General features: G+C 45.0%; 1 protein-coding gene across 1 annotated transcript; it reads right to left on the bottom strand.

The window, feature by feature from the left end:
- Positions 1 to 6,390: 6,390 nt before the first annotated feature.
- PASD1 (PAS domain containing repressor 1) lies at positions 6,391 to 37,639 on the bottom strand. Its single transcript, XM_067303961.1, is given in 21 exon segments — positions 6,391 to 6,561; positions 8,045 to 8,252; positions 8,737 to 8,770; positions 8,773 to 8,828; positions 10,080 to 10,288; positions 11,253 to 11,462; positions 13,019 to 13,177; positions 14,678 to 14,764; positions 15,349 to 15,458; positions 16,237 to 16,360; positions 18,485 to 18,566; positions 20,500 to 20,647; positions 23,668 to 23,774; positions 27,406 to 27,488; positions 28,335 to 28,453; positions 29,386 to 29,499; positions 30,697 to 30,817; positions 32,757 to 32,846; positions 34,647 to 34,738; positions 36,006 to 36,160; positions 37,599 to 37,639. Coding segments are annotated over 21 exon segments (2,511 nt in total). The 5' UTR covers positions 37,631 to 37,639.
- Between the last annotated feature and the right edge of the window lie 23,309 nt (positions 37,640 to 60,948).

Here is a 60,948-nt window from a genome sequence, read left to right as displayed (position 1 = left end):
CTGCCTTTGCTGTCTCGCATGCCAGGCCCCCGGGCTGCAGCGGGGCCAGAGCTGGGCCATGGGCACGACTACCTGGCCCCGGTGGGGCTGCTGCCGGGCTGCTGCCTGCCCAGGAGCCCGAGGCCAGGAGCACTCGGGGACACGATGGGGCCATCCCGCTGCCCAGCTCTGCGCCAAGGGGTTTGCTGCGGCTGTGCTGGCTGATGCCAGTGTCCACCAGCTGGCAGCCCCCGACAAGCCCCAGCTGCTTGCTGCCTCCACCGCCGGGGCCTGGCAAGCCGCACGGGGGTCTCCGCAGCCCTTACCACTGACCCCTGGGTGCCACGCTGCTGGGCTGGCTCCATCACCAGCTGAAAGCAGCTTTGGGAGAGCATTTGATTAGCCCATGAGAATGGCCAGCAGAGCTGTGGTTTTCCGTTGTGCTTGCAATCCAGACAGTTCTGCTCAAAGGGACTGTCACTGTTCCCTGAGCCCCGCTGGATGGTGGCAGCACTGACTGCCAGCAGGAGCTGGCTGCTGACTCCCTTTGTCCGGGACGTCCTGTTCAGTGGTGTCTCTGAGGAGTCGTTCCCATCGGCTTGAACACACGACGTGAGGGAATAACTAATAATAATGAAAATACAAGCCCTTTCCACCATGGAGAGGACACTGTTTGTGATTCAATCAATCAATCAATCAATCAGAAGCATTTCCTGGGCCTTGTGGATGATCTCTGCCGTGTGCTTCAGCAAAAGCACTCTGTTCCAATCCGTTCCGAAGACAAGCCACTTGCTCATCGCTCTAATGGCTGCATAAGAATGTACAAAATTTTTTAGAGGAGTTTGCTATGTGTTGATTCAATTAAAAGTTTCTCATCCAGTTGTACTATACAAAATTCTTGTATGTGATTGCAATTGTTATCTGGATTAAAATGAAATACTCCAATTTGTTTCCAGAAAAATCAGATATTTTGTCTTTTTTTGCTAGTTTTGTCACTTTACCAAAAAGACAACACATTTGTATTGGCAGGTTGGCTTTCAAATAATACAGTATGTATTGTATGCAGTTGAAATACTTTAAGACGAATGGGGTGTTAAATAAAAATTTGTTTCACTTTTTTAAGAAAAAAAATTCAAATTTGAGGCACTGTTCTTTCTTATGATGGGATTTTTCAAAAACCCTTTCAAAAGCATTGCTCATGTTTTAGTCAGTCCTTTCCAAAGCAAGGTCCAAGTCATTTAAAAACATTCTAGGACTTCAATCTCTCCAAACATGGAGAGGAAGTGAAATAGAAGAGGAGACCCAGATTTGGATGCCTGGGACTAACTTAGCCTTGCATACAACCTGACTCCAGGAAAAATAGCATAACTCAACCTGGTTTTTGTAACCAAGTTAAAACATTTATCGTGCGCAGACATATCTGCATTACCTCTGATGCCTTGTTCTTCCTAATTTGTGCGTCCCCCCCTATTGTTTCTGGTGCTGGTCATGGAAATCCCAGTCTCGATTGTGAGCCCCCCCATCCTGTCGCCTGTTTCTTCCTACACATTTATATGAGATGACTGCTGCTTTTGTACCTCCTGGAGAGCCAGGAGCAGCTTCCGATCCCCAGACTGACTCACACGGCCTAGCAAAAAAACAGCACAGAGCATGTTAGAGGTCTTATAAGTGTGCTTTTATTTTTTATTTATTTTATTTTATTTTATTGGAAAATACTATATACAATCTGTTTAAAGCTTGTCAAAATGCACAGGCTCCCATCCAATGGAGCTGTACGGGAACATAGATTCAAGACAATAAAATCTTAACTGTTCATCTTCATAAGACACTTCCTTTTTCCCATTACAAAATACTTTTAAGAATAGTAACATTTATAAATGTATCTATATTTGACTTCATATAAAATAAATCAAGATTCATAGACAATTCTAAGGTATTTCTTGTTTTGTTTTGTTTTTTACATAGATTATGTTACAATATGTACAGTAAGTTTTCACTGTGTTTGTCAAACCAGCCTGATTATACCCACCAGGCTTTAGCTTATATGTACAAATATGCTAAAAGTGCAAGACTTTATTAATTAAAGCTGCCTGTGTTTTCAGAGGTCTGGAATTGTGTGGCCTGTACATATGTGTGGATATATATATATATATATATATATATATACACACACACATATCTATATTAAAAACACACGTATATGTATGTATAGAGAATATAGGTGTTTGTGTACTAGAAAGCCTCAGGACATCAATGACTAATAGCTCTACGCTGACACTGGAGCCAAATCCCTGACTCGGGAGGCAGCGGCCACACTGCTCCCATCTGCTTGTGACCAACGGGACAAACTTGTGTTTTCTTGTAAAAGCACCTGGTTCACCCAGGGTGAACCAAACCCTCCAGCAACTCCCAATTCCAAATAGCTCCCAGAAACACAGGTCAGAGCTAACACCGAGGTAAACAAATACAAATCAACCTGAATAAAGAGCTTGCTTTATTTTGGAGAGAGAGTGAGCGAGAGAGAGAGCTTAAGGCAAAAATCCCATGGCCCTGATTCAGTCTTCCCCCAGCCCAGAGACGGACTGAGCAGGCCCTGAAAAAGGGCTGCGGGATTTTTCCCTCCAGAGCACGTCCGGACAGCGTGGGCTGCTGGTGCGTGGCGGCGCTGGCCAGGCTGCGCAGCCGCCCCGTGCCCGGGAGCAGTGCTGCTGCTGGCCAGGGGAGACAGTGGGAATACACTGGGGGGGGGGGGCACATTTTATAAAGTGCATGGTTTATAATCTCTCGTTTTTAGCAAGGCCAATCTAACATGTAAACATCCCTACAAACCTCCTATGCCCCTTGCAGAGCAGCCGTGTGCCGGCTCAGCTGGGCCGCCCCAGCCGTGGCCGGCGCTGTGCAGCCCCATGCTGCCGTCAGAGGGGCCATGTGCGTGGCACAGCCCGTGCGGGGCACCCGCCGCCTGCAGGACTGGCGCAAGCACCCCCCTGCCAAAGGAAAACCCCAAACCCCTTTGCAGACAGGCTTTGAAAGCTATAGCAATGCTCCTCTGCCTTGGCTACCTCCCTGCCTGGCCCTGTTTAAAAAAACAGCCCAGCCCTCCCCAAAGCAGCCCCTTCCCCACCGCAGCCTCTGGCATACGTTTGCTTGACACCTGCCATGGTCTGGGCTCATTTACAGCAATGTGATGCTGCAAAATGGCCACTGCATTGCACTGGCATGATACAGGTTAAGCAGGCAGGAGCCGTGCAAACGCACAGCACCCCCCCCCCCCCCCAGCGGCTGCCCTCATCAGCACGGGGGCACAGACATGGCATACCCGAATTTGCTTTCCTTTGGGCGTGTGCAGGTGCGTGCGTGTGTGTGCGTGTGTGCGTGTGCGTCTTTTCCTGCCCACTAACATTATGTGCCAAGTTTAGAAAACAGCCAAAAATAACATCCCCCCCCCGCCAAACATCAGAACCGTCTTCGTAACTTGGGAATGAGGACCTTCTTTACAAAAAAAAATCCAGCAACCAACCTATATGTGTGTGTGTGTATATATATATATATATATATGTATATATATGTATATATATGTGTGTGTGTGTGTATGTATGTATATATATATATATATATATAGGGTGTGTGTGTGTGTGTGTGTGTGTGTGTGTGTACACACACACACACACACACACTCACACACAAAAAAGATGCAAACTCTCTCTATATGAAATATATATATAAAAACACTATATATATTTAAAAATATATAAAAAACTATATATTTATATTCCTAGATGTTACTGCAAAGGCTGAGGCAAGTGCTGGTCGCAGGCAGCGCAGGCGTGGGGCCGGCGCAGCGCTGGCTGCGGGCGCTTGCTGCGGCCCCGGCGCCCCCAGCCCACACGATGCTCCTGAGCACAAGCTGCCTGGCAGGAAAGGCCACTGCGCTTCCCCAGGGCCTGGGCTAGAGCCGGGCTCTAAGGACTAAGGGTGCAAACGGTTAGCATTTCAGCTCCAGTCGCTGTTTGAAGGTGGTGCGCCACGTCCTGCCGCAGGCTGGGCCCCGGCCCTGACACCGCCGCAGCCACTGCCGTTGTTTGCAGTGGTTTGCGCTGTGGGAGCCTGCCCCAGCCGCACGCGCCCGCTCGGCGACACCAGCACGGCCTCCCGGCCTCGGGGCTGCTGGGCACCCCCTCACCCCACCCCACGCGGCCCGAAATGCGGCTCGCCTGCGCCTGCTGCGGTGCCCCGGCATGCGGCGCCCAGCCAGAGCAGCCGGGGGGGGGGGGGGGGCTTGGGGCCGCCCCCTCCCCTCCACTCGATCTGCAACCAAAAGCCGTCCCGCCGGCATCACTGGGAGGTGTGTGCCAACACGGGAAGGGCTCCTGCAGAAAGCTGGGGGTCTCACCACCCTCGTCTGCCCCCCCACCCATGTCCCATTAACGTCCAGCCCCCAACCCGAGCAGCCAGGCGTGCACAGCGCGCAGCTGGTCCTCCTGCCGGGATGGGCCGCAGGGCACATATTGTCGCCCTGTCCCCTCCCTGCCCCAAGACAACCATGCAGGCGAGACGCCAGCCGGCCCCAGCCCCGACCCTGCAGCGTTGGGGTGCAGCCCCCAACCCCGTTCGCGCCCCGCCGCGGGGAAATAGCGCCTCAGCCTCATCCCTGCCTTGCTCGAGCTAGCTACAGCTACAAACACCGCAGTGCAGCTCTAGCGCTAGCCGCACACTGCTCTGGCTCTACCTTTCTTTTGTTTTCTTTTATTTTTGCATGCTGCCGTTCCCCCCTCGCCCCCTGCGTGAAAGGCAGGGCTGCGCGGCATGGCTAGTGCCCAAGGCTGCGCGGGCAGCGGGCGTCAGCGCTGGGCTGTTGTGGTGGAGCAGGGAGCCAAAAAAGAAGCTTGCACGGGGCGAAAAGCAAACAAATGCAAAAAGAAAGAGAAAAATACATAAAAAGCTTTGCTTAGACTAGACAGAGGTTAAAAACTAACCCATCCCTCAACTTTGCTCTGACTGTCAGCTGGAACCTTGCTTCTAGATGAATTTGTTCCTCACTAACCCTTATCTTGGAAAGCTCATAGTAATGGCATAAACCAGCTTCTACATTTGGGCTTGACCAATGCCCAAAGTTAGCACTCGGTTACCAACCTCACCTCAAAAATGTACATTTTCTTTTTTCCTTTGGAAAGATACAAACAGTAGGGACATGTTACTATACACCCACTGAGGAATAAACTTTTTTTTTTTCAATTCATAAATATAAACATATATAGCTAAAAAGTGACAATTTACAAAAATACAATTTATTGCTGACCCTATGGGCTTGTAGCATCACTTGCGTCATGGTGAGTATGAGTTTTAGGTTTGTCAAATTGAAACACGACCTAGCAAAACCACAAAGAAGTTTGCTGTCATATTTTTTTTTGTTTTTTAGGTGTAAAGAAACATGTGCAGCAACCCCCACTTGAAACAAAATAGCAACAAAGTAAGAGCAAGGAATCTTTGTCTGTAACCTGAAAAAAAAAAAGGCTACAGGGAGTAAAAACATATAAATTTATCTGCACTTGTTAACCAAAAAGTGAAGCGTGACAAATATCTTACTAGTTGTGCCATGAACTGGTATAACAAGAGTAAGAAATTCAGGCAAAAGTGGTGTTATGTGAGTTAGCAGCATTATCCAATCTTCTGGAAAACAAAAAATTGTGGGCTTGAGGTATAGAAAAAAGGAAAAAAATCCACGATGGAGCTACTACACCAACACGAGCTACGTACACATTAATCGCATGGCATCCTGCTGCCCGGGGTCGTGCGCGCCCCTCCCAAACGCCGGCCGTAAATTCACAGCGACTCTCAGCGCCGAGGTCCTGCACGGGAAACATTTTTCTCCGTCGCAAAGCGAGCGCCCGGGAGCCCTGACAAACGCCCTCCCTGCAGCCGGCCGCGCGCGTGGGGGCACGCAGGGCTTGGGAGCCCAGAGCGGCGCCCAGGCGCCCGCGGCGCTTCCCTCCCTAGGCAGCTCCCGCTCACCCACCTCGCAACCGCGTCTGGAGACGGCCCCGGCGGGCGGTGGGCCACCCACCAGTCACCGCTCGCCTCCGTAGCCTTTTAGCACTTCCACTTACGCTGCCCTCCCTCCAGGACAGACACAGACGGGAGCTGGAGCTACTCACGGCCGAAGCCTCCCGCGCGCCGTGGTCCCGCCGTCCGAGGAGTCCCGGCTCGGCTCGGCGGCCGCTGCAATGCCAAGGGCTGGCCGCATGGAAATGCTGATGGACACGGCCCCCCCGAGCCCTCCTGCGGGACCTTCCCTCTGGCCACCCCTTCCCGCGGGTCCTCTCCTCCTTGGGCGGCACCGTCCCTGTCCTGGCCCCTGTCCGGGTGCCCAGCTGCTGCGGCCGATGTCCTGCCACCATCCCGTCCCGGCGCTCACGGCAGCTGCATCTCCGGCAGGTCGGGCAGGCTGCAGGGCTGGCCCTGCGTGTGGCGGCTCGGCTGCTGCGGGTGCACAAAGTAGCCCATGGGACTCTGCTGCGGGGCGTGAGATGGCTGGAAAACGCGCTGGTTTGGTGCCCCTGGCACCGACTCGGGCCCTTGCATCTGCAGGGGGGCAGGAGACACGGGTCAGACAGTCCCCTCTTGCTGTGGAGGCCAATGCTGAGGATCTCAGCAAGGAACATGAGCCACATCCCCAAGGCCATCGCTACCCGTCAAGGTTATAGGTTGCAGGCATGCAGTTGGGTCACTGGTGTTATCAGCGTGACAAATGGTGCCTGGAGAGCACAAAGGTGAAGCAAGACCCACCCATGCTGACAGATCTCTGTGGAACCCAGCAGAAGACTCCAGCAGGGACGGAGAGCTAAAAAATGGTTCTTGGAAGTGCAGCAAAATCTGCCGGCCATGCAAACCTCCATTGTCCGCGGGAAGGATCTTCGGGCAACAGCTCAAGAGGCTGCAGAGCAGCTTTGTCCCTGTACCACCCGAGGCCCTGTACCACCCCAAAGAGTTAGACCTGCTGGTTCCTCCCTCAACAAAGGCCACTGAAGCACCAAAGCCTGACTTTCTGTTGCACTGAAGTTATCTATTATCTCCTCCCCAACACCATCACTCTGCTGTGCATAGTGTTAGCCCATGGGACCTCCAGGCCATCTGTGAGCACGTGTACCTGCAGCGCTGAGCGTTCTTGTCCCATGTGCAACTCTGGATAAGCCACTCGGTTTTGCCTCCCGAGCAATGGAAGCAAATACACCCAGCTCCTGCTCGGGCTGCCTACACTCCCCAGCACTGCTGAGCCCTGTGTGCACGCTCAGAGGTCACACTTGGCAGAGGGCCATCACACCAGCTGCCCTCGTGCCACATGCTAGGGGCCGACTGAGGAGTCCATCAGCTTTCCGGGTCCCATTCTGCATCGGCCGACAGCAGTGAGTCAGTGCTTGCTCAGCGCAGTCCTGCAGCAGAACCGCTTTCAGCTTCATCTACCCGTCTTGCTTTGTTTTTTAATATCTTTGCCAAAAGGACCATAGACTTACCTCTGCCAGCCCAGCAAGTCCTGGAGAGTATACTACTAAATAATAATTTCTAATAAACAATCCCTCTCCTTGGCAGCGTTATTGATTCGGCATGCACCGATGAAGCTGTGCTTTGCAAAATCAAACCCAGATTTTTGGGTTTGAACTCCAGAAATTTTTGTTGTGAAACAATGATTTAAAAGAAAGAAAAGACAGCAGTTGATGCAAGAGCCTTGCTGTGCTGAGAGGTAACAGCAGGAGGCATATTTTCAAAAGAGCCCTAATCCCTTACCATGTTTAACTCTTACAAACAGATTCCCAGGGGAGCTCCTCTCGATGAGGAGTTGTAGTTGAAAACCTGGGCATTTCTTTTGGACACTAAGTGGTAGCTGAGTTCTTTGGAAAATATGGCCTTGGACCTGGGTACTGAGCAAGCCTGAAAAATGCTGAGGCCTTGGGTATGTTTAGACACAATGGGAAGAGCAGGCACGTGAGATTTGATTAAGGTCAGGTAAGCTCCATTTCTCAAAAAACCAGCCTTGTGCATACTTATAAACCTGTTCCCAGTCCATTACCTGAAGGTAGAGACGATGTTGCTGAACCTGTTGCTGTGGCCACTGGTGGAGATGAACTGGGGTGCTTGTCTGGTGGGAAGGGAAACTGGTGTGTGGGATCATCAGCGATGGAGAGAAAACAGGCGACGGGGCTGGAGGTCGGACTGTGCTACAGGTAATCGGCTGCATCTGTATTGGAGGAGGCAAGAGCTGCTGCTCTGGGACGAATCTGCCAAGAGAAGGAAAATAAAGCATAAGAACACAAATCCAAAACCACCCCGGGAACAGACACTGGAGAAAGCAGGCGCTCAGAGAACTAGACTGGAAAAAAATTTGTTAAACCACACAGAGTCTGCCAAAAAACGGGCTCCAGATTTCCCCCTCTCCATTATGCATTCCAGACTGGACCTGGAGAAAATGAAGGGTTTTAAGGTTGTACGTCTCCTCTGTGACTTCGCCGAACACTTTAGGCTTTACAAAAGCTAGAAAACAGTTTAAAATATTTTTAAGGAATTTTAGTTACCATAAAGTTCATTCTAATTAAAAAAAAAAATGCTCTAGTCACTTTTTCCTCCTAACCAGCTTGGCTTTTTTTCTTTCTAAGTCTAGAACTGTTTGTGTTTGTGTGACTGTGCACAAGTTTTTCAAAGCAATTTTCATAGCCATAAAGTGCCCTGCTAAAATAATGTATGAAAGCAAGCATCAGCAAAGGCTTCCTTCCTTGCTGCCTGCTAGCACTGCTCGGGGTGGATGGATCCTGCCAGTAGCAGCAGGCATGCTGGCGTGGACAGACTGATCCAGCAACCTGTGGTGCAGTAAAAACAGAGGCCAGACAGGGAAGGCAGATGTTCAAATTCTTGATTGCCAGTTTCTAGAAACAAATCCCTGAAAAAACTCCATGCAAGCACGCAAACCATCACTACCACCCTGAAAAAAGCTAATGAAGTAGAACTTTTTTTTAATCACCTTGCCTGATGCACCCACAGAGGTGAGCTGAAACTTGCTAAATCTTTCCTGTAAGAAATAATCAGCTGATGTTATTAACAGCACAGATTGTTTTGCTTTATTACAAACAAAAGGCTCCTCTTATAGATACCTGCATAGGCTTTGGAGAGAAGGACACATTAAGCTCCCAGGCATCCAAAGAGGCGTCCCCAGCATCTCAGACTGGGCCCTGGACACCGGAGACGTTTGTGCGCTCTTCTAGGTATGGCTACAATTCACCTACTGCTATGACTGCAACTTCTGCAGCCTCAGACGCCGGCGGAGACAGCTAGCGCTGCTGTGACGGCACGGGAACGCTGTGCCAAGCAGCCCACGCTGAGCTCTGTGCGCCCGCGGCACCACTTTGCCTGGTGCTCAGTCCCTCGGCGCTGGCACGGGCGCCGCCAGCATCCGCAGCGTGGACGTGCAGAGCCCGGGCAGACAGGGGACCGGGCGCGCAACCAGGCGCTAAATGCCATTACAGCTGGCACTGGGATATAAATAACCTGAAGGCTTTTATAGATGGAGAGACCGCTAGGCGACTATTTTGTTTTTTTTTTTAAAGGATATTTTGAAATGGCCGGATCCTGTCAGACAGCGTGGTAGAACATGTCTGCAGCTACCTCCCTGAAAGGCAGCTGAATAATTTGTGGGTAGTTTCCAGATTTGTATAAAGAAGTGGTTTTGCCACAGCATTCTCTCAGCCAGAGAAAAGGTGCCCTGGAGCTTCAGAGCAGGCCAGGCGCAGGTCTGGGCAGCGCTGCCCGGGCTGGTTTGCCTGTCCAGCCCCTCTGACAGCAGCCGATGACCACAGGTGATGAAGCTACGTGGACAACCGCTGGGAAGACGGAGAGGAGGGGGGGCCAGGCCCCGGAGCGTACGGCACGTGGCCTGCACGCACACCGCGCTCACCGACCGGCCCCGTCTCTGCGGCGGGACCGTCCTCGCGCCCCTGCCGCGGCACCCAGAGGCCGCCGGTCACCCCTGCGGGCGCCTGCCCCCCTCGCGGCCCGGGTGTTGCCATCTTCCTATCAGCGACGTCAGGATGGCCGGGCCAGGGCTGGACGCGTACCTCAGACTCCTGTCCTGGCTGTAGTCAGCCTGCTGCTGCCTGTCACTGACTTCGGTCGGCATCTGTGCAGACGCGGTAACGGGATGTGCTTGCGAAAACACCATGGGGTTGTTGTAGAGGGGCATTGAAATGCTCGTCTGTCCCGGCAGACACGTTTGCTGGCCTTGGCTTCCTCTCATTAGGTGCTGCTGCTGCTGCTGCTGCTGCACCTGAATGCAGACACAGGCACACACATCATTTTTTTTAAAGCTCCCTACTAGAAGGCTAAAATAACTCCTTTAAATATGCAGTTGGCAAAAGGACAATTAATAGGAGAATGCCCTCCCTGAACAAAGCGACAACGACGGTGCATCTGCGGAGGACAAACAACCCGTTTGCACTATCGCCCGCGCAGGGCAGGCACCGGGATCCCCAGCTGCGGAAGCAGACGGTCTCTTGCTAAATCAGAGCAGAAGGGCAAGGACAGCTGAGGAGCGAGGGAGAGGGGAACAGCTTAAGAAGGGAGAAGAGCTGCAAATCCAACCCCCCAAGAAAAGCTTCTAATGCTTCCTTAAAAGCAGTAGTTTTCAGTCTTTTTCAATTTTGGACACCTAAATTTTTTCCCAAGGAGATGTGGCCATCTATGTATTGGACTTAGGTCTAGTGAAGATAAACTTGTTTTTCAAAGCTAACTCCTAGGCATTCCCAGACAGAAAAAAAACCCACTCTTTTAAAATTATGCCTAGTTCTCTAAGTTATTAGGTTGTAACTCTCACTGATTACGAAAGATGCAGTCTGGTGTAACTGACAACGGAAATGAGTCAGAAGGCCAAACCGTTCTCCTACACAATTCTACCGAAGTTAGGAGAAATGCTTTCAATGGTCTGCAGTGATTTAACGCTTTTAGGCTACTGAGCGTTTGGTTTTTTTTACAATGGAATGACATCACTTGCAATTTCCTCTTGAAATTCCTCTTGACATTTCTTAATGCCAATTAGAGACTAAAACATGCACATGGGAGAGAAGAGGGACCACAAAGGGAGGTGCAGGTACCAAGGGCTACCTTCATCCTAGGTCTAACACCGAATGAACAAGGTGGCATTGTCCTACACATCAACTTTATCCTGAGGAGCTGACAGGCAATTATTTAAAAAGCCAGGAAAGAAGCATGAAGATAAAGAGGAAGCTAGCAACCTGGGAGGAAGGGCCACCAGGTTCCCTGAGGAATTGGCGTGGGGACGGTAAGTGAGGGCCACAGTAGCGTTTTGTCCCAGTAAGGCCTTGCTGCTGCGACTTCTTGGCTGTGCTTTGCCTGGTTGTCCCAGGCTGCTGCTGCGACGGCCTTCTTGGACTCTGGTGCGGCACGTTGTTAAAGACTAAGGGTATCGGTTGCTGCATCAACATCTTTAAGAAAAAAAGAGATACAGGAGTTGTCGTGGTTTATACACTGTTTTCTTGTTTTAATGACCTGCTCGACTGAGTAACAGCAAGCTCTGCTCAATGACTAATATTGTTGGCACAAAACGAAACTGTCCCTGTGGTCTGCATTTCCCTCATCTGATAAAGAAGCTTTTCAGGGTGATGAAGTGGAGAACATTTCAGCTCTGCCTGCCTAGCTTTGGGGTGGCTGAGGTCGGGGAAAGCTAGCACCACTAGGAGCTGGTGGCCTGCTGACGCCGCCGACACCGGGGAGCGAATTCCTTCGCCTGCACTGCTGCAGACTGGCACTGCACAAAAGGGTGTTCCTGCCCCTTGTGCATCTTTTACATGGCGGGAAAAACACTTATTTTCCCAAACAACAAAGCACATCATCTTAACAGCGCAACCACCCTTTGGAGCCCACCAAACTACCGCCCCCCTGGGAGCTGGGGAGTCAGTCAGCCTGGGCAATTCCGGGGGAGCTCAGAGGGTGCACTGAAAATCAGAAAAGCAGCTGCGGCCAGGCACGGATTTGCCAGCAGGGCGAAGGGACTGCTCCCATTGCCTCGGCTGGCCCCGGACAGAGCGAAGCCACGCTGTCCCTGTCCTTCCTCCTCTGCCGTGACCAGCCCGGCGGTGCCGGCACTGGCTCTGGCAGAGCCTCTCCTCTGGCCGGTCCTCCGGGCAACGCTGGCCCTCGGGGTTGCAGCCCTCCTGCAACGAGAGGAAACCTCCCAGCTGACCCAGCAGCTATTGCACAATTACCACTAGATGGTGCTTCCGTTTTGCTACCAAAATTTGGGTTTTCTGCGGCTTCTGACACTGTGGTATCAAGCAAGTGGTACTGAGAATCCAGTGCTGTCAGGCAGTCTCTTACTGCCCCCGGACACGGCTGGTCATGTGCGTGCTACTGTTTATCGCCTCCTTTCCTTCACACCCACTGCTGCTGCTGCTGGTGCATCCAAGAGGCCACCCCCGACAGCCCGTCCCCGCGGCTTGCACGGGCAGCTGCAGATGTACGAGGCTTTACAGCACAGCAGCAGCCACGCTGAATCCGGCAGCAAAGTGAACCGCGAATAACAGCAAATCGAATATTAGCTTGTGCCCAAATATTTATGCAGAGCCATGACTGCTCCAGCCCCATTATGCCCATCCCATTCATAGGAGTGGTGTGAGGGATGTGGGAATGGGACTAGGGGTGCAGCAGGGTTAATCAGCCATTAAACCTCGGAGCAATTCCTGCAGAGGGTGCTTTTGATCAGTTTGATCACTTCTTTAGGACTTTTTTTTCTTTCTCCAAACCAGGAAAATTTCTGATTCAACACTTAATGGATTCTGATGCCTCCTCTCTCTCAGGAGATACCTTTCCAGCCACACACACATCTGAGACTGTACTACCAATCTAACCAGAGCTCATTTCTAAATACTTCTGCTGCAGACAATTTTGTTACTGATCCAAGTGCTCAAAGGCAAAGCAAAGGGTCTGTGGGTCCCCGGAGAGCAGAGAGGTGAGCACCAAGCACCCACGGGTGGCTGCGCACCTGCAGGTTGGAGTCCTGCACTAGCTGGAGCTGCTCCTTGATGACATGCAGCTCCTCTTGCTGCGTCTTGATGTCAGCTTGCAGTATGCGAGTCCTCTCTTCCAGCTGCTCTTTCAGCTGATGCATCATCCCCAGCTGTGCAGGGAAGTGGTACACTGGCTGCGGAGAACAGAGAACAGGTCACAGGTGGGACCAGCGCTGCTGCTCACATTCACAGTGGTGCTGGCTTCAGAAAAATGACGGTGCCTGTGCAGGGCAGGTGGCTTCTCGAAACATTATTATCTAAGAAACAGCTTTTGACATAGAAAAGATGATGCTGACAAAAAATGTGAATTGCTTATTTAACCCAAAGTGCTACCATATTACCAGAATGGCAGCACAATGCTGGTTCAGTGGCTGTGGTTCGCTCCAGATCTCCTTCTGCTACACTTCTGCTTAGATGTAGCATCTGTGCATGTGATTCCCCTCCTTCTTAAGCGTGATACTGTGCTGATTTTGGACCTCCTATATTTTGCAGCAGACATTTTGAATTCTAAAACTCCCACAACATCTCCGGCCTGGAGGTCCAGTTCTGCTGTTCACTGTATTTCCCAACAGCCAGGCTTAAACTGGAGTGTAATCCCGCCCTGGGACCCATCCTTAACATCCCATGTCTTCAATCCCTCGGTTATGTTCTGGGCACTCAGATACTGGATGTTTACTACGTGACCTGTGAGGACGGGACTTCACTGACTAGTTATGATTTACTGGCTCCCACTTTCTTCCTTTTTTTCCCCTTGCCTATCTCAAACCCTCCGTGATACCACTTTCCTCTACCAGTTCTTAGAGTCAGTCGCTAATAATTCAGAGGTGAATCTTCAGCAGGCCCTAACAGCCTGGAAATATCTAAATATTCTTTTAGACTGGTCATTTGTTGTTCTACCTGCTCTGTCTCCTTGATGAATAAGTGGTGGTAAGAGTCTTATTGTAAGAAAATCTCCATGGCAGAGAGAGAAATAAAAAGGGCATCGAACACTTCAGCTTTTCCACTTGCCCCTGGGAGCCACTTTGGCCTCATGCGGTGAGTTGGATTGGCAAGGGCAGCCACAGACCCTGGCACGTGGATAGGTGCGAAGGATGGAGAGCTCGTTCTCCCCAAGGTGTGCCAACCAGCATAGAGACACCAGCATGGAGAGGATGAAATTATCAGCATGAGGGTAGGCTGCTCCTCCCAAGAACAGGAAAGGAAACGAGGTCCATGCCGTGATTGCCTGGAGTCCCAGCACGACCCCTGCACTGCTCCTGGAGCAGCGCGAATGCGTCAGCTCCTGCCTAGAGCTGGGGGTAACACCAAGATCTAGTCCTAAGGGGATACAAAGACAGAGAGCTCTAATGTCTTCCATGGGAGCTTTCTAGAGACATGCTTCTCACCTCAATTTTCGCTAACCTTGTACCTGTCACTCCTGTGTGTGTTTAATGGCCCTCACCCAAAGGGACACCTGAGTGACCTGCTCCAGTGGATGTTCTGCACTACCTGCATGGCCAGAATAGCCCTGCACAGCCAGCCCAAACCTCTTCAACCCCCATCCAGCAACGAGGTGGAGTGCAGCCCACTGGAGCCGCTAAATCTGCCCAGCGGACTGGACGTATGAGTGCATTTAACACAAATAAAACACGTACCATCACAGCTTGCTGAGAGGGAACTGCTGGCTGAACCACAGGATGCTGACTGAGGTGGTCAACAGGGGCTTGAGGAGTTGCTATGGCCTAGAAATGAAAACTTTGCCTTATTTTAGGTCCACAGCACCTCTACTGTACAGTGCCAGAAGACCTGCTCATTGGTGTTGTATCAACTCCTACAAGCCATGCAAACTTCACTGATGAACCAGTGCAATTAGAAAATTCCACATGGAGGTTTGAGGATGTGTCTAAAGGGAGAATTTAACCTCCGACATGCCTGCTTGCTAATTGTAAATCCTCAGTTTGAACATTGTTTAAACATCCTGGATGAAATTCATTTCACATGTACAAACTCTGAGAAAACTGGGCTTGTGGTAGGAGAATGCATGTGGCCTGGAGGAGCAAACTGACTCCCAAAAGACAAGAGGCAGCCATGCAACCTCTGTCCAGCTGCTCCACCAGTGCTGAGAGCAGGCAGTTCCTTCACAGCACTGGGAAATTCCAACTACCCCGAGGCCCAGCATAGACAGAGATGGGATCAGACCTCTCTGAGGGCTCTGCACACCCAGCTGAGTGGGAGATGTAGGCCCGTAAAGCTCGTCGCTGCAGAGAGGCTTTTCACAGCTCATTTCTTTGTGGCATCTGTCAGAAAGGCTCATAGGGCCACCTACCTGAGTGCTTCCACTTGATGCCAGTCGCAAGGCTGCCTTCTCCGATTGACCCATTGGCACTGATGGCCTGGTGGGAGTGCTGGTGTCTGTGTGTCGCATTGACGATGTGGCTGGAAAAAAGAAGGTTTATTGTGATATGGCAGCAATCAGAGGACCTAGTCCATGCCTGGCTACCCCGGCTAAGCCTGAACTCTGCATACACAGATGAGCAGCAGCTACTGCTGCTTACAGCCAAAGGCTGTTGTTGGTCCTTACCAACACATCTGCAATAACAATTTCCTAAACATGGGAATTATGCAGGAGTCAGCTCGAGCTGAGCTGGATCCCTAAACTGCTTGTGACCGTTGTCTCTCTCGCTCCCAGTCTAACTAGCATGGTGCCTTTCTGATGACAACTCCCTGTTTCAGCTTTCTCTAAGTGCTTCTCTCTGTTTCTTCAGAGAGAGCTTTTCCACTCTCCCTCTGTCAAATATTTCAAGAGGAAGCCCACTGAGTTACTTCCTATGCCATGGTCCAGCAAGGGCATTGCGGTTGCCTTGCTGCAGCATCTCAGTGCAGCGAGAACGTTCATAGCAGTTAGTACGAAGTCGCTAGGCAAGGCAGCCTTTTATGCTCCATCTTGAGTGTCTTGCAGAAAACTACAATGATTTAGAAGCAGGGATTAACTCTCCTACAATAAAAGTTTTGTCAGTGAGCCAGGGGCTCCGATAAACAGTCAGATTACTCCAGCTTTGTAAAGTACTTCCTATCAGCTGAGTCACAGCAAAGAGCTACAAGGAGCCACCGGAAAACTCCCAGCCCAACTCCTGAGGGCTTGCAGGTTGCTCTGCCCCTGAGCGCCGCTCCTCGCCCTCCTCCTGAGCGGCCCCCGGGCCATGCTGACACCTACACGCAGAGTCGGAGAGTGCCGTATGCGAGGAGCGCCGGGAGCTGTGGGACGAGAGCGACACTCCTTCTCGGCTCGTCTCCTGGCTGTTTCCGCACTGTGTCATGTCCAGGTAGCTGCTGTGGCTCTGTGAGGGCAAAGCACAAGCAGCAACGCTATTAGTAGGACAAGGAACCATCGAAGGGGACCTCCTGCATCATTCCTCTCTCTGACTGCTCGTTTTCAGGGAAAAAAGCTGAGATTGGGTTCTTAGAGGGCCAGCACTGCAGTGTAATAGCACCAAACGCTGCAGCAGCCACTCAGGCCGTTCAGTGGTGAATTACTCAGTCTGCCCTCGGTATTCACGCTGAAGCACAGTGTATCCAGCTGCAGACGGGATCCTCAGGATCGCCCCCAGGTACGCCTTGGCCCTGGGATGCTGACACGCATTTCTGTTGCAAGCACACAGGACAGGGACCTGCAGCCCTGGGTGCCCCCGAGTCTGGCACGAAAGAGCCCTGCTTGGCATCCGAGCCGCGGGGACTCGCTGCATGGCAGTCACCAGCAGCAGTAACAGCACCCCGTGTCTCCCCAAGCACACACTTGTCAGCCCGTGAGATGGGGCGAGAGGCTTCCCTGACCGCACGACGGGCCGATGCCCTGGGGACTGCACCCCTCGCCCCGCGCTGCCACGCTGCCCGCTCCTCCCCGCTGGCTGCCAGCGGAGCTGCGTGCAGATGGAAATACACTTTTATAATTAGCTGCCTTCTGCCCAATTTCTTCGGGAATGTCACAGTTCGTTGGCTCTAACACACTGGGGCGTGGTGGCAGACGTAATGAATGAATACAGCAGGAGGAGCTGGCTGGGGAATGGTGTAATTCATTGCAGACACAAGACATGGTTGGGAGGAAATGTGGACCGGTGGCATGGGGATAGCAGCTGCAGCCCTATGAGGAAATACAGCCAACGGCTCCTGCCAGGGGACAGGTAACAGGTGATGCTAAAAGCCATAACCCTGCTCGCCTCTCCCTTGGGAGTAGTCACTCCGAGCAGGCTGTTGTGGGCAGGAGTCTGGCAGCTTATCTGTGGAGGCGGATAGCCTAATCTAGTAATTATTAATGGCTATGGAGGTCTCACACCAAAATAACAGATGCCACCTGGCAGGTGGTTTATGGCAAACAGCCCCTAACTGGATGGCTAGTAGGAGACTTTCCACCTCCCAGACGTGGGTGACCATACTGTCCACGGCATCACCCGCCACACGCCTCCCTGGGAGCTCCCCAGCTTCCCGTTTCCCTCAGAAGATGAAGCAATTGCTCCCTCTGCCTCTTCTCCAGATACCAACACCTTACACCAACAGATGCAGCTTAATGCCCATAGAAAAATATCTCAGCTATTGAGAGGGGAGGGAAAGAAGACACGAAGGAACTGTGCTGTGGTGAGACAGAAGCTGTTTGCAAAATGGTTTTTGCTCAAGTGCAGAAAGGTCTTTGGGACAGCTTCCCCTGCTCTTCCCCCTGAACGGTTTCTGTAAAATAATATCTGAAGAGCAATGAGGCTAATGGAATGATAATTACACAACAATCCACTTAAAATCATTTTGATTACAGGTCTTATTTGTAAACTATAGAGAAGAAGAACTTAATGTAATTGAAATGACCCTGTTAACTGAGCAGGCATTTTGGGATGCCAGACTGATTCAAGCCACGGCAGTTATTGCTCTGATCACAATCCTACGCTGGATGGGATCCTGCCCAGCGGTGGAAATAGAACTGGAGTCTGGCATAAGAATCAATGCATCGTTTCCCCTTCCCTGCCAGCCACTGTCCGATCGCTACCCATGAGCCAGCATTAGCAAAGGAGGGCCGTGCTCCCTGGGGTGCTGCCCTGCACTCAGATTTGCTGTGGCTGAGGAATGGTGATAAGGACATTAACGTATGCTCCAGCTCCAGCTTTATTATTCTCCTTCTGAACTGAGTTTGTTTCAGTTATCATTTGAGTAAAGGTCTCAGGAAGATCTGGAAAAGCAGAACAGTAGCAATGCAACTTCTGAATTTGCAATTTTATGCCCGAACAAAGATGGGGCAGTTTAGAGCCATGCAGCATTAAAAATTCTCAGGGTCTGTTGGAGTCATAATTCAACAGATATCTTGGAGGGAGAGGGGAGTAAAGGAGAAGAAGGAAGAAGAACAGATATTTTCCTAAGATTAATAAGCAATGGCTCTGTGTGAGTTAAAAGCCTATTCATTTAACTGAGAAGGCACACAGTACCTTTAAAGAGGAGGATGCCAGTTCAATTGATGACTCTTCAAGGCCAAGATCTCGCCTTCTTTCAGCTCGAACTTCTGCATAACTAAAAAAAAAAAATTTTTTTTTAATCCAATTGTTCAGTGGCAGGTCTAAGTTGTCCATGCAAACATATGCACAGGATATTTACTTTATGGTAACCATCCTGACAAACAGGTCCCTGAAGAGTTTTCAGTTGGAGTCACTGACTTTGCACAGCACACACACACACACACTCACACACAAGGTGCTTAGAGGAACATTGTTTTACAGCCTTATGATCTGTGAATAAATGCAAGTGCTGAACATCCGTAGATTAGAAACAGCAGCGCAGTGTCACAGTCCCACTCCGTACTCACATAGGGTCTATGCGAGTAATTGCACTAGTAATTCCAAGCACAAATGTAGGCATTCCTTCACACATTTTGGCCCTGCATGCTTTAAGGCAAGACTAACCTAAAAGCAAAGAGCACTTGGTCTTTGAAGACAAAATAGGTGTCTTCATCCTCACTACCATTTTCTTAATAAAGGGGCTTCCCATTTTCTACAATCAGGCAGAAAAATGATCCTACAGCTTCTTTGCAGGTAAACTGCCATAGCAAATGTACATTCATTTTCTAGCCTGCCAATGATCAAGATCAATTTTTTGCATGTTGTACTGGAGCTCAGCAAGACCCACGGCAGTGCCAAGGAAGGCCAACACAGCTGCGCGTGATGCCCAGATTTGCCAGAGACCGACCCCCTTGCTCAGGCGGAGGACCCTGTTTCTGGGGGGGTGCAGAATTAAGCCAGAATTAAGTTTGCTGAAATATTAATGGACCATAGCCTTTGTGGGGGGCAATGGGAGTTGCTGAGATGAACTCACTTAAACCACTGTAGGCACTGAGTTTTCCTCAATTCACTTTTTAAGACTAAAGTTCTATTACCTTGTCCGTTTCAATAATACATCTAAACCTTCGGAGACAGAGTTATATTTCAAAGTCTATTTACGACTATACCACTAGATATAGTGGTATATCTAAGAGGTACTGGAAGCAGAAAGAAGAAACAAGTTCACGTACAGTAAATTCAGAACTTAAAGTGCAGCCGAATTCCCTGAAGGGAGGCAGAAACAACACGGTTCAAAAGCAATCTCTCTATAAAACATTTGCTTAAAATAGCATGTCATGTAGTTTATATCAGTACACACAATTCTAACCACTTAGACCTGTTTATTGGTGTAAGATGTTCTCAGTTTGCATTCGAGAATATCAAAAATAATCCTGGTCTACTAGTGTTTTTTCTTTCAGATGTTTGAAATAAAGGAGGGGGAGCAGAAAAAAATTCACAGAATGACTCCTGCCAGTGAAGAAAGAGATATTGAAGAACGCATTTACTCAAGTTCATGGATCAAACCAGTATGTTGCTACCTTTTCAAGCCTTCCAGTAGTTATATTCTCACCGTTAACACACTGAGCTGCCAGGGGTAATCAGCCAGATTCCACCCCAGAAGGTGCAAACCTTCCCCCCCAGCTTAGCCGGGCAGTGGTGTTCTCTGAGTACCAAACAGCTTCCCACTAGGGGGGGATCATGGGCTAAATTTTACATTACGAATATGGATACCAGGACAGCAGCTAACATCCAGTCATAAATATTTAAAGCTCTGATCAAAAGGTTTTGTGGGAGATGTATGATCCCATTTACACTCATAAAGCTGTCTGATTCTTAATAGCTTTAATCCCTCATGTGACCATGTCATTGTTAGGGACAAAAGTGGAATGCACCATACTGAGAGACATGGCCAGCTGCGGCTTCTAGGCTTTTGGTCCAGTTGCCAAAAAAGAGCAATGAAAACACATTACGTTTTTTTCCAAGTTTCCTATCATAATAGCTTTCTATAATTATGCATCATCTTAGTGTGTCAAGACACACAGCATATATTTGGCTAAGACAAAACAGGGCTGGAAACAATACCGCAGAGCACGGTGGACACGCAGAGAGGGTGGGATGGTTATTCCTACCTAACCACGAGGTGGGTGCACACGATGAACTCAGGCTTGGAGTTCCACTGGTGGTAGGTGATGTAGTAGTGCGTCTGCAGCCAGATCCACTGCTGCCCTTTGGTCAGGAACCTGTAGTAGCAAGACTTGCCTTTTCCAAACTGCATCACTGTTAAATAAAAAGAAAGGAATTAATAGCAAAAAAAGAGTTATGGAGATTTCTTAATGTAACAGTGATTCATAAAATACCCTTTCTCCTCTTGCAGGCTGATACTGCACTGAAACTGCTTTTACTGCTTTATAAACATGATACACACACACAACCACGTACTGAATTATTTGGGTTCTTTTTTTTTGTATTTTGAGATTGTTCTTATAGCCAGTTACTGGCAAAAGCAGGCACTGAGCCTCTCTGAAAAGAATAAACAACCTCGATTAAACAGGGTATTGGCCTTTCACAAGTACATGAGAATGCCCTTCAGAGATGGTGGGCTCGAAGACAGGATCCTAATTATGGCACAAAACAATACGATAGTGGAGTCTAGCAGTTTAACTGCTTAGACTTAAGCTGTTGGGGTCAGGTTTTCTTCTGTAAGATGACCTAAGTACAACAGACCTGGTATGTATATCAGGGTATGTTCAGAAAAATGACAGGTGATGCAGTATAACAGGACCATAATGAGGGAACTACATTAACTGACCACATTAATTGCTCCCAGACTGCTGGGAGTACAAAATAAAACATGCTCATTTAAAATACCCATAATTAATGCAAATAAAATACTCATAATTAATGCAAAGTGAACTATAAGCGTGGTTTAAGCAAACCCATTCCACTTCACACTAGGCAAGGTGCCTGCCCATGGTGGTAAGCCTGGCAAATGAGAACTTGTTGAGCCACAAGTATTTTTACTCGCCTGCACATCTCCACATTTTTAAGTATCAGGACTAATTTCTTTAGCAATTCCCATTAACAGTGACAGGCTTTAGACGAAACATTTAGAGAAGGTCTTCTGGTTAACATGCCATGCTGGGAACCATTCAGTTCCTAGCCCTGTCAGCGATTTCCTGAGCCATCTCATATAAGCCATCTTGCCAGCACCTCACTTTTCCCACTTTCATAGCAAGATTAAAGATCCTTTCCTGCAGGTGTGCTGTGCAAATATATTTTTAATGTCTAAGAGGTGATCAGTTGCTAACAGAGAGGTGGGATGCAGACCGCTAAACAGAGGAGGTCTCTGTGGAATGATCAGACTCTACTCTCACATAATGCAGTTAGTATATACATTGAATTGCGAGCACGTAATAACAAAAGGACATTATCTGCTTAAGTATCTCACTTTTGTCTGCACGGCCTTTTTAAGCAAGTAGCAGTAAAAAAGTACTACAGTTGAGAGCAATTAAAAATATTCCTTTAATATTCCCATCTCTGTGCTTGCTGCACTTTACATAACTTGTGTCTAGCCACTTTCACAGCTTCTTCTGTGTAATCAGCCAGGCGAACCGCTTCCCCTGCTGTTTGTTTTATACACAGCGTTTTGTCTTGATCAGTGCAGAAAAGGCGAGGGGAAGGAGGAGTGGGGAAACTGGGCACTTTCAGAGTCAAAGTCATCTTTTCCACTCTCTGTTAGATCCTATAGTATTTGATATGCATGGTGGGTAAGTGGCAGAGATGGGGGCGGTTTGCAATTCACAGTCAGAGACAAAGTCGCACAGGCCTCTTGGCTCGTGTGCTGGGGAGTCTGTAGAGTTTCTTGGTGTCCCTGCATCATGCTGCTCTGCATCTCAGAGCAATTATAGTATCCCATTTTCCCCACTCTCCGGGTATCCTTGTTTCCTTTTGACAAAACACTCTCCTCTCAAGCAGAGAGTAGATAGACCAATGGAGAGTTTGCCCAACAGGAAACCTATAAGCAATACTTCTTGGCAAAATATCTGATTACCTAGATACATTTTACAAAGTGCATAGCTACTTTTCACTACACCCCTCGGCAATGCAAACCAGCTGGAGGACAGATGTAATTCTGGTTCAATATCTTATTCTGAAGTGCATGTAGCAAAATGGAAAAATACAGTCTTAAGGCTAAAGCATCTCACACGCTCATCTGGTAGGAAAACCGCACTGGTTATTAGACCATGTTTCCTGTCACCTCTTGCCCTTCCTTACGTCAGCTCCAGCCTTCAGTGGGACATGGTGTTTCGGCAGCATGCTACACTGCAGCAGTAGTCAGGCTAAGCGCTCCTTTGGATCTGGCTCCACACAGGTTCTTGTAGGACACAGTATTTCATGTAGAGTCTCTGGTGTTCACACATCAGCTCAGGAACCTCCAGAATTGGACAAAACTATCTTCACAAAGATGCAACACCAAGAAAAATTTGGGCTGAAAGCTCACAGACTTTTCTTCCCCCACAGATGTTCCCAGTGGAAGGAGAAGTCCCCATTCCCAGCAATCAAGCCAGTGTGGTCCTGGCTGGACCCAAGCTGATCCTGTGTGGAGTGCCTTGGACTGAGCATTCCCAGGTGTCCAGGGTGCCTGCGCTCTCCAGGGATGCCCCCAAGCCCCCTGCTTCAGGCAATGGGGAGCTGGCTGCAGTGTTTTTACTCTTCAGGCAAAACTACTTTGAGATCGATAGAGAATAAGCTATTGTAGCCCACAGGGAATCTGTAATTGGTACTTCTGTATAAAAGATCTGAATTTCCAGAACCATTTTACTAACAGTAATTGAAGTTTACAACACCTAATTGCACAGATAGGCAATCCAGATGCTTCTTTCAGAGTGCATTTCAGTGAGCCGAGCCTGCTGGTTCACGCCAGAGCCAGTGGGAACAGAGAGTCCCAGAAACTGTGGCAATCAACAAAATCTGAGGGATCAGGGCTGCTCTCTTAAGCTGGGGCAGAGGGTGGAAAGTTCTGACTGTCCATTCATAAATCTAATCTCACTTTCAGACACCTGTGTTCAAACAGGATACCTGCCAATTTGGGAAACCTGCGCAGACAGTTCCTGATCTGCGTGAATTCTACAGGGATTCAACTTCCCAGTGAAGCATCAGCTAAGATAATCTTTTATGGAGAGAGAGAATTCCCTTTCTCCCCCAAAAAGGATGCCTTTTGTGATGACTGTAAAAGGTTTTGCACAAGTGAAAAATGAGACTGAAGTCAGGCACGCTGCAGAAGGAGAGGAACTTACAGTGTTCATGGCACCTAGCAAGAAGCTCAAGGTCATCTGCGTGGTAGTAGTCATACCCTGACGTTCCCAGGACCTCAAAGGGTAGGTACCCTATGATAGGTGGAGCCCTAGAAGGAAAGCAAAGAGCAGGTAGTAAACACAAGACCTGATACTGTGACTTCATGGTAGACACTTTGCAATACTAACAATCAAAACGATCTCCTGCAGTCACTTAGCATAGAAACTGGGAGTGGATATTGACCTTTTCGTATACAAGCAAAAACCAACACAGGAGATGTAAAAATTGAGCAAATGAAAAGGTGTCTGTTTATTGTTTCATAGCCTATTCATTATGTGGGCGTAAAGAAAAGCATGTACGCATGCAAGTGACTCAATTCATTAAGCATGCTTGTTAGACATGTAGCTTGAGAAACACTATGGATGTTCGTGTGCATATTAAAATGGAGCTTGAGTAAAATTATCCAGTAAGTTGGAAGTAAATGCCATCTGGGTATTAAATGAAGAAGAAAGAATAAGTGGGAAGCCACAATGTGTGTCAGGACCTGCTTAGGTAAAAGAGAAAGTAATTGTTCCCATGGAAAAACTTGGGAAACTCAAACCAGCAAAAATGTTTCTAGGCTGGCAGTAAAGAGGAGAATAGGTATGGGGCTAATTTTAAGGACTGTTATTTCTCTGGTAGGTAGAGAAGGAATCTAGGAAGTGTGGAGATGTGCAGGGGGAAATGACTTCTCTGACTATTCTGCTATTAAGTCTAGATCTAGGCAAAATTTAAGATTTTTTTTTAAATGGTTGTCCTAACAACACTGAGCTGTACACAGCCTGCACTGGAGCCTGCTCGCTTATGAAACAGCACTGAAAGGTGAGGCCAAAAATATGATGTTTACATCTACTTCCTATTCCAGCAAGCTACCTTCTGTCCTCTAGCACACAAGCGTACTCCTGTTTGCATCAATTAAAGCACCGCGTGTACTCTGTGAGGCAGGATTTGACCATGCTGTGCTAATTCGGCATTTTGCTCTGTCTATTTGTTTTGGCTGCTGGATGTGCTGATAGCATGAGGATCACCTGCCAAGTTCAGTGTGTACCTTGGGAATAAAGATGGCAGTGTATTACCGAAACAGTTAATGTTTCAAAACTGGGACAGTCTGAAGGTGTCATTGCCTATTAAACATGCCTCTTACACTGCCTTTCTCTTGGTGTGTCAAATGACCCTCTTAAGGAAGGTGAATGCCATAACGTGGCCAAGAATGTGAGCAAAAATTATTTAAGTGTAAGTACATTTGGGTTTGGATGCATTGACCCAGAGACCTCTGGGGGTCCTACTGTCTTGGCCAAGCAACCCAGCTCTAAATCTATACTCTTGGAGTCTGATAATCTCCTAAAACTTGCCCAGCATAATGACTTATCGGGAAGAACCAGTCTTCCATATTCTCAAATCTCTTGAAACAGAGAGCACTTAATACACAGTGGTCTCTATCACAATACAGTCTTATATATTCAAATAGCTTTGTATAGAGCACTGTGTTCCTTTTCTTCATGTGACCCAGATTTCTGTTAATGATGATAATATGTGTGTTTATTAAAGTGTCTTTCCTTCTGTCTCTTTAGCCAAATGCACCAATGCCTCTTGGGTCCTTAATGACGTGCTTATCTTCATGACAATAATGTCTTTCAGATGTACATCAGATAAACATTTTAAGCTGATCAGAAAAGTACTATGCTTTCATGATTTTCAGCAAGACTCTTTAAATTAGAATGTAACCACAAAATGCTTCTAATCTGTCATTTGACAAGGAGCTGGCTTGCTTGTGTAACAGTCTGAAAGTGTCTTGGTAGTTCGACTTCCAGCCTTCAACTGGCTGTGCAAATGGGACTGCACAGTCTTCTCAGAGCTTCTCAAGCGCGAGATTGGTGACCGAGTCAAAAGCCTGAAGAACGGGACTTTAAACCAACAACCTCCCAGTGCAAAAACTGCAGGATGCGGCTTTGCAATCTTTAATTACATGAAGGGAAAATGAGGAGAGGACCACAGGACCGAACAGAAATAGTTCATTATCAAAGTTCACAGGTTTTCTTCCTTTACACATGCCTATATGCAGATTCAGAATGCAGATTTTCCTAGTTTTCTAATGTTTATCCAGATATGTGGAGTGCTTTCTGCACCATTTATCATCACTCCACTTTGTATCATTGTCATATATATTAGTTTAACGGCTGAAGGTCGGGTTCCAAGCAATGCTGTGTACCCACTGCTCCTACAACTGCACCCCTCTCAGCACCACGCCACGCGAGTTGACATAAATAAACAAGAAACAGCTAAATATTCAACAACATTTCACAGTGTGCTAGAGATCCTGAGGCTTGTACTGGATAGAGGTTTGAATGAACGATTAAATGAGACAAACCACATGATTCCCCTCTCATTCTTGGGTCTGTGCTCACCGCTTACATCCAGCGCTGTCACAAACTCTGGCTCAGCATCTACAGTAACTTAATTTACTCTCAGTAACAGTGGTTTCCTCACTGGGGATATCAGAGGGACCGGAGCGGCTGCAAGCACCCAGCAGCAGAGAAACTCCTCTCTGAGTCATAACCCAGATTCATCAAAAGATTCTTTGATACGTTTTAGCAAAGCTCTTACTTGCCTGATTCACAGGAGCTGCTGGGGCACAGCCCTTTGGAAAACCAGCTCACTTATTTAGATAGAGAAATAAGGGATTTAGGAATCTAACATTAATCACCTGCCTCTCAAAATGTGGGTTATTGGATAGACCAAATAAAGGAAAGCAAAGTTCCTCCAACGAGATCTAGATGACATGAATAACATACAGACTATCCCAAACCACACAGCATTAACTATAAGGCTTTTGCATGGACGATTCTACATTTCAAGGTCTGATACATGGAAAACACATCTTGCCTAATACATGAATGCAAATTCTATTTATATTCTCTCTCTCTCTCTTTCTTGTACTAAATGTGCAGATGATATTTAGGTTATTTTTCCCCACAATAAGACTTATTTTGTACTCTTCTTTTTCTAGTGATGATTACCTTTGCAGGGCTTGTACTCTGCAAAGACAATTGCTGCTGCGCTCTGCGGGATAATGGAAAGGATAGGATTTTGCGTTGTGTTCATGCATACATGCCAAATATACAGAAGGCAGAGCGAGCAAAACTCTCCAGCTTTTTCTGAAGAACATGAAGCCTACACTAATCAACTCAATAAACTGATTCCAGTCTGTTTCATTCCCCAAGTCCTATCCTAGACCATCATACTCTATTTAGTCAGAAATAAATCTGTAATTAAACTGTCTATTCCTCTGCATTTTCATTTTTTATGAATTCCAGCATTTATCAAGGTGAAAATCTAAAGCTTATTGATACAGTGAAAAATTTAGAAAAATTCTTGGAACATGTAGATGGAAAACAGAGGAGCTAAACCAATAGAGGGAACAGGACATACACTGCTCAGTTTCAATAACTTAATATCTCAGTGAAGTTGGACATTTTTCTAGACATTTTCCCTTCACTTTACATGGTTTTTAGTTGCCTAAAACAAGAAAGAGGGCAAAGTCTTTCAAGAGGCCTGATAAGTAAGTTCAGAGTGTTATTGGTTAAGTAGTCTAATTTAATTAGAGCTATTCCACATGGGATGTCAGGCAATAGCTACACAGAGTTTTCTATTTTTAAACTACAGTTTGTTTATTCTTCATTGACCAAAACCAAATCTCTTACCTGTGGTCCAAGAATAAAAACTTCCATTCCAAACTATGCCTTGATGTAAATTCTTCACATGGCTCTTCAACATTGCAGAGCTCCTGCAAACAGTTGGCAGATATTTAATTATGTGAAATGACAAAAGGAGCCCTCTCTCAAGAGTAAGAATACACCATCTCAGTATAGTAAACGCCAGCAAAATAAAGAGATTTAAAAATACCTGATTTTTTTCCTCTGAGGAATGTGCAAGCCTTGTTTTATACATGCATGAACTGATGAAAAGTGCCTGAATAATTTACCCTGGGCTGAGTCACTTTCAGAGCTAGGATAAATAGCCTAAGGGCCTCATCTTGCAGTCTGCAGGCAAAATTCCCCCTGACTTTTTTTCTGAATATTGGTAACTGAAGATGGATGCCAGCAGCAGGTTCCAGCTTCAAACCAAGCTTGCTAATGCTCTGTCAAGCAAGAAACATCTACAGTTGTTATCACTGTTGTTATTGCACTGTGCCACAGGACACTTAAAGAGCAGAAAAAAAGGCTCCATGAAATATGATGTTCGGGGTTTAAAGATACGAGTGGCTTTCTTACACAAGGGAGCAATGCAATGCATTTCTTTAGTGGCTACAACTTTTCAGGTGGTTTAGCTGGTCACCTTTATTGGTACTTCCTGAGCTTGCTGCTCTGAAACGTCCCATCATGCAACCACCTCTTCTCAAATGCAACTCCTATTTTTCCTCATTCCCAAGTATGTTCAAACATAGCAATGTTCTAAATCATTTACAAATCCTCAGCACAATTTACACTGTCAAGTATACTCTTTGAGAGGCTCCTGCAACATGGCTCCTCTTGCAACAGCTGTGAACATCACTTGTGGTAAAAGTACCAGGCTCTTCAACTGAGTGCCGATTTCCAGAATGAAAGGGAAAATGCAAACTGAGAGCCCTCACCTTTAAGAACTGTGGTGTGACGAGACGAACAGTTGCTACGAGGCAAATCTGCTCCTCTGTGGCTGACCTGAAAGCTCGTGCAATAGCTGACTCAAAGCCATTACAGGAGGGTGTAGGCACTAGACACAACCGGATACATTTATTTAAAAAGAAGACGACGACATTTCTATTCATGTTAAGACAGGTACAATGACTGACGAAACCCAAACAATGAATTCCTTCGACCCACAGCGTGATGCCACGCTGGTACCACATTGATCTTAATCAAAGCTCGACCCTTTAGACTCCAAGTTGCACACTTGTAACTACCTCCCCCTGGCTTGCGGAAAAGCTTTATGAGACAGCTCTCATCAGCTGGGAACATGCACCTACAGCATCCTTGCTGGGATGTCTGTAAGAAGGCTGGAAGACTGTGATGCAAAGACACTGATATTCAGCTGACTTTTAGGGTGGAGGGCTTTGCATTATTTTTACTATTTTCCTGTGTATGTTTTGCAAGTGTCCCATTAAAATCACAGATTGAGGACCAAGATGACATAGGAAGAGCTCCTGATACCATTTTTCTGCCAGGAACATTCTTCTCAACAGAAAGTAAAACAGCTTACATTGGATGTTAGAGGGTGTGATGAAGAGGTCAGAGCAAGGAAATAGCACCTTTTTGCAACCCAACATTTGCAAAATCCAAGATTTTGCAGGTTTCTCAAACTATATCATTTTTAAGAAGTGCCATTTCATTGCCACAAGTGAAACAGAATATTTAATTTCACTGGCTATTTGAATAAATAGGCTGCTTTAAAGTTGGCAGTGGGTCAAATGTAGGGTTGATCCTGCATCACCTCTCTAAGCAAGGCACTGTGAAGATTGCACTCTTCTGACCAGCAGCCTCCCCAGCACTTCTATATGAAAAACATCTCTAACATATCTGCAGCACATTCCATTCCTGCTGATTAGGGGCCATTTTCAGTTGAAACAAGGCCTTTACGTGGCTACAGATGAAGACACAATTTAAAGGAGAGAGGCAGAGGTAAAGTAGACTGGAGCAGCAACTTACCATGAGTAAAATATTTAAAATCCACTACAAATTTCACATATTCATATGTCAGGGGTTCATTTGGATCTAAGCTGCCTCTTGCTAAATGGCAGCAAAACTCTATTTGTTTTTCCGCTGAAATGAGAGAAAGAGAGGGAGACAAACACAATGTTACTAGAAGTCTGCACTTTAGCACACTCAACTTATCTAATCTCTAGAGGTTTTTATACCAACCCTGCCACTGTGGTATCCGAGCAAATTCTGCTGGGATGTTCTTGACAGCCATAAGTAAATACGCATCTACTAGAAGAAGTGATCACCTGGTTTTGCTTAAGGAAATGTATTCTCATCCCTTCTCTGCGGCTTTATAGTTATCCTGCTGCACTGGCCTGAAGCCCTGGCTGTGCTGAAGTCGGCGGCATTTGCCCCTGCCTCCAGCGTGAGCAGGATTTCATGCAAAGCCGCGAAGTGACATTGAAATGCTCTCCTCTGGCACTGCTCAGTAGGACCCCGAGTCAAAGGGCACCAAAGTCACCCTAAGCCCTTCCAGCAGCAACAGCGGGCGGCGTGCCAAGCCCTCACTGCGTTTTACGCCTGAAGTATGAGCTCCCCGGATTAGCCCGGGCAATCTGCAGCCAGAGGGAAACCGCCCCCCGCAGAGGGAGCCAGCGCTGCGTGCTGCGCGCACTTCCCACGAGGGCGCGAAGGAGCAAGCGCGGCCAGGCCCCGGTGGCCCGGGGAAGGAGAGGGCGAGAGGGCAGCAGGGCGTTCTCCCAGCAGAGGCTGGTGAAGATGGGGTTTCAAGCTCTGGTGCGGGGATGTGCTCTGGGGAGAACAGTGGAGGAAGGGACATTTTAGGAGCGGGGCAGCAGCCAGCAGTGGAGACCTGGACCCAGATTTCAGCCAGGAAGGCCGGTGTTTAAATTACACTATCCTGAGATACGCAAGTGTCCTGAGGAAGGAAGGGTCTGCCAGAACTCTCCAGGTTTCCTCCTACCCCTTTTCTTCCCCCAAGCTCTCCACTCCTCTCACAGGCTCGGTCCAGCATCCCACCCAGGGAGAAATCTCTCATGGGGGGCAACTTTGCTCTGCCCCACAACGCAAAGCAAACAGTCAAATAAAGGCTGTCCAAATCAAAGGTCAAGTATTGGGAGCATATAGGAACATTAGGTGATGCGCTGCATTAAAAAACAGACATATTAAAGGAGAATTTAACAAAACAGAAATGGCAGGCAGGAGAATTAAAGAGCTGGAGAGCACTTTGTAGACTCCCCTTGGGAGCTGTTTGCCTTTGGCAAATTTCCCTGATAGACAGACAAGGGAAGAGCTTACCGTTTAGAAAATCAGCTGCAACAGGATCTGTCATGAGCATGTGTGGAGAAAGGAGCTTGTACACCTCACTCTGCTCCCGCTCAGGCAGAAAGTTTAATATATTTTGGTCCACCAAATCTGACTGATACAAAAGAATGCTTTGTCATGTTCAACAGTACAGCTTTCCACAGTCACATGTGTTTTCATCCCACAGCAGAACACAAATGTTGCCTGTCTAGCACAGATGCTTCACACAAGAAAGCTACACTAGAAAGTGTTGCTTTAGAAACAGGACTCTCTTCGAGGTGACATACAGTGCCCCTATACTTAAGAAGGAACTTGAAAAGTCGCACTCTATCTGCAAATGGATCTAGGGCAGGACATAACCCAGAGGTTATTTTACCCTTGGATTATTACCTATTTCCAAAAGGCCGAATGGGTTCCAGAGGTTGCCTTGCAGTTACAGACAGAAACAAGCTAGAGAAGAAACCCTGACTTCATAGGAATAGAACAGGATACGAAATATCATTTCAGAATGAAAACTTATAACATTTCCTTTCGAAAACATGAGACAGAAGTGGGAGAGCTCTTTCTGCATCCTCCATTTCTGTTCTAGATGAACTTCTGGCTAAATCAACTTGACTTGCCAAGCAGCTCAGTGCTGATAAACCCACACATCCTGACCAAGATGGTTCTACCGAAAGATCAGCACATATCTGTTACTTTGCAGCCTAGAACATCCAGTCAGGTTAACTGCATGTTCAAATTCGTCCTCACACACCATCATCTATGTCTCATGCTTGGCACCAGATGAAAGCAAAAGTGTTCTTGAGGGGCTAGCAGAAACTTCTGTACCCAACAACTAAGTGACTTCTAGAAATTCTCCCAGGAAAATCTTATGCCCCGTATTTGTTACTAACAACTGTGGGCTCAGAGCAGCAAAACCTAACGTGATTGAAAGGGCATAGATTTAGTCCTGAAATCACCTTTAAATTATCTGAGAAGAGCTTCAGCAAGAACAGATTTCATAAGCATGAGATTTTCCATGTACTTGATGGGATAAACACCACCCAGAACCTTCTTCAGATGTGCAGTCAAGCGGAGAGCTATGACTACAGTGATTTTGCATAGATTTTTTTAGCTAACTCGCAGACTCTAAGAGAGAATCTGTTACTCACAGGAGCTTGAGCTACTCCCTAAGGGTTTGTCGGTGTATTCCCCACCCACAGTCAGTTGTCTCTGCCATGACATTCATACCATGGCTGATGTCAAACACAACAGAGTGGAAACAGTCGTGTGAGGGGACCGCCATTTGTGGCAGCCCTTTGCATAGAGTGACATCATCCTGCGGGTCCCTTGCTGAAGCATTGCACAGCCAGAAAGTCCACAGAGAATAATGGTAAAGCCTTGTGCTACAATTGTGTTGCAATATGTATTAACCAAGGATCTAGTGTTATCGATCCAAATGTAAAATATGACTTAAAGGGTAACAGACTGGTGCAAGCACCAGTTAGACTGCATTTCCTGTTCATGCACATAGATTAAGCCGGCCAGTGCACTCGAATCCTGCAGGTTTGGCAGAAACGTGTTTCTTTTGCAAAGCCCAATTCTCAGCCCATGGAAAGCAATGGAATTTTTGGCAGGCTTGAGGCCAGATGTGCCTGGGAGGGGGAAGATGTGAAACACATCTACCCCAGCTGAATCACCCGCACTTGCTATTTTAAGAAAGAGCAGCAGCTTGAACTGGCTCCAAAGCGCTTGCCCTGGATGGCTGCAGCCCACTGCTGAGCATGTGACACAGGTCCCTCTCGACGCCAGACTGTACGGGACAGGAACTAAGGCTCAGGGAGAGAGAACTGGCTTTCTAATTCTCATGCTGTCATAGCCCCAAAGTTCGCTTCCAGAGGTCCACAGCTTGGGCCCCAACACATCACTGGAGAGCAGACATTACACAGTACTAAATCTTTCCACTTGGGTGGTTGCCTCTTTGGTTGGACAAAACCAAGCCCCATCTTTGCAATAACAGGGCTGCGTTACGGCAGGAGAAAGATTCTTCAATGTATTGCATTGTCAGAACTTACCGGTAAGTGTCCAAGCAGAGATGAGACACTGTCAGATACATAAATAATAATCCCATCAGTGGTAAGAGCAATGAGAAAGCCATCTAATGCCTAATGATAAAAGGCAGGCCAAAAGAAAAAAAAAAAGAATTATGTTAGGGAACAACTTAGAATACAATACAGTAGGCTAATTATTTCAAAGGCGATGCCTCTAACAGCCTAAAACCCACATAAATCAATTATGGTAATGATGGTTCAACATGGAAAAATAAAAATGACACATGATGTCTAATTCAGCATTCTTTTTATATTCTTATTTTCTCATTAATATTAAATTGACTTGCACTTTGCATCCAGTGAGTATTTATTTAACATGAAGCAAGATACTGGTTGCTAAATTTTCTACACCCACATAATCCTGGTGACTTCAATCACTTCATTATGTGTTCTGAATTACACAATAGTTAACTAATTCAGTGTGTATAGAGATGCTAGATATCATCATGGCAAACCTAGCATGACGGATGGACGGATGGATGGATGGATGAAAAAGTAGAAACAGACAAGTTACACAATGCTGTATTTTTAGCAACTTGTGGTTATCATGGGTGAGATTTAAAGCACTATTTATTTTGTTTAAAGCATTCGTTTACTAGGCTAGTGACATGACAATTTTAAATTTTGTTTTGTTTTTCCTTTCTTATTCTCAATGTTTCTGGCCTGGATTTGAAGTTCTCTATCCCTTTTTAAGTCACTGAATATATTTTCTTCGAGTGTTTTTCCTGTTCTTTGCAACAGCTTCTTGCACCACTGATCCAGTCTCTATTCCTACTCTTCTGTAACAATTATCAAAATCTAGGATGTTTAATCTCTGGTCGGCACAGCACACAAAGCCAGCTCTTCTGGAGACACCATGAGGGTGCGCTGCAGCTTAGTCTACAGGGAGCCGAGGATGCTGAGCAGAGGTACGCTCACCAACTTCCCTAACAGCCAGTTATTCCCCACCTCAGCGTTGTGCTCTGCCTTAGCTGAAAATAAATTCTCTCAGAACAGATGAGCTTTTGACTTTAAGTAAACTGGTCAATGGCCTAATATAGTCCAGCAAACTGACAGTTATTAAAGGGTTGTCTCCCCCAGCAACTTCTCGGGGGGGGTTTGTTTTGATTCAGCTGGAACAAAGCAGCTTGTTTGGTGAGAGAAATTCGCAGAAAGACTGAATAGACTTTTCCAGGGAGGTGAGTCATGACATCCTGATGAAAAGGAACAACTAAGACACTGCAGCACCTCCCAGCTCAGCCCAGCATCCACCCTTATTCTGGTGGGGCAAAGAGCGACAGCTGCCTACACAGGACAGGAGAGCTCCTAGGCAGAGGAGCAGACAGCACAAAACCCAAGCTGCGTCTTTAAGAATGGCTTGGGAAAATGCAGGTTCTTCAACAAAGCACAGGGATGTTTTTAGATCAGCCAAATGTTTTTATAGGTGAGAGTAGCAGAGCTGTTCTGCTGAATGCATGTGAAAGCAATGCAAGTAAAAGATGTTAATGGGATGTGGGAGGAAGAGAGCTGCTCTGTTTTTTTCAGGTCCTTTCAAGTTTTTGCTAATACTACCAGTTTTACTGGCTGTTCTGAGAAGGGCAGTTCTGTTTTTCCTCTCAGCAGGCCAAATCTGGGCCAAATTGGTCTTCATTCTTAAATGAAAAGCTATTTATCTTTAAGGGGAAGCAACCATCTTAACTCTATGTCTGCAAAACATTCAGCACAACAGTGCTCTCAGTCAGCTTTGGATTATATGTGCCAGCACAGTAGAAATCATTAACATTGGGACCTACAGGTGAAAGGAACTATATCTCTGAACTACTCCACCAAACTGATTAGTTCTCACTAATCTATGCAGCTTTAATTTCTTCTTACCTCTAACATCAACTGGGTGAACTCCTCGTTGCTAAGAAATGAAGGCTTCCAGTCTTGTCTAATCTCACAGGCTTCTGTCTGTGCTGTGATTTCTTAAAGAGAAAACATCAAAAAAGCAACATGACTCATGTTAGTTGGAGAAATTTTTTTTCATTTTCAAGTAACATAAGACTTCTTTTAAGAGGCTTTCAGAAGAATCATCCTGAGATCATTCTCTGTACAAAGCCTTCCCATACGCAACAGTCATTTTCCACGCCATCATGATACAAATGCCATTAGAAATCAAGAAAAGAAAAAGGGCAGATTTTGAGTGGTCTGAAGAAATCATTCAAAAGTGAAGATTAATGGGCTAATTTCAGAGTAAACTCAGCAGATCCACTGAGGGTATTACAGGCTCCCAGCCGGCACCACTGACAGCGGGAAGGGTTCTCAACTCTGCCACTTCAGGAGGACCCACGTGGGTCCACAGGCAGCAGGACAGGCTGCCTTCTGCCATCTCCTAGCTCAGGATACCCTGGGAACAGAGTAGAGAAACACCTTTCTCTATGCGTTTGTGATGCATGGTGTTCCTCTGCTCTTCCTCTCTCGTGCCCTGTTTGAGCGTGCACAGCACATGGCAGGAAGACCCAGGTGGCACCCGGTGCTCCTCTCTACTAGTCCTCTAGGGAAACAGGGAAGTGGCATTTGGGGACTGGTGTGGCTGGCAGAGATGAAGAGACCATGGACAAACAATTTCAGGTCAGCACGGCTTGTGAACCTACCTCTTCCACAGCCAAGGGAGAGGACAATAAGCGAGGAGGAAGGGGAGGGAAGATGTGAAAGGCAAAATGCCCTGAAAAACGGGAATGGACAGAGGGAGAGATTATAGACAGAGATCTAACAGGCCCAGGGGCAGTAGGATGGTGACAGAGGACTGGGCAAGGGAACATGGGGAAGAGAGAGCTGGGAAAAAGCAAGCTACAGAGCAGAGCAGACAGTGACAAGATAATATCAAAGCGTCCAGGAATAGAAAACAGAGCAGGGCACACAGGAAAAGGAGAACAAAACATAGCAGGGGATGCAGAGGTCAGTGAGGGAAATGGAGTGATGTCATTACATTAGAAAACATACAGTACTGAATCTTTTCAAGTATATCCTTGTTTAACCAATCAGCAATCTATTCAAACCTAGCAAATTTCCTGAGGCCAATTGCTATGCCTTATTCTGCCCCCTGCTTAGTGTTCGTGTCATCTATGGAGGTTTTGGATGCTTGGGAAAAACAGCACTCATCATCTGAGCAGAACTCAGCTGCTGGCCAGATGCAGAGCCAATGCCTTTGACACAGGGAGGTTCGGGAACAGGCCCAGCACTCTCCAGTACCTTTCTGTTTCTGTAAGAAGTCGATGGTCCTCTGCAGGATTGTGGACTTGTCCATTTTGAGAGGGTGCCCATGGCCTTGCAGCATTGTGCAAAGCTCTTTAATGAGGACATTGAACTGGTCTCTCCTTTTCTTCTCAGATTTGTTGCGTGATGCCCTGGGTAACGGAAACACAAATGCCACTAAGTAAAATGAAGGACCTAGAGCTTGAACCAGTGAGGGCTAAGGGACCCTGTTCCAGCAAAAGACTTCAAATGTAAGAATCCAAAGTCTGCTTGGATGTTCATTTGTTCAAAATTAGGTTTGGACTTAAGTGCTTTGCTGATGCTTACAGCCTTGCAGCAGGACTGAACTCACAAACAGCAAGGATATCTGGAGGTAACAAACATGACATATTTATTTAAGCAAGACCATATCTTCACATACATTTCAGTAGCAGTTCTCATTTGTTTGCACATTTCAAAAGTGGTGGTAACTAGATGAAGGTGTTATGGGCCAAATTCCTCCAATAAGTGAAGCCCTGGCTTCTATATGCTCACAGTTTGCCCACGCCATTTTTATAAGTTTTGGGGGGTTTTTTTGCTTTTTTTTTTTGTTTGTTTTTGCAGTTAGTGCACACAGATGTAAGGGGCAAAAAAAGAATGATGCCTTATTTCCTGACTTCTACTTGCAAAAGTAGCTTATACACACAGGATGCTGTGTGGAGACAACTGTGGAATAGAGCCAAGTACTCTTATATCTGGTTTTGAAAATCTGGAGTGGTAGTAGTGTCATATATGAAACTGGGAATGTTAAGAGTCCGGCAGTAGAAACCACAGACTGACTTCCAGCTTGCATTAATACATTTTAATAATGTTTTATTAGGGTTTTCCCCTCCATTAAAAACAATAAAGGAAAAAGCCAATCTATTCAGTTTCTTCCAAAATGTTCTTTCCAGTGCTCATATCAGAGGTAACCTTATTTTCACACAAACTCTTCCAGTAGTAATTAATTTTTTACAAGCATATTCATGATGATACATGCTTCCTGTGATCTAGATCAAGTGTGGTATGCAGAAACCATTTCCATTCATATTCAGATTGGCATTTGGAGGTTCTCAGCTCCGGCTCTTATATTCATACCCATTCCCGTCTTGGCACTAATGTAGAAAGACTAATTAGAACTGAACCAAATGCTTCTCTGAAGGGAGACGAACTCATACCCTTGCTAAAGCAGGGCTGTCCTCTAAGTTTCATGGGGAACTCTACCCCAGGTGAGCAGTGCTGCATGATGTCAATAAAATGACGCATTAGGAATACTGCATCAGGATAATAAACAGGCACCGGATAATTAGGGATTCTGAGGGCCAGACAATGTAATCTGGCAACCCCCGTGCTGATTAACCTGTCATGGGGCGGTCAAATACACTATGAGAAGCTGAAAAGGTGACAGAGATATGTTATTTTTGGTCTGCTATACAAAGTCTGTAAACTAAATGGGAGTTTTGACTCTGACATCTGTGGCCCCAACTAGTTTTTATGCATCAGACAACACAGCATTTGCAATTGCACCCTGGCAGGGCTTCCATCCTCTGTGCCCTGTGGACCCATTCCTACCTCTTTGCCCTGTCCTTCTCATCTTCATCCATCAGTTCGTCTACACAACACAGGGCTCTGGAAGGAAAAGACAGCAGTACTTACTGAGGCATATTCTCTGATTTTGTTGAGGATGTCAGAATTCGACCCTATGGAGCTTACTGCTTTGTACATCATGACATCCCAGATGTTCTTATCTTCCCTTTCCCTAACCTACAATCCCTTATGCAGTTTCTTGTTTTTTCTTTCTGCACCAGATACTGAGGCTTGAGAAGTGAAACCTTTGCTAAAAGCCAAAAAATACAGCTTCAACAGGTGTGATTTTACAGGGAAAGAGATCAGAGCCGGTAACTGCTGCGCTGCCTTTGCACTCCCTTCTGTGCTTCCGACACAGCCACATGCAAGCCCAGCTGCTGCCTGATGCAGCCAGGGGAGCACCACAGACAGGCAAAATCTGCAAATTCTGTGCAGGAAATAGCAGCTACTCTGCAACTGTGATTTCATTCTCCAGTCTGTGCCAGATACTACTGTGCTTGATCCTGTTTTGGGAAACCAACCAGGCTGCTGGATTTCACTGCAGTGGTTAAACAGTATCTGAGATTTCTTTCCCAGTGGAAGAGCACAGGAGGACATAGGAAACTGTGCTGATTCCAAGAAGGATTAGTAATAAGCAACAACAGGGTACCATCAGAAGATCTGAGAGACCATATGATAGATAGATTCATCCAAAGCCCACTGTAGGCAATGACTGCTGCTTATCCCACTGGCCTTTAAACACACCATCCAAACTGCATCCTGCCACTGGGATTCATACCCAAGACTTCAAGCTAAAACTGTTCCTCACCTGGCATTATCCAGGGAAAGGAAGGGAATGTGACTTGGCTTCCCTGTGGCCTGTATGTCCCTACACCAAAAAAAAAAGTCATTCTGGGCTGCTGTCTTTATTTTATGCTAACTGTTCATGCAGCACAGGTAAGGAGAACAGTTTGCAACAACAGTTCTCAAGAGGGATGCGGTGCTCTCAAGCCCCATGAAACGATGGAAAATTAGACATGATGAGGGTAATTTCTTAACTGGTAGTTTGCTTTCTGTGACTCAGATTGGCTAAGTCAGCGGGACGGGGAGTCACATTCCAGATGTGTCAGCCAGGCAGACACAGGCAAGCCGGCCACCACCACTCCACAGCCTGCACTGCCCAGAGCCCGCTGTGCTGGGCTGCAGCCCGCCTCAGACAGCTCCAAAGCGGCTGGAGATCACATCCGTTCCCAGCTTCAGCACCCATCAGTCTTCATGCTAGTGAGTACTTTCACTGGCAAAACCTTCCCACCAGACTCAGTGCCCGAGGAACACTCTTCGTGGGGTAGATGCAAGTATTTTTCCCTGCTTTGAGACTACTCCAAGCCCAAACAACTAGATGGCTATAAAAGTAACATGAAATAGAAGTACCCACAACTGATAGAAGTTAAAGATACTGCTCGTAATAAAGCAACAAAAATTTACCCTCACTTCTCTGCTCCAGGGTGGGGATCTCCCTCCCTGCAGAAGACCTGGGCAGAGGAAAACTGAATGAAACGATTTCTTTGTCTCAAAAGGTGAATATACACCACAGAGAGGGAGTGGTTCTCACTGCCTGAGTCATTGAAAGCAAAGAGCCAAATTAGAAATTACCTGTTCTACTCCTCAGATTCATCAGTCCAGACTGACTGAGTGGGATTAGCACTTCTTATCACCATGTAAATAGAGACGGAGAAAAATTAATCCTGGAAGGAAAAGCAAATCCAGTTAAAACACAATTGCAGACAAGACTTAGCTTAGAGAGCCGCAATCACTTCAGGCTGAAAAAGTCTACCACGGTAAATTAGAAACAGACTCAAGTATAACAGGTCAAAGCTCAGCAAAGCCTCCAGGACCTGAAGAGCTGGGACAGTATTCTGGGATTCTTGATCTGTGTGCACCATTTACTCCATTGGACTTGCAGAAGAAGCCAGGCAATGCCAAAATGAGCTCCTGTTTCCAAACAATAACATGGCCCGGTAGTGAGGAAGAATGGCCCTACTAGCTTGGGGTCACTAAGAATCAATACAAGTCCTTTCCAAAATACGACAAAATATGACCTGGCATGTATGTTATGAAAAGCAGCGAGTATATTCCATACTTGAGCTATCCAATCTTGTGATGAAAAATCTCCAAGATGAACATGATCACCTAGAGCCAGTGCAAACCACATATAAGCACCTAAGGATGGATTTAGGACCTCGCTAAGGTTTGCTACGGACATAACACGAGCGTCTCCTTTTTGATTACTATTTGAACAGCTACTAATGAACGTTCTGAATGCCACATGAATTTGAAGCTTTTAATGATTTTAATTATCCCAAACACTTAATTTTGGTTGTATTATTTCTTTTTCTATATCTAATGCTTATTGTTTCTCAATTATTCATCTTTGTCACATTCTCTCTTCTTTCTCTGATCTCTTTGACTATACCCACCCCACAGTGTTCACCTCTGGAACCGCAGCCATCGAAACTTGTTTTGATTCAAACAACCCTAATTCTCTGGAAAGATACAGATACAACCAAGCTGTCCATGATTGAGAGTAATATCTTCAACAACAACCAAGTGCTGGGTTTCCAAATTTAACAAACTTTCAATGCGGTTTGAGTGACCTGATGGCTTTGAGCTCCAGGTTCACTACCTGCTTTTCTTGTTATCATTAGCTTTCAGAATCACCTCAAGATATTGCAAAAAACTTGTGACACTACCAATAACAAAATGTTTGTAAATATGGGGGACAAATAAACATATCTACATTTCTAATATTCTATAGGACTAGCAATAGTTTTTCCATTTCTCAGATGAGTGAAAACGTCACAAGTGGAAGAAAACAACAAGCCAGCTGAAGAACTGCTGGAAGATATACAGATCAAGTAGGCATACTGGAAAGGGCAGATAGGAAAGATGTAGGAATTGCCAATGTAGGACCACTGCTAAACACCATGAGTAACACAGATGCCATCCAATGGTACCAAGAGAGTGCTTTGTAGGGGCGGTTTATGTGAGTTAGATGAGACAGCAGGCCAAATTCCTGTTCATTACAGCTAAATGCAATTGTCAGTCCATTTGCTCAAAAATTTGTCTCAGATAAACTGTAATATGGTGGTTATAAACTGTAATATGGAAGTTAGATGTAAGAGGCTTGAAAGCACTGAAACGATAGAAGTACAAGAGCATAAAATACTTAATGTGTTTCAGTAGTAAGTGGTTCAGTAAAAAGTGCAGTTGAGATTAAGTGATCATTTTCAGTTTGGAACATGAACTTCCAGGGAAAAACTTACGCAACTACTGTTATCCCCAGTGAAACAACAACTGAAAACAACACCTACATAACAAGTTTAAATATGGTGGACCCGCTATGCTTCTGTTTTCACAGTAGTCTTATGCTGGTCAAATTACAAGCATCTACCTCGTTCAAAAGGAGATAAGATCTTATTTGTTATCCAATTGACCTAAAATAGAACTGAAATTCTTATCTTAGTCACAATTGCTCATCAGTTAGTCCTATTTTTTCAAAATTATATAGTTGTTTCTCTTCTCGAAGGACAAGCAACCCAGAATTTTGCTCAGTCTTAATAACTTCACAGATATATGCATAAAGAAAATGCTTTTTTTCAAAGCAATGAGTTAACATGAAAATAAGACAAATGGATCCATCGCAATTTTCAGAGAACATTTTTTTATTCAGGCTTAATTATACAAAAATTCAGCCAAAAAAAAGGATTCTTCCTGAGTTTTGAGTGCAAAGCTTTATGCAGAAATCTTCATCTTGTCCCGTATTGTACAGTCCGATTGACTGAAGAGCATCTCCCACCTGAAACCCTCAGAAAGCCCGACAGGTTCCCTGCCTTGTACACATGACTGTCCTCCCAAACAGTCTGACTGTGAAGCAGTATGTTGAGAAAGGCTTTTTTGTCACTGAGTGAGACAACAGTCCTGTTAATGCTTACCAAGGCGAAACCAGCAAGCGGAGCCCTGATTCTCCAGCCTCTGAGAGCAGCTATCGCTGCCCACCGCAGCGTGGATGGTGGGAGCTGCAAGGGGCAGAGGGATGAGGCTTCCCAGGTCTGTCCCAGTGGGACACCTCCAATGACCACGAGACATCCTAACTCAACAACAGGCTTGGGTGCTCAAACAGAATAAACGGCCATAAAACAATTTGCAGGCCCAAACTCACCAAGAAGCTTTTTACATGATGCAGCAGGCTGGTGAGCTATAAAAAGTCTTAGCAGAAGACATCTAAGGACAAAATATTCTTAACTGGATTAAGCACTTCAGGACTACATTTAGCTAAGTGCTTTTTGTCTTGTTATGAGCTGGAGTTAAATATAGTAACCAGAATACTTAAGAATAGTTTCATAAGGGTTGTATACACTCCTCAGCAAGATAAGGCACTTAGCACTATTGACAGCAGTATGTCTGCATGTTAAGAGTATTTTAAATAGCTACAGACAGAATCTCTTTGACCTTAACTGTATTAACCAGAGGGATCAAAATTTATTTATTGCCTACTGAAAATCCTCTCCTGCAGCACTTGGAGAGAAGGACTCCTGAACTCTGTTAGCAGGTAAGGAGAGAGTATGCCTGCCAATGCTGCCAGCATCCCTTTTTTCACCCCACCTACATTAGGTGATGATCAGTTTTCCCACAGAGAAATGCATATGCATCACTGCTTAATTTCCTTAATGTGAAGGGAAAAGATTCTTTCTGCCCTTGTACAGGGAGAGCCTCAAAAAACACTCACAGCATTTCCAGGGCAAGTTATATTTTAGACTTTTCAAATATCATAGTATTTAAAATCGTTTCTAGGGTTACAGAAAGGGTAATGGAGTACGACAGCCTTAACAAGACAAATGGACTTCTCAGAAACACACATAATAGTTAAAGTGCTATTTCATGCTACCTGCAATATTCTGGTACAATTACTCCTGAGGAGAGAATGAGAGAGAAAGTGAGAGATTTTTTTAAAAAAACCTCTGTTTTGCAGAATTGTCTGACTTCAGGAGGCATCTAAAACTGCAATCTTCTGACAACAGAAAATGTTTATTTATTGGATGACTGAAAATCATCAAAATATTAACATTAACTTGAGAATAACTCCTGTTAATGGAACACTACATTAGCAAGAATTATTCCCCCAAACCCAACAGTTCCTATAAATGCTTCATTACATCCTTAATTTAAATTATGTGATTATGTCATTGAAGGCAAGGTAAAGATCACTTAAAAATCCAGTGCTGGAGAGATTTCTTCATGATCAGTGGCAAGATAAAGCTTTTATCATTCACCTAAAAAAAGGGCCCTAACTAATTTCACTATTTTTCCAATTACATCAATTGGTCTAATTAGAAATATTTTCTCTGCCTAAAAACTCTGCTGTGCCTCTGTTTAACTGTTCATAAAATTTTGGACTTGAGTAACGTGTGGCAGTTGGGGATTCTTCAAATCTATACTGTAGGAAATCTTTTAATTATAGAAATGTGCTGTGCTAACAATCTCCACAGATTTTACATGCAGTGAATTCAGCAGAGAGCCCTCGATTACAAGATAAAGCACTTTGTAGCACAACGTAGCCATAAATAAGAGAGTTAATGCATTCTCCAGCAATACGATTTATATGTCAATATGCCAATGTTTCATTCTTCCTGAGGCAACAGGAGGGCATGCCTGTAGTTGACAGCTAAACAGCTAATATAATTTTTAAAAGGCAGAATTTAACCTTTTCAGTAAAGTGTTACTGATTCAATTATAACATGCTAATGCAAGTGACATTTGCCAAGCAAACGGCACCCCAGAATCGCGATGGTTGTTGGGCACCAGACGCAATCGCCCCTCGGTTTACGTATTGGAGCACCAAAACCTGCTGCTGGCCCCTGCTGTATTTTCACACAGCACCTTCGTAGCACCTGGAACGGGGCTAATGGTGGTGAACTGATGAGGGAACCAACTATTCCGTTGTCTCGCCTGGGGATCTGTCAGAAGAGGGCTTTTTCTGCCGCCGCTGTAACTACTGCATCTCGATGCGCTCCCTTAGCCACAGCGTACCCTTCCCTGCTTTATTGAGCCCTAAATTCAGCTTGTTACCTGTGACAGATTTATGACTACATTCATTACAGCAGTAACAGCTCCAGACAGAAGCTAAGAGGTGCCCAAAGAAAATGGATTATACAAACAATTACACCATAAAAAAGGCCATATCAGAACACTGTGATTCAGCACAGAAATGAAATGAAAGATACAGGGATGAACAATGGTTTTTGGTTTTTTTTAAACCAGGATATGCTGTTGTCTGACAAAAGAAAGGAGAAAAAGATTAAAATACCTAAGAGACATTTGAAAAGAAAAGATGATTACTGGAACATTTTGTTCTCTAGGATTTTTGTAAGATCCAGGAGAAAATAGCTGGCCAACTTTGTTCTGTTCCAGTGATTTACTAAGCCTCGCAGGGTGAAGATGCAACACTGGAGAAGATTATTTAAAATGTCTCCAGGGTTTCTGTAACAAGAAGGGCATGTATTTAATTAATTCTATCAATTTGTCTAATAGCCTCTTAAAATCCTCAAAACATGGCAAAAGGCAGAACTGCTGATTCACAACTCTAAATAGTACAAAACTGCAGTTCTACTGGCACAGGCAGGCTAGGATAAAAACGAATATGCAAATGATACTTCTGCAGTCTTGGATGAATACCTGTGTTCATCTCTAGCCATGAAATGATGATAATACATATAATCAATACACAATTCTTCAACACACTTGACTCGTGACACAGTCTTTCCAGAACTGAATGCTCAGACTAATATCTAGAGCCAAATAATCCTCAGAAAAATAGCACACATACAGTTTTCCCACATGGAACGGGAGTGAAGGCAGTTGTTCACAATACACCCTTTAGTGGAAATTGAGATGTGTGTTTTCATGCAACTATTTGCAGGAGAGGCAGATTGAGACAGAGAGAGGGAATACAGAAATCTAACAATCAGAAGTCTTTTGAACAAAACGTTCTCAAAAAATTTCCAGGAAATATGAACCCCTCAAAGTCGTGGTTCTGCTTAAGACTGATCCTGCTGGTGTAAATGCATAGTCTAGTTCAGAGAAATTTGCAAAAAAAAAGAAAAAAAAAATCAGAGCAATCTGCAATTTCTACCAAGGAAAGTAGTGGTGACATTCAGGGTGACTCCTGCACTACTCACCTCCTGATGTTTGCAGGTAAATTACCATTCCTGCTACATGAATGCAAAAAGGTGAGCGGGGTTCCCTCTCTCACCCCTCCAGGCACTTGCCATCATATTCACTTCTGTGGCAAATCACAGAGATGATGGTCATGGGGGCAGGGTTAACCCAACAAAATCCAGCAATAAAAGGAGCAGCCCAACAAACTAAAAAAAAAAAAATTGGTGCTGTAGCTTAAGCAATATGGACCAACACCCGGTCAAAAATTCACTGCTGGAGTTTTAGATGGATTTCAGGGTTTTATTCAGAATATCTTCAAAACTCTCAGAACAAATCATCTAGGAACACTATTAAAAGAAATCAGCACTCTCTGCTAACTCTGCGTCGTACCATGCAAGGGTCTGCCCAGAGGGTCCCTCTGCACCCCACCGCTGTGTGCTCGGTCATCAGGGAGCGCCAGCTGGAGCGCCTTGCTGGGAGGTGCTGTGTGTGACTCCCACCAAGAGCACATAGCTAGTATCAGCTGTACTTATGACATTAAGTGAGGTCATTTGGGGGTTTTGGATTTTGTTGTCAAAGCTGTCTTTTGGATATGTTATCCTGACATAACTCTTGTAATTCCTCTTCTGTTCTATTTACTACTGGTGAAATTCATCCTAAGCAGAGAACTACATAAAGTCTACGCATCATTAAACTATCTATTTTTAGGCCTTGGGCTCTGCTTGTGCACTAAACAAATGTAATCATTAAACAATAAAGAAAATGAGCTATCTATTCAAACTAAATACCTTCTCCTCTACCTCTGTCAGCCAGAGAACAACCTCCAACAACTACCCATACAAAATAGAAAAAGGTTTTTCTAAACAAATCATGATACAAGTCTTCAAAATCTTTTCATTACCTATTCCATATAAAATTTTTAATGGGTTGTTTGTTTCATCTTCTGACATCCAGGTTAAAGGCAGACCTATGCTAACAGAAGGGAAGTTTTTCACCTGAAGAAGATGCATGACATACTACCGCAAGCATATTCAGTGAGTATCTGATTTAGAGTATTAATTACTTCATTGAAAGAGGCAATCCATGTTCTTAGCTGTTCTCTTTTTCTTATATGTGACATCCATCAAACAATATGTTTTGTGTTTTCACGTTCTTTTTTATTTCTCAATCTTGTATATAAAATGCATTTTAGATGTTGGAGGATGACACAGCTGAAGAGATGAGCACATGCACTTCGTTTGCTTTGTTGTGCTGGAGGTTGAACTCATAATGCAAAAATAAAAGTAAGGTCTGAGAGCTGTTTGCTTTGCACAGTAAAACCAGGGGCTTTAAACTGGGTCAGAAGTGGGTCCTGGAAGATTTTAAGAACACATTTACAACCTGTTCTGCTCTGGGGAGAAGAAAAATGCTGTACATGACTTGGCTTCAAAGGAGAGTCCATCTGCTCACACGTTGCAGAACCTGCAGATGGTGGGAGCTGGTTGCAGACTGCAGCATCTTCTTTCAAACCAGCCTGTCTTCTGTCTACGTACAGAGCTCCCCTGGCCATTGCCCTGTAAATGCACCTCAGCTCACTCTAAAAGCCTGACAGCTCCAGTCAATCAGTCCTGGAGTCAGGATGCAGTTGTGGAAGTGACGCACATTTCTATCACTCATGAAAGCAAGAAGAGTCTATTAGCTTCCCCGAGGAACGCATCCTGAGGTTCCAAGATATCTGCCTTAAGAACAAACTATAAGTCAGTGGTGCCTGACCCCTCTCTCTGGCTAGGCTATGCAGTTAATTTAATTAAAGGGTAAAGCCAGATGCTATCAGGACTCCTCCACCACATGATCAGATGTTTAGCACAATTGATCCACATCTGTGCAGTAGGTATACTCCTTTCTGGCAAGTACAGATTGACTGTATGTGACATGGATTAAAGCATCCTGGAAGCATACAGCTTGCTGCACCTGCACTGCCCTGTCCCTGTGTGAAGAAAGGTAAATCCCTGGATCACCCTGTGAAAACGGGCAACTCTGCTGCTCCTCCACCTGCTGTTAGGGAACATGTGGAAGGTGGCCGGATGGGCTGGAAAAAGTACTGATAGTCTGCGGACAGCCTGGCTACCCTCGGCCCTGTCCTTTCTATGCTTCCTTAGATCTGCTTGCTCCATTATGCTGGACTGGGGAGCCCTTCGGCTGGTAACGTGGGAGGTCTTGGAAGTCTGATCCTTGTTCAGCTTCCTTTGATTTCTACTGAACAATGTCTACTTTTCTGATGCTTTGCAAACGGCCTGCTACTGTCCTTTCTCTCCTCTGATGCTTGTGCATCAGGAAGTCTCGGCACACTACAAATACCAGTTAAGCCTTACAAACTACTGTCAATGCTGCAAGGAGAAATGGAAATACAGTTGTCCCTGTTGTACAAGGGAGGAAACAGGGACACACATTTTACCCCTGTCTCTTTTTATGAGCATCCCAGTTTTGGGAAGCTGAATTTGAGACAGTAACTGCTTCTGTTTATGGGTACCTGCATGGGAGCAGTTACAGCCTAATTTTCAATAATGCTAAAACACAGCATAAGCACCTATAAGCAAGGAACATTTTGGAAAAGCTTGATCTAAACCATTGGCCGAAGGTCACACAGCAGAGTTAAGAAGTGAATCCAGATGTCCTGATGATTAGTTCTGTCTACTGGCATTCAGACAAGTCTTCCCTCCTAAAATAAGCTTCCTGAAGTATCAGACTACAGTCTTAGAACTTCCTTAAATATGTATCACTGATAAGAAGTGATTCTCAAATGAAGGAGGGGAAAAAAAAAAGGAATGGTTGGTTATTATTTTCCTCAAGCAATCACTGAGTGACTGACAGAAAGACACTTCAGGATTCACCTTCATTTGATACCAAACTTCTTCCAGTAAATCAAAAAACCCAAAAGATTCTTATCCCTTTTTCAAACAACATGAAGAAAAAATGTTCTGCCCCAATAATCCTAAATCTGAGTAATTTAATCTGCTCTCTGTTGCAATCTGTTTCTCATGTATATCACCACCCTGGAATTTCTGGAACTCAACACATAAGGAAGCTATTCAAAAAAGGAAATATTATGACAAAAGGATTAGAGATAGGTTTAAACCAGATTGAAACCTTCCCTATAGCAGAGGGGAATTCAGCTCCTAGAGTCAAACTTCTTGACTTCAGCCTGAATCACAAACTCAAACACTGCCAAAACGATGGAATTTCCCAGTGCCAGCCCATCTCACACCTCTGCTTCATACACAGAAGAAATGAGAAAATGGGTTCAGGAGACATGCAGCTATATTGTAGCAGAAGTGGAACAGCACTAGCTGCTTGAACAGTTAAACTGCCCTATGTGAAAGGCATGTGAGAGAATTATAAAGAGCTTTAGTAGCTAAAATTCAAAGTCTCACATGCAAGCTTACTTAGAGTTTTATCTACTTATCCATTAAATGAATATCAAAGGATTCACTGCAGCTGAGCTAACTGACCTCATTTTATATCTTTGGCTTCATGCACCCAAGTTCAAGCGTAAGAAACTTCTTTACCCTCTTGGTGCATTCAATTCTGGAGCATTCCAGGTATAATGCGCACGTAAGTCAAAAGGAATTTAAACAAAGCACTTACATTTCAAAATTTGTCTTATCCTCATTTGGCTCTGAGACTTTCAGCTGCTTTCCTTAAATGATGTGCTCACATCTGTTCTCCAGCCGAGCTGCATTCATGCCCCACTGACCTTACTGCTGCCATCTCTGTCATCTTGCAGCTGAGAATAGCCAGCAGTGCACCCATTGCCTCTAAGTGTCAAGATCCTTTCAAGAAGGAGGAGGTATAAAAGAATCAGCCTTTATATAACAAGGAAAAGAAGGATTTCAGAGAGGAAGCGTTGTTCAGCTGAGGTGAGAAATGGGAACTGCAGGCCTGATGTTCCCAGGGTCCAGCTCCCTCTGACAAGGCAACCGGAGGTGTCAGCATCCTGCAGGATTACGCTCCGTAACAGCGGCCCTCCCATGTTTCTCTAGTACAGCATACCGGGAGCATGCTTCACACTCATTTGACTCTATTTGTTGCTGGTTCTATTCAAACTCGACTAATCCGATCAAGTTGTTTCTTGGCCTGTGCCTTAAAGCTGACTAAGTAAACGCTTTTCATAAAGTCTGAGCCCACTTGTTTCAAGTGTATGATTAAGAACTGGACTTGAGCATTATTGTGAGAAACCTCATCTCATTACTCAGAATTTCCAAAATCACTTGCAGGTGTCTTGAATTTTCTATCCAAAGCCTCTGAAACAGTGTTTTACTTCTACTGCATTACAAATATATAATATGATGGCAAGGAGTCCCAAAGATCAAATACACTTTTATGTTTCAGCTTCCTTAAAGAACAGCTCTTTGAGCTGAGAAGAGCTAATAATGGCACCAGTTAGACAGTATGATGCAAAGTACTTTCTGTGGCCACCAAACCTTCTACACAGATGTCTCTTCTTGTTTACTATGAAGAAGAGAGATGATAAATATAGTCAGCAAATGCATTTTGGGCAGTCATGCTCATTTGTAGTATTTGCATCAAATAACACTAGAAGACTTATGAACCAGAAAAGATGTTGATCCACATGTAATTCCAATTCAGTTACACCAAGGATGGATTTGAACCACTGAAGCTCGCAAAATCTTTTCAAGAAGAATTGCTGCCACTTATCGGAATTGTTAATATTGTACCTGGTTTGATTTTCTTCTTTAAAACAACCCCCACACATACCTTCTCCTTCTCTTCTCTAATGCACTTTGAACTTTTCATTCAATATTCTTTTTTGCACTATCTTGCCCATAACATTTCTCAACTTGCTCCTCAAAAAATGGCTATTTGTTTTGAAAGCTTCAGGAATAAAAGAATATTTAAACGATTAACTGTAATCACATTCATCATTCCGCAAGGTACCACAAATCTGCACTAGAAATATAATGAGAAAGCAAAACTTTTCTTTAGAAAGAGGAAAAGAGAAGATAAATATCAACATTTCTCTCTCTTATTACTTTGTTATCTTTTTCAGACTACTAACATGTCCATCATGAAGCACTTTAATACAGGGTCATTATTGTTACACATATTATGCACAAGGATCCAAGGCTTCATTCTGTATGAGATAAGATATTCACACTTTTTTTTTTTTTTTTTGGCAGTCTATTTGCAAGGCTGGATGGATAATCAGCCAAAATAACAAAATATGACTCAGCACAGCAGAATTTCCACTTCTCTTTGGGGATTCTCCTGGAGCTGTTTTTTTTTTTTTTTAAACTTTGTAAGACCGGAAAAGATGTGTCCCTCCCAGACAAAGCTCAAGTAAAAAAAGATTTGAGTAAACACAGAGACTCAGGGGAAACGGCACAGATCAAATAGCAACGTTTCTGCTATTGTGTCCTCCAAGAGGGTCGATCCACCCGCTATCTCGGGGAAACAGGGAACGAGGAAGGGACCTGCTGCTCTCGCCGCCAGGCAGCCGCAGAGGCTCGAATGCCCGGGGATTGCACAGGGACAGCCACGGAAGGATGCAGGGCAGAGAACCGGCAATATCCCACAAGGATGGGAGTCTGGAAAATTAAGGACATACAGGGTTTTTTTGGATATCTAAATGCTGTCTAATGATTAAAACAACTCTGTGAACATGTAGAACATTTCAAAAGTATGTTTTATTTGATCCCTTCAATGGTTTAGTACTAAGAATACCTCTACTAAGAGTCAAAAATCATGACTCCCATACAACCAATAAGTTAAATACATGGGTCTATCTCACTCAAAGTGATATCTCTCTCTATCTCTCTCTAGTAGGCACTTAATGCAAGCAGCAATGGACATTGCCATCCTGCAGGTGAGTCCTGGCTCTACGAAAGTGTCCGGCAAGGACAGATGAGCTGCACCTATAGACATCGGTGGCCCTGGTTTTCAAAGAAGAGACCTGGCCAGCTGAAAAGGCAACAGGGTGAGATCACACCTGATCCGAGACAGTGTGAAAAGGGCCTAAAAAAAACTTAGGCCTCAGTTTACAGACCCATCAGTATATGGCTCATTTTTAGCCATCTGTGTAATTCTTGGGTGAAGGCCGTGGGATTTATTTGTGCTTTCCAGAATTAATTAGGATAGGCATGAATTTATTATTTAGCAGTTTTGTGAATGAAGCACCTCAAACCATAGACCTTTATATTAACAGCATCCTTACTATATTTAACACAACAAAATTAGGCTGGCAGGAAAGACACATGTTAAAACCAGCTGATGGAAAGAATCACATTGTAATGTATATGCGTAAAAAACCCCATGATTAAAAGGGAATTTGTTTCTGTGATAATCCGACTACGTAATACCATCAGGGTCAACAAGATCCCTGACGAACATCTACAAAGCAGCATGAAGCCAGCAGCAGTAGTTAAAAATGTCCGTGATCTTTAGCTAACAGTCCCAGTTTCGTCAGGTTTTCACACCATGTTGGAGAGGTAAATATCATTTGTACTCGTAACCTCTTTCTTTCATGCACTGGTTTTGTGCATGTCTCCTACAAACCACAAGCAAACCTCGTAGTAGTTTAGCCAAAACTCAAGGAGGGAAAACATGCTACTAAGCAGAGAGAAAAGCTAACGTCTTCCTTGCTTTTCTGCCTATCTTTTGTCAGCCGCTCGACAAAAGGTCAGCAGTAAAATTCCTATTAACTTCACTGGAAGCAGTATTATGCATTTCCTGAGTTAACATGAAAGTTTTGCTCCTGTTTAATTTAGTTTTAGCAACTGAGAGGTGCAAAACAAACATGAAATTAAGGCTGTGTCCTTAATTGTTGTTTATATATAGCCCATGCTTCAAAGAAAGAGCAGAGTTATCACGGAATAATTGTACGCTAGGCGCAGGAGGTGCACTGAGCGGGCAGCCCGGCTCAGGCGCCAGCCAGCGAGTACCCCATCGCCACCAGCGCCTCGCAGCTGGGGCCACTTGATATCGGGGGGTCGGGGCTGTCATCTTCCTGAGGAAGCAAAAATTAAGGCCCATGTCACGATCATGTCCCAGCGCAACATTTGCAGCTTCGTGCTCATCCTGTGGCTGAATTCTGCACATTGTAAAACAGGACAAAGCTGGCAGCGCTTGTGAGGATTAAGCACGTTTAGTTTTCTTTAAAGCGAGCCCCTGGTTATCACCAGCTCTGTCACAAAAAGTAACCCAGAGAACCTCTCAGCTGCCATCTACTACACTACAGTTTAAGTGAATAAGAAATCACGTTCAGCTCCAGAAATTGGACCTGTTCAGTCCCAGAAGCTTGTTTACCACTGCTGTAGTATAGTAACTATTCATGCAATCAAACTCATTTTCCTTAGGAAATAACTGATTAGGTATCTCACATCTGTTCCTGACAATTATTTAAGTCTGTGCTGATCCCTATCTAGTTCTGACATGAATGTTAATGTTTTAGAAACAGTCACCCTTAATAGGAGGGTGATGACAGGCCATGTGGTCCCAGTGGCGATTGACTGTGATTGGAAAGTTCTGTATTTACAAGTAAAGTATGACACAATCAGCCCACGATTTTCTCTAACCTGGTGACCTAGGGCTTAGGAAGCTTGGCAGGAGATATAAGTTAAAGCAAAGCTTGACATGGAATTATCTTGAGAATTATCTTCCTGTTGCTGTCAAAAGGTTTTAATATCTCACAGATGTTTTCTTCTTCTATGCAGAAGAGTAATACTGCTCTGCCAGACGCTGGCATTGCACGCCTCCCTTCCAACAGTGTTTCCCCATCAAGGCTCTTTTCTGATGGAGGCTATTGGAAGTGTGGCAAGGCTGGGAAGAAAATCAGCTACTAGTGAACCTAACTGAGGTGATCCTCTAATAAAACATGACATTCATGTCTGGAAAGACACAAAAGTAAATCCCACATCTTTGTGTACTGTTAGAAATGTAGAAATAAATCTAATGTTCAGTTAATCTGATTTAAGTCATCTAGCAATCCCCTTTGCCACAGTAAATTTATCACAAGAACTTACAAAAAGAAGGAAAAAGAAGTATTTATTGCAGTGACTCCAGACTCCACATTACTGCACAGAGCAGGAGAGAAATCTTCATCCCTCTCAGGTCAACTGCAAAGCTCTTCACTGGTGTGCCAAAGATGCCGAAGACAAAACAGATGATTTGAATTACGGCTCTTTCTGGTACTGTTCATCCATTGTGATAACAGTGTTGTAAGTTCTGACAATAGCAACTAGGTCAGAAGAAAACTTTTGGCAACACCTATAATCACTACAAATTTTACTTCAAGGTCAAGGAACCAAATAGAAACAACCGAAGAAAATGAACATTTGCCTGCAAAGGACCTTGTAGAGCTGTAAGTCAAACATAAACCAAATCTATATAAGTGCCTGAACAGTAATCTCTGGAACAGTCAGGAATGCCTCACAAAAAGTAGATTTCAAACACAATCCAAAGGAGATTAAACTGACATTTCATCTCTCTCAGGACTTCCATACATCATAAACAGGCATAATGTCTTCTGTATAAAGCAGCTTTTTATCTGACTTATTCACTGATACTTCTTCTTATTTAAGCAACTGCAACTGGACTATATTAGAAAATTCCAGAATAGCTTCCTCAGCACTGCAGCATTTGAAATCAGAAGATGTTTTATATTTATAAAATTTTACTTACTGTGCAATCAAATTCATGTTAATATAATACGCTACCGCTAATGATAACTTTCAAGTAAGATGCTATTCCATCTGGATCACTTATTAATATTCATATGCTTTCCTTCCAAAAAACTCCTCAAACCATAAAGGTTGTCCTCTTTTGGGTTAGCCTTTTTGCATCCCTCAAGTGAACACTGCAATTCTACTCCTCTAGTCACACGACTACTACGAACAAACCAATTGGTCTAACACTCCATCTTCATAGTTCTACCAGTTGCATTTTTAACTACGAATACATCCAAGATAAGGAATTCAGCTCCAGATTTGAAACACGTGCTCTGGATAGATGGAGTTCTGATTCTTCCTGTTTTTGTTTCCAAATGGTTTAGTGACAATTCTAGTCCATTGCACTTATTTTTCTCCCATTGTAGGCCAGGGATCTTTGCCCTTTACAGACAGATTGTTACAGAATCATACACACTCTCCTACTCTGAATATCCCCTTCTGGGACCCTCTCTTTCCAAAGTTTGAATAATTTTTGGAAAGTAGAAAAATGGAGTTGTAGACGATTTTCCCATGTAACAGAATTTTTAGCAAGAGTTCATGAGTTGGGCAAACTTTCCCAAATAGTGGACTCCTGCTCCAGGCCCAGTGAGACATATACAAAGATAATCAGGAGGTCTTGCAGTTGATGAACCAGGTCCCAAGAGATGTCAAGACACCCCATATCAAAAAGTCATTGAGCTGTACAGAAGACCACACTCCAGCGGAATAAGAGTGCGGATCGCCTGTCCCAGCACTGGCACCCAAGGGCTGACGTACGCTCCCTCTGCAATTACACAGCTTGACATCGCCACTGCCACGTGGGAGGCCAACCCCAGAGCTTATGACTGAAAGAAAATAAAGTAACTCACTTTTTCTATGTTGACTCATTGTCTCCACTAATGACAAGGCTCAGCCCTCTGCAATAAGCAAGATTAAATAGAAAGGTAGGTGTTAAGATTAGCACAAAGACTTTGTTTGATTAACACTTCCTACTGTGCCCTTTCCATTAAAAGCCTGCCACAAAATGAAGCCATTCCAATTAGTCAATTGGACGCAAAAGCAAACTGTTGATATTCACCTTTAATATATACAGCAGTAGCGGAGTGAACTAAAGTCATGCCTTTTCGCCACACATGACTCACTTAATGCACACACTTAATACCTCATTTAATAAAATTTGATTAGAAACAGTTTGATCGGAGTGAATATTTTTAACTTACTGCAAGTCATGCCAGTGTATACTGCACTCAGAGACAGGCCAAACAGGTTTATAGCCAAACTTCCTGCGCGAGGGGTGTAACCCTCCCCAGTTATTACGGTCTCTCTAATTGCTGTGTTTGCTGCAACAAGCCAGCGCTGGACCAAACACACAGCATCCTCCTCAATGCATAAAAATCCACTCGCAGTTTGTGCAGCAGAGCCGCGAGCAGCCTAACCCCAAAGGCTGACTCCCAGGGACGTATCTTCACCCTTCAGCTCATGTGCTGCAAGAGACCCTGAAAGCACAGGAATTAATGGCAGTTCAGCCTTTGCCGGCAAGAGGGCCAGGGTTTCATCGGATCCCTTTCACATAAAGACTCCACCTTTGAAAATCTTCCTATAACGCTGCCATGTCTATGCAAAATAATTCAATGGGAGCTATTATCTGTTCACCTATTGTTTATTTACTTTTCCAAAAAAACGGTTTACTTAGTATGGTGTTTACGGTAAAAACTTTGTTGTCCTGAAACAATGTGCCATACTGTGCTGTGAGTTAAAATACGATTAAAGTAGGTAGGGCCCAGAAGAGGAGAACAAACAAACCTTATTAATTTCTTTTACGCATGTGTGTATGCATGTGTTTGTGGGCTGAACAGATGAAGCAAGAGAGATTAGCATTTTTATGGATATGATTCCTTCCATTGCCACATACTCGAAAATCTCGCCTGAGCTCAGGCAGTTTGTAAACAAGAATAAACACACCTACAAATATCTTTGCACTTATCTATTAGTCCATCAATTAATCCATCTGTCTATATCTGGCACTCAGCAAAGCAGCTCCCATTCACTTATAGAGCCCCATATAGACTGCTTACAAGTGAGGGGGACACGAAGAGCTGGGGAAGCAGAGGTCCAGGGTGAGCATGTGCTGACACACGATACGGCTGTGGGGACCAGACCAGCTCTCCTAAATCCCTGTCCAGAGCCACAGTGCAGCGATGGTCATGGGGGGTATAAATATTGGTACCGGCTGAGCCCAAGATTGTTGGTGCTCAGTGCAAAACTTCAAACATACCTATTTCATGCAAAAAGCCGCTGGCCGGTGGCCACGGAGAAGCTGGCTGGTGACACTGCAGGTGGCAGCTCTCAGCCGGCTCCTCCGCGCTGTACGCACAGCGACGGGAAGAGAAGTGCTCGCCCTCCCCGGCCACTCTGGCACCCGCCTCCGGATGGGGCCGGCCGGCGAGGCCGAGCGGACCCCAGTGCCCTGCTCTCTGCACTCAGCACCCGGTGGCACGAGGGCTCGGGGCCGCCGTCCAGCCGCTGGCACCCACTCAGCGCAACGCAGCTCACGTACGTGACACAGACCGTCCCGCGCTGATCTCTCGCCACCAGCAGCGGGGCCATCTCAAACGGCTAACGTGTGCGTGTGTGCATATGTACGTGTATTCTCCAAAGTTATACGTGGCCTCACTGTGCCTCCCTGCTAGGGAAAGATGCATTTTGCAGTGCTCGCTACGACAGTGTTTGGTAAGCCGTTCAGTTACCATAGTGCTACCCACTAAAGAAACATCGACAAATTAGTAAATTATACAATGGTGTTTGCCTAAGAATGTAAGTCATAGTCAGATGATTCAATGCATTTCAACAGCTCAGCGGAGTCTGGTTAACACACTTCCTCTTTTACAATCTCAATATTGTCCCCATCTGCACTGTCATTTTTCCATATTTCAGTTTCTCTTAACAGGCAGCTTATCAGGTGTGTGATCTCTGCTTCAGGCTAAGTCAAGCTGTTTTCCTCTCCTTGCTTGCTTGCTTTCTCTTTTTCTTCTTTCTCTCCCTCTTTTCCTCTTTCTTTTTCCTCTCTCTCTCTTTTTCTTGTAATAAGAGAAAATGCACATTATACATTCAACTTTCATATAACAAAACTAATTCATCAGTAGTGGCCAGGAATCTCTTAATTCTTCTAGAGGTTATCATCTTGTGCATTTTACAGAATTTTGTTCTGAACTGCCTCCCAGCAGGGCTAATTTTAAGTCCAGCTTTGCAACATATTCTAGGAATATCAGACAGAAAGGAAAAACTGGGGACATCAACATCGGCCCCCCAATCTCAGGAAACAAGGCTGCTAACGCCTACTTTACAACTGCTCTTCAACCTGCCAAGATGCATCAGGAGACCCAGACCACTTCCTCACATCCTATAACAAACTTATGATACGCATTAGAAGCGCAAAAGATAAAACTGTACTGTGACGCAGAAAAGAGCAGGGTAGACGGAAGAGCATTGCCAATAGTGCATGTCCTTGTAACGACAAGAAGTTCATTAAACAACACTAGCAACAGATCCCAGAAAATACGCCATGAAATACACCACAAAAAGCAAAAAATAATCTTACAGCTCCTGGCAACACCACCTGAAGGAAAAATTCCTCTCCAATCCCAAATCTGATGAGCAGGCTAACCCAGAGAGCGTGCTAGAAAACATTGCCCAGGCAACTGTGACAATCTAATGCTACAAGGAGATTCTGGGCTGCACATCTTCGTTACCCCTCTAGCTGTGGCCAATGTCCTGCGTTCGAGAGGAAGGCAAATGGGGAAAGAAAGTCGAATCTGCAGCAATGGGGAAAAATCCTTCTTGCCCCTGCTCCCTAGAAAATAGCAGCAGCCTTGATGCATGGGGTTAATATCACACAGGGCAAACAAATACTGAACCACTCTCCTTTCAACCTCGCCTTGAAAATACTAATATACTGGAGACCCAAGGACTAACTCTACAAACTTAATTTCCTATCTCCAGGAATTCTCTCATTCATCTCTTCCATAAGATTATCAAGATCTATCTCAAAATAACTACCCTAACTGAAAGACTATTACACAACTTCAATCCTTAGGTAGTCAGAAGCTTCCTTCTAATTTCCCATCCAAATTTATTCATGACCAACTTATATAATTTGATTTTGTGCTGATACTATTCTTTGACTTAAATAGTTTTTCTGCCTTCTTGCTATTTAGCCCCAACAGTGCATACAAAGACTCATCGTAACCTGCCCCTTCATTTGTTCAATTGGCCAGAGCCAACCAAATTAAGCTCTTTAATCTCACTTCATAAAATAGATACTCCGTTCATGTAATCACTTCACTAGCCCTCCTACTGTTCTAATTTAACATTTTCTTGATCGGGGTGTCTGGAGGTATGCACAATACCCCAGTCTGCTGCTCCATGAGTGACACAAAACTTGTGTACCAGCACTTTGTACAATGATAAAAATCACACTTTTCTCTGTATTTTTTACAGTATTTTCCTTAGAGCAGCCAAGAATGGCAATAGTCTCTTTCATAGCTCTGTCCCCGCAACAGCTCAGAGGGATCTCCTGACGAGCCAACGTGTCCACATTGCTCCCTTCAGCACTGCCAGTCGATGGGTTCCTGTTTTACAGCAGTTCTTGTTACTGGTCTCAAAGCTCCAAGCTTTGCATGACTTTGCACTCAGCACTACTAAATGTCATTTTATTGCTATCACTCCAATCAACAGTCATCTAAATGCTTTTTGTATGATAATCTGATCCTCCTCCACAGTGACACTACTTCCAAACTTTGTGCCATCCCACACGACGCATGAGTCCACACCGACTTCTTTACCATTGGTCAGACTGGCTGCACTAAACATGTGCAAGACCAGTCCCAGAGGACCAGCACTAACATCTCTCCACCCAGATGACTTACTTTGAGTACAACTGCTGTATCTTTTCCTTAGACTGCTCCTTTTGCACCTTTCAACTCCTGTATTGGGCCAGCATCTTCATTTTAAGAAATTATGTCCTGTGGGGCATGGTATCAAATGCCTGACTTTAGATGGCTTTAGGTGAATTACATTCCTCTATTACCTCACCTAAGAAATCTGTTATATAAAAAAAGACGTTAGATTAGTCTAGCACAATCCATCTTTGATAAAATCTTGTCATAATTTAACCTCCTTCCTCATTATTTCCATGTATAATTACTTTTTCCTTCAAAATACGTCATGAGACACTGTGTACTAGTGCATTCAAACCACTAGGCTTATAATTCCCTGCATCACTTTTTTTTTTTTCCTGACAGTATAGAGACTTCACTCACAAGATACAAATGCTTCCCACCTCCACAGCTGAGAAGTCATGAAAAGTCTTGCTACTAGACTTGCGATAGAAGGAGCCAGTGCTTTCAGTATTTCAGGACCAGGTCATCTGGGCTCCTTCATTTATCGCACCAGGATGTTTAAGTTTTGACTTTTTTTTTTTTTTTTTAAACACTTTGCTATGAATAGCTTTCAGTCTCTTACGGATTTGGTAGTAATTATACTGTAGTCCAGATTCTACAGAAGGTCCTGCTTTCACGGGCAAGTTGTGTCATTATTTAGAGATGCAAGTTCTCCTTTCGGTTTAGGCATGGCTAATTTCAGTTTTGTGTAAATTGACTAACTGCAGGTTTTGGTTAAACCAAAATAAGTTTATTCGAACCCAAATAAGAATGTCCTCTCAAGAGTTCACATCGGGTTAATCAAATCACTTTAAAAATGGACTTAAATTCAATTGGTGTAATCTCTCTGTGTGGACAAGGAAAATAAAGCCAATAATGGAATATTAAGTAGGTCAAATTCTCTCATTAATTGTATACACCTCTACGCAATTTGATTGAATCTCGTGGATCAGAGGCTGAGCAGACGTAGAGCAAGCAAACACCTCTTTGTATAGAAGGCTTGTCAGGGCCCATGCACCACTTAAATCTCACTTAAAACAGGGCTCAAGTGGGACTTCAGTAATAATAAACAGACTCTGCACAGGGGCGCTTTTCATTCAGCGCACTGGCCTCAGGGCAAGAAAGTCTCTTCTCCTTGTGGCCCACGCAGCGGCTGGGTACTACAGCGTCCTTGCACTCACCCAAAAGTAACGGAGAGGAGGGAAAAAGAGCAACGGCCCCAGCAGCAGACGGGGCCAGACGCGGGCAGGGTCACGCGTGACCACGGGAAGGGGCTGGAGGAACGTGGGGCAAGGAGAACAAGCACTGGGGAGAGGGGGAGCCTCAGGGGACCCCTCAGCTGCCCCTGGGGAGCCCCGACGCTCTCGCCAACCTCGGGTTGAACCTTGAAGGCATGGCTGCGCTCTCAGGGTCAAATTTTGCTCGGCGCTCTATGGCTGCGAGCCAGGTAGGTCCTGCCAGCTGCAGCTGCGCAAATGGGCACAATGCTTGGTGCTGCGGCAGGACTGCGCAGGTCAGACAGGGCAGAACGTGGCCTTAATGAATAAAGGTTCACATGAAAGAAGGGTGTTATCCAGGTCATAAAAAATAAATATAGCTTTGTATCCATCTGACTTCCTTCTTAGAGAGGTTGGAATGAGCGTGATACAGAGGTGTATCATTTTAATAATACCAACAAAGTCTGGTCCATACTATTTTGATTTTTATTGGTATTATTATTTTGGCTAAAGATCTATTATTCCACTAAAAACATAACTATTTCAGTACAAGCTGTGGATTCAGTTGTTCTGATATACACATTATTCCCCTAATCTTGAAAGAATGAGCTATGCTGGCATTAAAACCTTTATATCATTTCAAGTGAATCTTGGGAGGTTGCATAATTTAGGGCAAAACAATGCAGCTTCTGTGTATAGACAAGCCCTCGATCCAAACCGTAAAGATATCTTACCAAATTTCTTGATGCTACTAACGAGCAGAAGTTGGACTTGACATCACTATCTCTGAAATTTAATGTTGCTTCCAACACTATGAGACTTTAATTATGAACTACTCACTTGCTAATTTTAATCTTTAACCCTGAGCTATTTTTGAGTGAGTACTTGATGTGTGTCTTAAACCAGTGAAATAATTTAATACAGACATAAACTGAGTGGCTGAAAACCAGGAACCGTCACATACCTTATTGCCAAATTTCACTGAAATTTGCAGTTTATTTTAAAAATTTCAAACCAGTTTTCCTTTTTCCTCTAGATCAAATAATCCTAACACATAGCTCTGCATGAATAACAGAAACAAGCAATAAGTAATTGCTCCTAATTGAATTTTACATCTTTCCTATCACATCTTCCAGAAAACTTCTAAGGATTCAGTAGTAAACAGCTTTAGCTCAAAATATATAAATGCCTCCCATCCACGCAAACTTCCATTTCTGGCTTAACCAGTGAGCCTATTCTCTTCATTAGTACGTGCTACATTTGTTAGAAGTGTGTCTGACCCAGA

This window comes from Apteryx mantelli, chromosome 13 (assembly GCF_036417845.1).
Source record: "Apteryx mantelli isolate bAptMan1 chromosome 13, bAptMan1.hap1, whole genome shotgun sequence".
NCBI classification, from domain to species: Eukaryota; Metazoa; Chordata; class Aves; order Apterygiformes; family Apterygidae; genus Apteryx; species Apteryx mantelli.
Note: the sequence above shows the minus strand (reverse complement) of the source record. Positions and strands in the feature narration are given on the sequence as shown.